This window comes from Monodon monoceros, unplaced genomic scaffold, assembly GCF_005190385.1.
Source record: "Monodon monoceros isolate NGI ecotype Baffin Bay Population unplaced genomic scaffold, NGI_Narwhal_1 Super_Scaffold_18, whole genome shotgun sequence".
NCBI lineage: Eukaryota > Metazoa > Chordata > Mammalia > Artiodactyla > Monodontidae > Monodon > Monodon monoceros.
Window position 1 is genome coordinate 56,275,273 of NW_021703774.1, and position 52,075 is coordinate 56,327,347.

Genomic DNA, 52,075 nt, shown 5'->3' on the forward strand with positions numbered 1-52,075 from the left:
GCGGTACGCGGGCCTCTCACTGTTGTGGCCTCTCCCATTGCAGAGCACAGGCTCCGGACGCGCAGGCTCAGCGGCCATGGCTCACGGGCCCAGCCGCTCTGCGGCATGTGGGATCTTCCCGGACCGGGGCACGAACCCGTGTCCCCTGCATCGGCAGGCGGACTCTCAACCACTGTGCCACCAGGGAAGCCCTCCCCACCCATTTTTAAAACATTTATCTGTATACCACTCATTTTAGGTTCAATGGCTTTATTGAGGTATAATTGATATATTAAAAATCTGCATATATTTAATGTATATAATCTAATGAGCTAGGACATATTCATACATCTGTGAAACCATCACCCCTCAAGGTAATAGACACATTCATTACCTCCAAAAGTTTCCTCATGCCCCTTTGTTTTTGGTAAGAATACTTGACATGAGATATACCCTCTTAATATATTTTTAAAATGCACAAGATATTGTTAACTACTGGTACTATGTTGAACAGCAGATCTCTAGAATTTATTCATCTTGAATAACTGAAACTTTATATCCATTGAACAAGGACTCTCCCTTTCCCTCTCCCCCCAGTCTCTGGCAACCACCATTCTACTGTCTGCTTCTATGAGTGTAACAATTTTGAATACCTCATATAAATAGAATAATACAGATTTGTATTTTTGTGACTGTCTTATTTCACTTACAGTAATGTCTCTAGGTTCATCAATGTTGTCACCCATGGCAGGATTTCCTTTTTTTTTAAGGCTGAATGATATTTCATTGTATGTATATAACACATTTTCTTTATTCATTCATCATGGACATTTAGGTTGTTTCCATATCTTGGCTATTGTCAATAATGCTGTGATGAACCTGGTAGTGCAGATATCTTCTTGAGATCCTGATTCAATTCTTTTGTACAAATACCCAGAAGTAGGATTGCTGGATGATATGGTAGTTCTAGTTTTAATTGAAAAAAAAATTTTATTTGCAGTATAGTTGATTTACAATGTTGTGTTAGTTTCAGGTGTACAGCAAAGTGAATCAGTTATATATATACATATATCCACTCTTTTTTTTTAAAGTTTCTTTTCCCATATAGGCCATTACAGAGTATCGAGTAGAGTTCCCTGTGCTATATACAGCAGGTTCTTATTATATATATAGTAGTGTGTATATGTCAGTCCCAATCTCCCAATTTATCACTCCCCCCCATCCCCTGGTAACCATAGGTTTATTTTCTACATCCGTGACTCTACTTCTGTTTTGTAAATAAGTTCATTTGTACCCTTTTTTTAGATTCCACATATAAGCGATATCATATTAGTTTTAATTTTTTGAGGAACCTCCATACTATTTTCTACAGCAGCTGTACTATTTTACATTCCCACCAACAGAGTAGAAGGGTTCTACTTTCTTCATATCCTCTCTAATACTTATCTCTTATTTTGCTTTTGATAATAGCCATCTTAACAGGTGTGAGGTGATAATCTCATTGTGGTCTTGATTCACATTTCCTTCATAATTAGTGAAATTAAGTACTTTTTAGTATACCTGTTGGCCATTTGTATGTCTTCTTTAGAGAAATGTCCATTCAAGTTCTTTGCCCATTTTTAAATTGGGTTATTTGCTTTTTGCTATTGAGTTGTAGGAGTCCCTTTTGTATTTTGGTTGTTAACCCCTAATCAGATGTATGGTTTGCAAACATTTTCCCTTTCTGTAGGTTGCCTTTTCATTCTGTTGTTTTCTTTGCTGTGCAGAAGCCTTTTAGTTTGATGAAATCCCACTTGTCTATTTTTGTTTATGTTGCCTGTGCCTTTGGTGTCATATTCAAGAAATCATTGCTAAGAACAATGTCAAGGAACCTCCATACTGTTCTCCATAGTGGCTGTATCAATTTACATTCCCACCAACAGTGCAAGAGGGTTCCCTTTTCTCCACACCCTCCCCAGCATTTATTGTTTGTAGATTTTTTGATGATGACCATTCAGACTGGTGTGAGGTGATATCTCATTGTAGTTTTGATTTGCATTTCTCTAGTGATAAGTGATGTTGAGCATCCTTTCATGTGTTTGTTGGCAATCTGTATATCTTCTTTGGAGAAATGTCTGTTTAGGTCTTCTGCCCATTTTTGGATTGGGTTGTTTGTTTTTTTGATATTGAGCTGCATGAGCTGCTTAAAAAACTAAAAATAGAACTACCATACGACCCAGCAATCCCACGACTGGGCATATACTCTGAGAAAACCATAATTCAAAAAGAGTCATGTACCACAATGTTCATTACAGCTCTATTTACAATAGCCAGAACATGGAAGCAACCTAAGTGTCCCTTGACAGATGAATGGATAAAGAAGATGTGGCACATATATACAATGGAATATTACTCAGCCATAGAAAGAAATGAAATTGAGTTATTTGTAGTGAGGTGGATGAACCTAGAGTCTGTCATACAGAGAGAAGTAAGTCAGAAAGAGAAAAACAAATACCTTATGCTAACACAAATATATGGAATCTTAAAAAAAAAAAAGGTTCTGAAGAACCTAGGCGCAGTACAGGAATAAAGACACAGACATAGAGAATGGACTTGAGGACACAGGGAGGGGGAAGGGTAAGGTGGGACAAAGTGAGAGAGTGGCATAGACATATATACACTACCAAATGTAAAATAGATAGCTAGTAGGAAGCAGCCGCATAGCACAGGGAGATCAGCTTGGTGCTTTGTGACCACCTAGAAGGGTGGGATAGGGAGGTTGGGAGGGAGGGAGACGCAAGAGGGAGGAGATATGGGGATATATGTATATGTACAGGTGATTCACTTTGTTATAAAGCAGAAACTAACACACCATTGTAAAGCAATTATACTCTAATAAAGATGTTAAAAAAATTAAGCTGATTTTAAGGAACCGATTTCAAGTTGCATTCTCCTAACAGGACATTTTAAACATTATTTTCTTCCCTAATTTAACAAGGTTAGCATTAAAAGCAGGTGAAAAAAAAAAAAAGAACAATGTCAAAAAGCTTTTCCAATATGTTATTTCTTGGGAGTTTTATAGTTGCAGTTCTTAAATTTAAGACTTTAATATATTTTGAGTTGATTTTTTGGCATGGTATAAGAGAAGGGTTCAGTTTTATTACTTTGCATGTAGATATCTGATTTTCCCAACACCATTTGTTGAAGAGACTCTCTTTACCCTCTTGTGTGATCTTGGCAGTTTTGTCAAATATCAACTGACTGTATATGTGTGGGTTTATTTCTGGGCTGTCTATTCTGTTACATTGGTCTCTATGTCTGTCTTTATGCCAGTACCATACTGTTCTAAACACCATAGCTCTGTTTATTCGTTCTAACTTTGTTTTGTGTGTGGCATCTTTAAGGTTTTCTATATGTAAATCATGTCATTTGCAAACAGATAATTTTACTTCTTCCTTTCTGATTTTAATACTTTCATTTCTTTTTGTAGCCTAATTACTCTGGCTAGAACTTTTAGTACTATATTGAATATAAGTAGCAAGAGTGAACATTCTTGTCTTGTTCCTCATCTTAGAGGAAAAACTTTCAGTTTTTCACAATTGAGTATGATGTTAGCTGTGGGCTTGCCATATATAACCTTTATTATGTTGAAGTAAATTCCATCTACATCTAGTTTGTTGAGAGTTTTAATCATGAAACTGTTGAATTTTGTCAAATGATTTTTCTGCATCTATTGAGATGATCATGTGATTTTTATCCTTTATTTTGTTAGTGTGGTGTATCACATTAATTGATTTGCATACATTGAACCACACGCCACTTTTTATGGTTATATTTCTCCTGATTAAAGAGCCAATCGAGGGACTTCCCTGGTGGTGCAGTGGTTAAGACTCTGCGCTTCCAATGCAGGGGGTCTGAGTTCGATCCCTGGTCAGGGAACTAGATCCCACATGAATGCTGCAACTAAAAGTTCACATGCCTCAACTAAGGAGCCAGTGGACCACAACTAAGAAGCCCACATGTCACAACTAAGGAGCCCTCATGCTGCAACTAAGGAGCTGGTGAACCACAACTAAGGAGCCCACAAGCCTCAACCTAGGAGCCCGCTTGCTGCAACTAAGACCCAGAGCAACTAACTAACTAACTAACTAAAGAAACATTAAAAAAATAGCCAATCAAAGTTTATAAATTGCATTTAGCTGTTAGGTCTCTTTAGTTTGTCCTATTCTGTGATAGTTTTCCAGCCTCCAAAGGGTCCTGTTTTAAGAATGATCAACATTATTGAGTTTACTACTGCTGGAACTAGTGTCCTGAAATAGCCTTTTAATTAGGTTTCTTACTTGCATTTGCTCCCCTATAATCCATTCTCCAGAACTATCTTTCTAAATCATAAATCAGATCATGTTACTCTGATGTACAAAAGCGTTTGCTGAAAGAGATGTGTGGTTTGGGAGGGTTTTTAAAAAACAGGAATAATAAGGCATTTTTATGTACTGTGGAGAATGACCCAGTAGAAAGGGAAAACTCAACAATTTGGGAGAGAAGTTGGTGGAAATCTGTCAAAGTTATCTGCTAATTGCTACTATTCTCTCATCTGAGAGAGAGGTGAGAAGGAAATGGTAGAGGTTTGTAGTGAGAAGGGATGATATAGAATAGTCATCTTGGAGATGAGATTGAGGTGTGAAGGAAGTAGAAAAATCTAGCAGGATTTGTGGGGCAGTAGGGTAAGCGTGAGTTGAAGAGTGATCAGTTAGCGTGCTGAGCATTTTTCCTCTACTTAAGGTTAAGTGCTCAGGTGGGGTTTGAAGTAGGTGGAGAGTTGGATTTTGGCTAGAGTTGGAGTCCTGCCTTCCAAGTGTGAATGAATGGAGTTGAGAGTGTATGCAAATGTGATGTTATAAGATCATGAACTCTAAGCTGGGCAATGAGGGAGATGAGAAATAAAGGAAGGTGGGACAGTGAAAGATGATAGAGTGTGTGGATTGCAAGTCCCAGGAGTCTGAAGAGAATATTACATTGGAAGAGTTATCTGGAAGAATATGATGATGTTGGTGGAGAGTAGGATGTTTGTAATTCAGATTGTGGAGAATTACACTTGTTGAGAATAACACAGTCAAGATCTGCACTGTCTAATGCAATAGCCACTAGGCATATGTAGCTTTTTAAAATTAGATTTAAATTACTTAATGTTAAATAAAGTTAAAAATTCATTTCTTCTTTGGCACTAGCCACATTTCAAGTGCTTGACAGCCACACGTGGCTAGTGACTACTGCATTGGAGACTGAAGATCGGATGTGATGGCAGAAGGTTCTATGGGGCAGCACTGGTCTAGCATATGAACGTAGTAGTAGGTGGATGAGACAGGTGGAGGATAAGATTGTTAGAGAGAGTGGGCTAAGGAGCTGAGAGGACATGGCATGGAAGGATTGTATAGTTGATTTTGAAATCACTGAGAATTGGGCTTCCCTGGTGACGCAGTGGTTAAGAATCTGCCTGCCAATGCAGCGGACACAGGTTCAAGCCCTGGTCCGGGAAGATCCCACATGCTGTGGAGCAACTAAGCCCGTGCGCCACCACTACTGAGAGCCTGCGAGCCACAGCTACTGAAGCCTGCATACCTAGAGCCTGTGCTCCACAACAAGAGAAGCCACCACAATGAGAAGCCGGTGCACCGCAACAAAGAGTAGCCCCCACTCGCCTCAACTAGAGAAAGCCTGTGTGCAGCAACGAAGACCCAATGCAGCCAAAAATAAATAAAATTTAAAAATTAATAAAATCTATCTTAAAAAAAAAGAAACCATTGAGAATTATGACAGGAGTAATGGGGAAGAGAGAGAAATTGAGTTAGAGGTCGATTCATGCCTTCTCCATGCAGCTCTGAGCCTCTCAGAGACAGCTGACCCCACCCCCAGCTCCATGTGTGGGTCTTTTGGTCAAAGGAGAATCCCAACCCCCTAGCACATGATTGCCTTAGAAGCAGGCTTTGATTCAATTTATATATGAGGACTTGAGACACGAGGGGAGATTCACTGGAGATTTTAAGATATTTCTATTAGCGTAAAAGGGAAGCTGATGTGACAGAGACACCTAAATACAGTGGAATAAATAAGACAAAATTTTATTTCTCTGTCATGCAACAATTTGACCACTCTAGGCTGGTAAGGAAGCTTTCTTGCCTGGGTCACTCAGAAAACCTTGTTCCTTCTATCTTGTTACTCTGTTATCTCTGAGGACTTTGTCCTTTGCATGGTTGAAGCTGGGTTGCTGCCATGAACACGATACAACTTGCAGAAAGGAGAAAGTGAGGAAATCCAGAGTAAGCAATTTCCTTTTAAGTAAATGAAGGAGGAATTACACATATTATTTCCATTCACTTTCCATTCGCAAGAAAGTGATCACGTGGCCACATCAGCTGCAGGAAAGACTGGGAAAGGTTGTCCCTAGCTAGGTGGCCATGTGACCGGGAAGAAGGAGTAAACAGACTTTTTAAATACAGGTTGCTGTCTGCCATAATCTGCTTCTGGAAGAATTCTGGAAGTGATTCTTTTTCTACAGGTTGTAGCCTAGAATTGCAACAACTATTCTCTTCACAAGCTGAGGATGATGTTGGTCCCAGCTGAAGGGCAAATCCCAGGGAACTGTGGAGAAATGGCACTGAAGCCACTGGAGTAGGCAACCCCGAAGCCCATCTTACCACTGGACTCCCAACTATATGAGCCACAATGTTTCCTTGTTATGCCAGTTAGTTGAGTCTCTGTTTCTTAAAGTTAGGATGTTTCACAAATTATTTAACCATTCCACTACTAACACTATTTCCCTTTGTTGTCGTTGTAAGCAGTGCAATAAACAACTTTGTACACATAACTATTTCTATAGGATAGAGTCTAAGATGTATCCCTGCTGTGCCAGAAGATATGTGCATTTAACATTTTGGTGAACACCACCAAATTGCCCCAATCTGCGTTTAGTAACATTTTCCTTCTACAATCACCACCCTCCTTCTCTAATGTTCTGGAATGTCTCCCTTTGACTCCTTTTATGTCTTGATTTTGTAGAATAGCGTGTTGGTGACATGTGTTCCCCTCTGCTGACGTTGAGGCTTAGTTTCTTTCTCCATCCACATGTTGCCCTTGCTCCTTCTCTGTTTACTAACCTGGCCATAACCAATCACAGTCACACTCTTTATAAAGCCTGCTGGCACGTCCATGAAAACAGATGTCAGAAATAAAAACGTTGCGTAAACAGTATAACTTTTACTCTGTAGGAAAATGTGCTCAATAGTCTTAGCCTATTGATACAAGCTAATTGTCTCATGATATTTTTCCTTTTGGCTTAGAGTTTTTAGGTCTATTTTAAAATCACTAATCAAGTTTTTCTTAAGAGAACAAACTAAGTGTAGACTTAAAAAAAATCAAAATGTTCTGAAGTTAGAGACTGTTTGAAAATAATAATGTATCTTATCAAGGACAGGACAACTGTAAAGGGTGTTGTTTTTCTCGATTGTCTACAGCTTACACGTGAAACTTTCTAAACTGGGAAGCAGTGATTGGGAGTGAGCCCTAGGACTGGGAGAATATAGAAGCTCTTAAGCTTATCTCCTCTTACAATGACCACTACAGGGAATGGGAAGACCCTTACATTATTCTGTGGGGGAGGATGGAGAAGTGAGGGGAGATGGGGCCAGGGGGACAAGTGGAACAGGAATCAGTGACCTAGACAGGAAATGAAATGGGCCTGAACTAGCCAGTGAGGAAGGGGGGAGGGTAAGAGACAGACAAGTCTGTGAGATTTAATAATAGTTACCTTTAGGTGAGTATTTACTGTACACTAGGTACTGGGCTAAATGCTTACAGGCAGTTCCCCGTGATCCCTTCTCTGAACTAGAGACACACTTGATCGAATTGTTGACTGTTAGATGTGGGGTGTGAGGGTCAGAGCGTCAAGGTGACTTTTGTGTTTCAGTGGAAAACTGTGGATGAATAGTATTGTTATTCCTTGAGAGAGGTATTAAAAGATAATTTTCAAAGGAGGCAAAATCATGCCTCTTATACAAATATAAAGTGAACACAGTTTAAAGATTTTATTTAACTTGCTGTTAAAGAGGGAATTGGTAAGATGTTACCACTAGTTCAAAAGAAGCTCACATTTACAGATCAGGAATATTAAAATGAACATGCGAATGAAGGCAAAACTAATGTTTTTCACAGTGGGGAATGCCACTTAAACCTCTATTGGATATAATTTACATGTCTATAGACAAGAATTATTTTGCATTGCTATTAATTGTCTATAATTTACAGTTTCAAAATAGCTCTCAGAATCAAAATAAGATAACCCCGAAAGGAGTGCTCTCAACAATGCTTGTTTATTTATTTATTTGACTGTGAAAGAAGGAAACAAATATTTATTAAGTACCATTTATTTTTAAGCTGTGCAATTTTACATAATTACTTATTGAAACACATTTTTTTCCCTGCAGAGGATAAGGAGGATGATATCAGGGACTGAGTAAGGGAGCTTTTGGGGAAGATAATGAGGTTAACTTTGTACATATTGCATTTGAGAAGCTCATGGCATATTCTGTTTGAAATGTCCATTGAGGCGCTAGGTCTGTGGCTCAGAAAAAATAAGGCAAGCAATAAGATGTGCATCCTGCTTAGGTAATAATAGTAATAATAGCTGTCAGTTATTAAATACTTACTAGGAATTATGCTAAGTACTTTATGTGGATTACACTATTTAATCCTTATAACACCCTACGAGGTAGGATGTGTTATAATTTCTTTGCAGTAGAAAAGAAAACTGTAGCTTTGGAAAAGTACGTAACTTGCTGAAGTTCACACAGCTAGTAAGTGGCAGAACTTCTGCACTGGTTTCAGTTCTCTATGCAACCCCCCCAGGGGGGCATGTTGAAAGACCTGGAGTGTTGGACTGTAAAAAAAGTTAGGCCCAGTAGGTGGTACTATTTGTATACACTAAAAAGAATTTCTGAAAATGTAAAATTACTCTTAAGTTGAAATGCCTTAGAAGTCCTTCTGATTTAAAGGATGAGCAAGAGGCCGAAGTGTGTAATAAGTTTTCTCTTTTGCTAGGTTTCTGGGACATAACTAAATTCATTTATCTTTATGAATGGGATAAAACTGTTTCCCAGTATGATTTATGGAATAATTCCAAGGTGAGGAATGAGAGCCCCTTTTTTTCTATTGAATCTGTTCTACACTATGGCCACAGAGTACATCTGGAATAGTCATGGTCAGAGAAGAGGGAGGGATAAACATGGAAAAAGATGCATGTGGAGGTTCAGAAACTAGTGGTCTACATGATGGAAAAGAGTTTCAAAATCCCAGACAAAGCAGGAAAGATGTGTGTGGATAGAGAGGCAGGTCCATACACACTCATAGGGTGAGAAAGAGAGACACGGATGCTTTCATGGAGCAATATCCTTGCAGTATGACTTTCACGATATCACTGTTAAGACTTCTGAAGCCATTTATTTGAACATTGGAAACCACAGGCTTAAATGGTGAAGTTAAGAGCCCTGGATGTATGTTCTGCAGAGCTATGTCCTGACTCGGCCACTTATGAGCTCTTTTACCTTGGACTAATCAATTGATGTTTCCTTGCCTGTTTCTTATTTGTTAAATTTGTAGTACAGCCTTCCGCATGAAGACACAGCATGCTATAGCAAGAAACTCAGCTACCATCACTAGCATTTGGCAGAGATTTAAAAGCAGGCAGAGGAGTTTTTTTTAAGAGTGAGAAAAGGGGAATGATTCACTCTTATTGGAGGTTGTCGGCATGGGGAAGGTGGAGGCGGGCTAACGAGAAGCAAGTCATCACATGTGACTGGTTTGGGGAGTATATTTGATTTTCTTTGTTGGTCCTGGGTTGGAGTGGGGACCACAGTTAGAGAAGCTGGCACTCATTGACCACGTGCTGGTCCTGAGTGTTCTAATCTGATTGCTGCAGAAGTTACGGGTCAGAGTTCTATTGTTGTGGATGGTTTGGCCATAGTCTGTATATTTAGTCTCGTGGCACAATGTATTCAGTACTTGAGATTAGGTCCAGGCTCCAGCTTGAGTCCTCGTGGTTTGCCCCTGTGGCTGCCTGGGTAGTTTACCTTGCCATGTTTCACCCTGGGCACTGAACCTCCCCAGCCAGCTTCATGAGGAACGCTAAAGTGTCAACTCTGCTTCACGGGAGAGAAAAGCGTTTCAAGAAGTCATTCAGATTATATTCAGTGGAGCAGTTTTTCCTTATGAGTTCCTACGTTAAGTGTTCTCCCAATTCCAGCGTGTGTGTGGGCTTTCCCCCCACACTGTCGAGCAGTTCTTGGAGACCAGCAGGGTGTCCTACAGTTGAACTCAATTCTGATACTAACTACCCAGAGATGGCATCAGATTCCACAAGTTAAGGGCTCGGTCCTACAAGACTGCCTTCCCCCTCAATTCAGTTGTCAATTGTGAGCCCAGTTTGTCACCTGTGCTTCTGAGAACCAGCTATAGATCAGAAGTTCCAATGTTCCCCCTCCTTGGGTTCAATTAATTTGCTAAAATAATCAGTAGCTTTGTGAACTAATTTGGCTCACAGAACTCAGAGAAGCATTTTATTTACTAGATTACTAGTTTATTATAAAAGGATGATATCACTCAGGAAGAGCCAGATGGAAGAGATGCACAGGGCAAGGTAGGTGGGAAGGGAGTGGAGTTTCCATGTCCTTTGCAAGGGCACCATTCTTCCTGATCCTTTATGTGTTCACCAACTGGGAAGCTCTCTGAACCCCATCCTTTCCTTCTGTTTTTACAGAAGTTTCATTACATAGACATGATTGATTAAATCATTGGCCATTGGTGATTGATTCAACAGACCTGAGTGGATGAGTCGTTACCTGCATCTCTACTTACCTATAGAGCTCACTCTCTCCTGATTCCATAGTTTTTGAATCCCCTCCATTATGCAAATCATGGACCTCTCTGTGAGGTGAAGTTTCCCATCAAAGCCCAGCAGTGAGGTGAAGTGAAGGCAAAACCTTTTCTGGCTGAGTCATATCCTCACATGTGCAACTGTGAGAGAGAATCCAGGGTTGGTGTAGTTTGGTCAAAAACTGCTTCTGACATGATGTTTGCTTTTGCTCTTCATTTTCTGTCTTTTCTTTCTTATTATCTCTCTATTAAAGACTTCTTAGCTGTGTCTTTTCTGTAATGAATTCCAGTTGGATTTCATTGACTCTTAGAAGAGGCAGCTGTTTGCCTCTTTAAGCAAAGTTGTAAAGGTGTATGTGAGCAGGAGGTGTTTTTCCTTTGGGTGCTGGAGGCCGGCTCCAAGAGCAGGTGGAGGTGGGTGTTTTCTGTGGAGTAGATCTGATTGTGGTTGTTATTACGCCAGCTGGAGGCCTTGTTTTGTTGCAGAGTGCATTCTAGGGGAATGAGTACTCCCAGGCAAGTACATTCCTTTACAAACACTCCAACAAAGTCATCGAACCCTCCCATCCTTTTATGGCCTTTATTAATAGGCTCCTTATCCCCTTCTCTCTTTCCCCCAATTCTTAAAAAGAGAATAAAAGACCACTTGAAATAATTCTAGGCTGTTTCTTTCTTTTTATTTTTAATCAGCTGATATCATAAGAGCACCATTTTAGTACAACCAAATCTTTTGTGAAATAGGGAGTTTTAGTTGAGATCTATGAAAATAGAAAAGAGGTGTAAATGCTCAGAGTGCTGTCTGGGACAACTCTGTCTTCTAAAATGAAACTTGAACCTTCCAGCAGCCTTCAAATGCACAGAAACCTTGGTTATCTTCCTCTAGCATTAGAAGCAGGTGGAGTTGGGAGACACTCAGGAATACCAGCGGTGGCCCTCCAGCCAGCCAGGGAAGGGCAGGGGGTGGCCTTCACTACTCAGATATGGTTTATAGCCGTGAAGGCAATGCTGTTGCAATGGGGGAACCAAAGCACTGTCCATCTATGCTGTGCATTTGACAATCCATTTAGGTAATCTTTTATTTATAGGAAAATCAGGAAAATGGCCAAAAGGAAAGCTAGAAAGCTGAAGAGTTTAAGTAAGCTTGCAAAGGGAGAAGGGGATTCTTGTACAACTCTAGTTTTTGTGACCTTGAATGTTTGGTTCCACAGGGTCATGATAGCATTTCTGGCTCCTTCCCATTTCCCTGAGCCGGTCAAACAGAACTGGTATGGTGTGCATGGGCCGAAGAAGATGGTCAAAGCCAGGCGTGGATCTGTCAGGAGCAGAGAGAACAGGTTGGGCTTTGCATCGATATAGGTCAGGAGTTCATCTATGCATGGGATATAATGGGATTGTAAAGCTTTGCAGTAACACAAGCCAAACCTTTATAAAAGGAAGATTGGGATAAAGGGGAAGACAAAAAGATTAAATAATGATAACCTTAGAGCAAGTAAAAGTGCCAGAAGTAAACAATGATGGTACAAAATTTGGACTGGCTTCTATATTCTTCCCTCCATGCCCATAGCTGTCTAATGGTCTTACAGTATTATTTAAATACAAGGTGGATTCCTTGAAAATATACTCTGTACGTATGGTGCTCCAAATGCTGATAATGGATCTCATATTACTTTAGTTCTGTTGTCAAATGATTAGCAATTTCTAGAAAAAAAGATTTTATATGATTTTACTATTCCTAAATCTTTCTAGAACTCAATTATTGCTTGATTTGTATAATGTGAAAACCCACAAAAATCATAGGGTGGATTTCCCTGTAATGCTGGTATTAATCCCTAATATCATTGACTGACCTATGTGACAGAAGCTTTTATATCACATAGTTCTAATTAATGATTTATGTTATACTGGAATTCCATAATGGATATCAGGTCGTATCCCAGGTTGAGGATGAAGAAGAGACCCCTAAAGTGCTTTTGGTATTTAGCACTTTGACAAGGGTAGAACAACACTGAAATTTGGAAATACATATGAATGAGAAAAGTGATGTTTCTTAAATGCAGTGATTTTAAAACTTTTTTATTCTGCCGCAGAGACCCCTTTTTTTTTTAAGTGAAAATTTATATCAAAGTCTGAAACAGATAAACGGTAAAACAGATAAAACCAGAGATGTTTTAGGATTAGGAGTCGGGAAGGGGCAAGTCTCCCTCTTCGCTGGCCATCTCCCTTCCATTATCCCTGGCCCTTGGTGGTAGCCAAAGAGCAGAGCACAAGTGGAGACCTCTCCTATAGAGAAGGTGTCAACAAGCTTATTATGCAAAAGGTTCTAGATGGTAAATACTTAAGGCTTTGAGGGCCATATTAGGGTCTCTACCTCAACTATTCAACTCTGCTGTTGTAATGCGAAAGCAGCCTTAGACAATTTGTAAATTAATGAGTGTGGCTGTGTTCTAATACTACTTTACTTATGTCACCGTGATTTGAATTTCATATAATTTCAACATATCAAAAAATCTTCTTTCCAATGATTTAAAATTGTAAACGAGAAAAATAGATGGTCGGTAGATTGCCTGGCCCATAGCCCTATTTTGACTCCTGCACTAGAGTAGTCATCTGAATAAAAACAATAGAGCCGAACACAGATTTTTTGAAATGAATGAATGAGCAGAACTTTCTGGTGTCAGAGCGGATAAACACAACAGCTTGCCTGCTGATTATGGATAAAGGTATAAAATAGTATCTGGTAGATGAGGATTAATTATATTTTGGTTTAGAATCTAAACTCCACGTGGTGCTAGATGACCATGGTCTAAAGTGATAGTCTGGGACATTAAAGCCTCAATTTCCCTTTCTCTTCTCTCTCCTTAAACAGGCCTAGTTTTTTTTTTTTTTCTTCTCTAAATCTCAGGTGCTTCTTTTTTCTCCAATGTAACTCTCACCTTTCTTTGCTATTGCTTTACCAGTTTTAGTTATGATTCAAAAAGAATGCATAGTACTTAACTTACCCACTGGGCTTGTTTTTTTTTTCTTGCATTAACTTCCTCTATCATGACGCTCGATGGTGGTAATTTATTAACACCTGTAAAGCAAAACAAGTAAAAAGTGCAATTTAACTTTAGGTTTCAGTGGTTACTTAGCAGGTAAAGATACTTTACCACGGATCATATTTTATTTTTAGTACCCTGCTAGTCATCTGTTCTTCTGGCAGAAATACTAGCAGCCTAAGTGGATGGCTGTGGTGATAAAGCCATCAGCTGAAGAGATAAGTGTCAGAACATCTCACTACTCATTTGATGTGATAGACCCTCACAACTGGCTTGACTGGATTTTGTCATTCAATTGATTGAACTTTTTAATTTTAATTGAACCAGTTGATTCAGGCAAAATAACAGGTAGACACAGCTGATATTTTTTGATCCATGATTTATCTTTTGTGCTGGTCACGACACAAATTCACTGTGATAGTGTAATTTGGTGAACAGTAGATGACTTTGCGTTGTTTTAGATAGAACCTGGGGGAGGCCTTGAAATTTCCAGTATCCAAAATAATATGGCAAACTGAACATATACGTCCTGCTATTGCTCATGCACTTGCCTTTCAGGACCTGAACAGCCCATCGAGCTTGCATTTCCCCTGTGGTTATCATGGAACCCAAGGGTTTGATGAGGCCAATAACAGCCAAGGTTGGCTTTTGCAGATGTGCAGGGAAGATGTACTTGTACAGTGATGCTTGGCCATCTTCAACTTTCACCACAGTCTCATGGAGGAAGGGGAAAGCAAAGGTGTATCCAGTGGCAAAGACAATGATATCAATGGGCTCTTCCTTTGGGGTGTTGTTAAATACAACAGAGTTTTCCTTCACCTCCTTTACGCTTGGCTTGATGAGCACTTTCCCAGTGATGATACGGCCTGGGAGCTCATTACTTAGCACAGGCTCTCTTAGTTGTGTCCTAGACATAAACACGGATGGGGAAGAGACCTGCCAGGGACCAGTCAGCCAGCCCTCTCTCCTCCTTCCCTTCTTCTCATTCTGGGACTCTCCCCTCCATTAGGCAGGAGGTGCCAGTCTTGGGAGAAGTTACCTCTGTGGGATCATGAATGACCAAGAAGGATGATGGGATATGCTTACCATTTATTAGAGTTTAGAAGCCTGAGGAGAAAACGACCAGAGCTTTCTCTAGCTCCTGCTTCTCTTATTGAATTTCAGCATTCAGCTATCACTGTCACTTTAGAGAGAGCTGAATGCTGAAGGACCACAAGGGAGACTGGGGACTTCTATATCTGCTGAGAACTGCCGGAAACTCTCTCCTCCTAGGAAGCAACTATACAAGGGAAACATGCATGTGTTTAAAAGGAATAAGGGCAGAATTATCTTTTTCTGCCTATGCCTTTGGAATCACAAAACAAACACTTAGCAAGATGATTTTAAGTAAGCCGAGCCATTTTTGGCTTATGGTGAATGCACAGAAAGAGACAATATGATAAAATGGAAGGAGCTTTGGAGCAGGAGGTAGTAAGGGTGGCCTTGTGTCCAAATGTTTATACTTAGAGCTTGGGAAAGTCATTGGGTCCCTGTAGGCTTTCTTTTATGCGTCTGTAAAATAGGGACACTAACATTTGCCATCCTTAGTTCATTGGGTGGGACGAAGAACATATGAAATAGTATATATTTTAGAACTTCGGAAATGATAAAGGATTAGCTAAATCTGAGAGAGAAGAGATTACAATTCCTCAGGCTCCTTTTATATATTCTAGGGTTTATGGGATTAAATAAAATTCTTTATAGCTGCCATTCAGGCTGTCATTCTAAAACTTATGGTAGAAAAAGCTCTGGTGAAAAGAGTTAAACCCCTAAGAGGCCTGGAGTTAAGAAATAGAAGAGGGTAGAAATAAAAAAGGAAGGAAAAAATGCAGGGAGAGAGCAAGGTATACGAGAGAAGGATGAAGAGAACCAGAGGAATGAAGTACATGTAGTAGGAAGGGGGCTGCCTGCATATCACTTGTGGCTTGGGTACCACCTGATCCCTGCTGGTGCAGAGTGGAATCTGGAGGAAGATCAGACAGGATCTCCAGGCTGTGGTGCCACCCTGGTAATGGAATGTCATTGTACAGATTCAATGAATGAGAAAGTAAAACCGTTGGTTCTTGTTAATGGGATAAGTCATGGGTTGTAACTGAAAGGACAAGACTGAAACCAAGGTCATCTTGACAAGGAGAAGGCACTGCCCTTACAGAGACATGGGGAAGGATTCAATTTTTCCAACACAGTGACACAGGCAAGTGTTTTGCTTTTGTCAGAAGAGTCATAGACAAATTATTCCCTTTTGATTGCTGCATCTGAGGTTTATGTAACTTGCCAAGGTCACAGAGCCCACTTAGTACTAAATGAGCTCCGGCAAGTGACTGAACTTCCCTAAGCCTTAGCATACCCACCATGAAAGGGAGATTATACTACTTACTTTAAAGGGCTGTTGACAATTGTGTATTACATAATTTCACTTACCAAGCAGTCAAAAACAGTTAGCTGTTATGATTAAGTAATTTGTATGAAATTTTCCTTCACCTTCAGTCATGTTGTCACATTATTGCCTGGTTTGGATATGCCACTGGAAAGATCGAGGCCCCTTCTCCCTAATAGCTCTCAGTAGACACTCCATATTTACCTGTCTTCTGGTATTAAGCCATAATTTTCACGATTGAACCAGCTGTTCATCCTTCTTGCTATCAACCAATTCACAACTGGAGTTGGGAGAGCATTTCTGAACATGTTCTGAAATCACATCACGAGCACCATGTCCCATGGGTAGCCTGAGTCAAAGACCTGGCTGATCACCCACGCCCAGGGGTGTTCAGTAACTGTAGTAAATGGTAAGCATATCCCATCATCCTTCTTGGTCATTCATGATCCCACAGAAGTAACTTCTCCCAAGACTGGCACCTCCTCCCTAATGGAGGGGAGAGTCCCAGAATGAAAAGAAGGGAAGGAGGAGGGAGGGCTGGCTGACTGGTCCCTGGTGCTGAGGAACACCTGGAAGCAATCAAACAGGTCACCCAGTTTGACACAGTGAACAGGGCTGGCTCTCTCAGAGATTCGAGAAGTTTTGTGAATTGACAGGCACCGAAAAGTCGGCCACCCTCAAAATACATCCCTGACAAGACATTTTTTGCTCCTCTAACCCCCACTTTAAAGTTATTCTTTTGAGATAATGGTTTGAATATCTAGGGTATTAAAATGCCTTAGAACATATTATTGAGCACTTTTTATCTGTCAGGCTCAGTGCTAGACACCATGGTGAATTATGTATTGACGTTGGCAGTAGTGAGTTTAGAATCTCATGTGAGAAGACAGTGAACAGGTGATAACAACTTTGTATGCTAATAATTGTAAACGAGAACAGGGCATGGATGCAATTGAAAGTTGCCTGCAAAGGGTTTTGACACAAACCATTGTTAGAACTGACAGTAAAATTCAGTAATACAACTAGTTTTGGTGGGTTTTTTTGTTTGTTTTTGTTCTTTTGACAGATTATCTGGCTACTTGAGTTTACCTGCTGACCGAGTTCACTAAGCTAATAGTTGTTCTGGTACCTATACAATAAGGAGTTGTCTGTATAACTGTTTAAAAATAAAAAAAAAATTAGTCAAAAATCTGTTGCTTTGCAGATACAAAACAACTGATTTAATATGTGGTTTTTCTCCCAACAAACTGGGGCATCCACAGCTGTGGGGTGACCACAGCTGCAGTGTTAGTGTTTTTTTTTTGTTGTTGTTGTTGTTTTTGCGGTACACGGGCCTCTCACTGTTGTGGCCTCTCTCCCGTTGCGGAGCACAGGCTCCGGACGCGCAGGCTCAGCGGCCATGGCTCACGGGCCCAGCCGCTCTGTGGCATGTGGGATCTTCCCGGACTGGGGCACGAACCCGTGTCCCCTGCATCGGCAGGTGGATTCTCAACCACTGCGCCACCAGCGAAGCCCCAGTGTTAGTGTTTTTATTATACATCTGTTTGACTTTATAACATGATGGAGCAGTATGGTGGCAAGAACTATGAGCACATCAGTGATTCTGACATTAGACATATCTGCACCTTCCTCTCTTTGTCATGATGCAGAATCGGATATGGCATTTCGGTAGATATGAATTATATCCTGAAGCAAGGGGAGTTTCTTTGTCGATATAGAAATGATGTGTGCCGAAGCATGTTTTCAGATTGAAGAAATTTCCAGTGGTTAGAGAAATAGAAATAGTAATATGTTACCCACATGTGGTGGTCATCATGGATAGGCCTGTGTTAATTTTTGCTTCAGAACCTCCTTTCACTTCCTTTAGGATAACTCCACCAAATTGCTGTCTTTTCAAGTCAATCAATTAGTCAGTCAATCAATCGAGTTCCTTTTTGAAAATTCCAGAAGGGAACACACTCCCAATTCTTTTTCTTCAGAGCTATTTCTACTCTTGCAATTATTGATCTAATGATTTATATTTATTTATTTGATATCTGTTTTCCCCATGAGTATATGCTCTGTGATAGAGGGAATCTTTTTTGATTGTTCTGTTTTCCAGTGTATCCCCCATGCCTGGCATAACATTCGGTATAGTGGAATTCAACAACTAATATTGATTTGTTGGCTGAATGGCTCTCAATGAGTTTATAGCATAGCTGGAAAGAAAATACATACCATAAAAGGTAGTTAGCAATACTAAGAATTAAAAGTGCCGACCGAGGAGTGTAAATTACAATTATTACATAAATTCATACTAGCGAGAGATCATTTTGTCTTGGGTTGAGGTATCTGGGAATGTAAATTAAATTGTAATAAAAGAGAAAAGGGCACTGCAGAAGGGAAGGGGTATGGTGTGAACAAGGAGGAAATTAGAGACTTGGGAACTGGAAAGGGCACAGAGTAGACCTGTCAGCGTGCAGTTGATGATCATGTGGGAAAATAGTGTGGGATAAAGTTAAAATGGAAGATTTGGACCAGATTATGGAGACCCCTATAATGCAGGGCTGATACATCTGCAAATTGTAATTTTTATTTTTTTAGGTAAGAGGGAGTTAGTTTTTTTTAACATGAGTGTCATAATGAGAGCAGTCTTTTCAGAGGATTTGCTTGTTGGTGGTTGGGGGGGTCTGGATGGATTGTCATGTGTGGGGGGATGGACTGGGGTAGGAGTGCAGGGACTCAGGGTAGAATTAGGAGCTGGGGCTTTGAATGGAAGAGACTAGGATTTGAGGACTGGCTCTGCCACCTGCTGGTGGTATGCCTTTAGGCGGGTTATTTAACTTCTCTAAGTCTCAGTTTCTTCATCTGTAGTCAAGGATACTAGTACCTACTTTGTGGCTTGTTTTGATAATTGGTTGAGGTAATGCAGTGAAGTATTTAGTGCCATTTTTGGCACAGAGTAAGCAAGCCCAATAAATATTGACTATTTCCATAATTATTATTAGGAGGACAACGCAATAGACTCAGTGGGAGGTGGTATGGACCTGATGAGGGTGGTGGCAATCAATAAGGAAAGGAAGGAGCAAATGGGAGATCTTAGCAAGAAAAATTGCCAGAATTTTCTGACCTATGGGACTGAGTAAGAAACAGATGTCCCCTGTAGCTCTTTTTGACTGGGAAAATGACAAAAATAGGAAGTCAGAGAAGTTGGATTTGGAAGAAAAATGACACCTGGAATTCACAGTAACATTTATGAACATTCAAGAAAAAAATACCTAAAAAAATATGTTTAGTGTATGTGTGTTTTAGGAATTTTTTTTCCTTTCATCAGTTATCATGGTGTCAAATACTGTTTGCCTGAGGCATGTGTCTTAAGATAAAGCTCCTCATTAGGTAACATCAAGAATGATACCTTCTTTGCCACGTGGCTGGCCTCCATAGCAATGTCTGTGCCAGAATTCCCCATTCCAATCACAAGAACTCTCTTGTCTCTAAATATATCTGGATGTTTATACTCTCAGCTAAGAAAATACTGGCCTTTAACAGTATTTATACCTATAGAAAAAAAAAGAAGTCAAATAGAAAATTTATAAGACTAGTGAATGAAACATACATGTTATTCAGTTAATAACATCCTTTTGACAGATGATTTAGGTTGTTTTCATAGCATACTCAATTTTAAGAAAATCTGAAACATGAATACATAATTATACAAGGTACAGAAATTAATGGGTGATTATTTAGTTAAAGGAAGTACTTCATCTCACTAGATAGGCCTCTAGTTTTACTTACTAGATGATTACTAAGTTAAAATATCATGGCACTATAAAAAAATTTTCCCCCCAAACCATTGTGGAGTTCAAGGTTTTGGAGCATAAGCCGCCCATTATCCTTGCTTTGCCCTGCAATAAACCTTTCTCTAATTTTAAAAAAAAAATCATGGCATAAAGACTTATTAAGCTAAAGTGTAAGAAGTCATTACCTTTCAAAGTTTGACAGAAATAAATGGGACAGAAATATTCTATTTACTAATATTTGATCTATATAGAACTTTTCACAAGCAAGGAGCAAGAGCAGAGAAGTTAAAGGGAACTATGAGTCAGTGCTTCCACTCTATTCAGCAAACTTTCTTGGATACCTGTTATGTTCCTGTCACTGTGCTAGATGACCTGGGAAATAAATAAAAATATGGTCCCTATTCGAAAAGATCCTTGTGGGTTCATCTTGGTGACTGACAGTAACTCAAGCTGGGTTTGCTGAGTCAGCCAGAGTTGGCTCAGAGAAAAAGGGATTCTGTTAGTTACACTGGGATTAGAGCTGCTGTTCCAGCTAGATATCTCAAACAGTTGATGCCAAATCTCATTGAAACATCAGATGTTTGGAGAGTTTTGGAAAATACTCAAGGTTGTGTAACACAATCAAAAGTAATATGTCTTGTACAAAGAAACTTTTTTTTTTTTTTTAAGAAAATGTGATAAGACATCTAGATTCTCAGGGGATGAGTATGGATGCTGTGGCACATAGCCTTACCAAGGCCTAGTAGCTCTTTACTTCATCTTAAATCATTAGAAATCTAACATGAATCTCAGTTAGAACCCAACCACAATCTAGATCATTTAGAATTTAACAATGACGCAACCAAGTTTAAGTATTAACTCAGCACAGGGACCCAATCTGGATCCAAGAACTGCCAGGAAGGGAGAGCCGGACAAGTTTAGTGAGAATAATAGAATTATCCCTGAATGTTAGATTATCTTAGATTCTCACTGGATCAGGCTGTTCTGGACCACAAATGGACAAAAATGAGACTCTGTAGCTGAGTCTTCTACCAGGCTAATACTTTCCCCACTTATATTACAGGAGAACAGAGCAAGAACTTTTATTAGGTGAAGTGGTTGTGTTAGTAAACACAGCTGAATGTATATGGTATCTGAATTAATAAAATTAGTTACCTTGGGAAGTTATATATTTATTCCAGCTGTAATACCTATTATTTTTACTAAGACATTTTGGAACACCTTTTATGGAATTGCCTCCAGAACTCATGACATGTACTTTTGAATAACTTCAATGAATTTAATTTTTGTAATGGTTAACAACTACCCTAGGGAGTATGTACAGAGCAAGCAAGTCTGCTGTGGGACAGAGAGGGAGATGGTGAGATTCCTTAACAATAATTTAGCCACGGATTTTAAGTGAGCAATTGGTAGTGGCTGGTAAGATGGATATCGAGAAGGACGGCAAGTACTGTAGAGTTCTTTTTGCTTGATTTGTGATGTATGCTATTGGGTAATGTGGTCCAAACCCCTCAGTTTCTAGGAAAGAAAACCGAGGCTTAGAAAGGTTAAGTGGAAAGCCCAGGATTATATAGCTTGTTAATTGTATAGCCTAGAATGTATACCTCCAGGGTCCCAAGCTCATCCTATTTAAACTGAGTACATTGACTCCATTGCTTTCAAGGTATGTTTTATCCTAATCTGACCTGACTTGAGTAACATCTGGGGGACAGATCCAGGATCATTGGAGGTACATGAGTTTGTTGTAAAATGAGTATTGCTATCACTCCAGGTCATATGTAGATGTGATTCCTTCACTGGACTCCTATAAAACTCTTTTCATTCTTTTCATGCAGGCTATGTGTTGTCTTATCCACCTCTGTATTCTTAGCATCTTGTGCAATATACTGTAGGTGCCGAATGAATGCAGTGTACTCTCTATGTCATGAAATTTTCCGGATTCTTGGAGTGATCCTGTACCAGGTACTCCTTCCTGGGAGTCTGGAGTACCTTGCCTGCTCAGGGATTTCTCTGTAGGCAAGAAAAGGGTCGGGTGGTAAGAGTTCATTGTTGAATGTGTTCAAGAAGAGGCTGTTGAGTCTTTCTCAGGGACGGTGAAGAGTTTTCTGCACCAGGAAGAAGACTGAACTGCATTCCAATTCAATGATTATAGTCTATGGCAGTTTTCAGGACATGCTTTATCTTAACTTGACCTGACTTGAGTAACCTCTGGGGGCAGACAAAGGATCATCAGAGGTACGTGGGTTAACTGTGAACCAAGCCTTGGGGTCACTACAAGTCATATTTAGATGATTCAGAGAAAAATTTCCTAAAGTTTTAACTTTTTGAATCCTTTACTGCAGATGAAATAAACCAAACCATTGAATTTTCTATTCCCTCTGAGTTGTAATCCAATAGAAATTTGACATAGATTACCATGAATCATGTTACAAAAGCCAGATAAAGAAACTGAGACATAAAGATGTCTTAACTTGCCTTCTAAGGCTCATGCCCCTACTGACTATTAATCCAGTGCCGTAAACCTCTGATCTAGGTAATTGCTATGACTCATAGAAACAAACAAAAATTAAGTTACTTTTTCCTTTATTCACTGATTGATCTCTGCGGCCTCTACACTCATCTTTGTCAATGCACCACTGCTGAGGCTCACAACTTGTCTAGGCCTCCCAAGTCTTAGAAGACTTTCTGAGTGCTGCCAGTCACTTAGGGAGGGACACTGAACTTTAGTGAAGCATAAAACTGCTTAGTAGTTATTCATTCTGCTCTTTGGTACTCATAAGTTGTTTGAAACAGATGAAAGCCAAAAACTGGCCAGATAGTGCTGGTTAGGGAAAAAACCCTCTTACCTCACAACTTAACTGTTTAATGGAGGAATCAATAGGAATTTATTTCCAGACCAATCCAGTGTAAGGATGGCTCCCATGAGACAAACTAAGGTCAGTTGCAGAAAAGCGTATACCTGGAAAGGAGTCCAGTGGCAAATATGGGTTAGTAAGAAAACTAGTGCAGACCATGACAGCGTCAAAGATGGCTGACTCTTGCTTCCCTTCATGCAGAGTGACTACCTCCCATTGGCCGGTAACAGAAAAAACTGGGCATTTTGTTACACTGGAGACTTTAGTCTGAAAAAAGAATCATAGACATGGTTAATAGTTTTCAAGGTTCCAGTAAGGGCCGCTGGCTGATGTGCCAATTGACATTTCAAGTGTTCTAGAGAACAGATGAAACATAATAAGCATAACCCTAGAAATCAAATTGGACTATCAGATTGATCATAATTTCCCGGATGGAAGTATTCTAAGCTTCGAGTTGTAGAGGGGTATTTAAGAGAGGTGGTGTGGTCCAGAATTTTTAAGTGATTTCCTCAAATTCTCACAGTGAGTGATAGAACCAAGATTATGACTTAGGTCTTTCTATGTTTTAAAAATTATTTTTCTGTTATGTATAGTTCTCATACACAACAGTTCCTTTACAACAGCTCCTTTAATAGAAACATGGATAATATTGAATATATAATTGAAAATATAAATTTGGTCCCAAGTATCTTAGTTTATGAAAGGTCTTATAGACTATGATGTTGAAGTTTTCCCAGATCTAGAGAACTACTGAAAAGTGCTAACTTTATGGCTGAATTTGTTGGGAGTTGTCTAAATTTCAAATACAGCTGATTCTTGAACAATATGGGTTTGAACTGCGGAGGTCCACTTATATGTAGACTTTTAAAAATAGTAAATATTACAATACAACAGGATTTGTAATTGGTTGAATCTGTGGATGTGGAACTGTGGATACAGAGGCACCTGGGAAATGGAGGAAATGGGAATTTTCCACTATACAGAGTTGGCGCCTCTAAACCCCCGTGTTGCTCCAGGGTCAACTGTGGTCTATTTTTGTTCTCATGGAGTACATGTATATCCATGGGTACTAGATTCTGATTCAGAAAATATATAAAAGAAATTTACAAGTCAAGTTTAAAAGCATAAATGAGCCACTGACCAAGAGACTTTGCTGCCTTGCTTTCCTCTTCAGTTTTCAAAGAAGACAGACTTCTCAAGTCCCTCCTAATGGTTCACTGTCTGGTTTATAATATTTGAAGTGCTTCTTGGGTTCTACATTTGTATTAGCAATTGTCTTTTTAAAATATAAACTTTCAGTTAATTAAAAAAACTTTCAAAATAAATTTATTTTTATCTTGAAAATAATGTGTTCATCATTGAAAATTTGGAATGTATAGAGAGGAAGGAAAAACAAAACCTCTTACAGACAGCTGCTTGTGTGTACTTTCTTAAGACTTTGGTGAACATCTAGTTTTTTAAAGTTATTTTAAAACAGGCTTGGGAAACAGGTAGTAAAGGAAATGCTTCAGATTTAGAAATTCTGATGCATTAAATATATTTTTTGTGGACTATATCCATTGACTATGGTAGTGTTTTATTCTGTCCCTTGGAAAATAAGGAAGTGGGGTGAAATATTCTTTGGACAACTGGAGTACCTTTATTTTTCTCCAGTTTTATTGAGATATAACTGACATATAACACCATATAAGTTTAAAGTGTACAACCTAATGATTTGACATATGTGTATATTGTAAAATGATTACCACAATAAGTTTAGTTAACATTCATCACTCCACATAGTTATCATTTTATTTTTTGTGATAAGAACGTTTAAGATCTACTCTCTTAGCAACTTTCAAATATACAATACAGTACTGTTAACTATAGTTACTATAGTGTATATTACATCCCCAGAATTCATTTATCTTATAACTGGAAGTCTATTACTTTTGACTACCTTCACCCATTTCCCTTCCCCATCCCCCATCTACTTCGGGCAGCCATCAATCTGTTCTCCGTTTCTATGAGTTTGTTTGGTTTTTTTTTTTTGATTCTACATATAAGTGAGATCATACAGAATTTGTCTTTCTCTGTCTGACTCATTCCACTTAGCATAATGCCCTCAAGGTTCATCCATGTGTTTGCAAGAGACAGGATTTTCTTCTTTATTTACCATGGCTGAATAATATTCCATTGTCCTATCTATCTATCTATCCATCATCTGTCACATTTTCTTTATCCATTTATCCATCAGTTGTTTCCATGGCTTGGCCATTGTAAATAATGCTGTAATAAACATGGAGGTGCAGATATCTCTTCGAGATAGTGACTTCATTTTGATCAGGAGTACTTTTAAGGTTGTGAATGTGAATCTTATATGGTACTTGTTTTGGTCAATCTTTCCATTCATGTTACTTTCTCTGTGTAATTCTCCAAGAATTCCTTACTATCCCCATCTCTGATAGGGAGGGTAATAGAAGGGAAACACATGGATTTTCATGTGTTTCTTGCAGAGGAAGGAAAAAAGGAAGAAAGAAAGAGGAGAAAGAGGATATATTTTTTTGCCTTTGTCCTTCTACCTACCTCCTGTCTCTGTCCTCTGAAATGGGAAGGGAGGTGGGTATGGCCAATGAGAAAATATCAAAGATTTTTCTATTCCCTAAGATACCTAGAAAAGATTTCCTTCAAATAGTGACATTCTCTTGTGTATAGGCCAGTGCACCCATCCATTCATATAAAGGGATAGTAAAAAGAGAGTACCCAGGAGCTGACAGGAAGTTCTCAATGTCCCTGTGTATAGGCATTTGGCCCAAACTGAAAATCTGGTTTGACAATTTTAAGGTCCATTTGGATACTTGGTTGTAAGCATTGCAAACTAAAAGTTTATACATACGAATCCTTAGACAAAGTATCTCCAGATTTACTTAGGGTGATTGTAAGTAAAAGGGGAAAAGGAATCCAGCCTGGTGTCAGCAATCTTGCCAGTTCATTATCTGATCTACAGAACCTAGGGTAGAGAGAGATAATAGAAAATAGGTAGGAAACACTTCCTGACTACTAACTGATGTTTTGTGCCTTTCTTACCTTGAATTGAATGCATTTCAGAAGGTTGAACTGGTTTGCATACATTTTGAGATATTCCAGGAATACAGAATTTGGCACATAGTTTGGATAATTTTCTGGGAATGGAAAGTCTGGGTAACAAGACATCTCCTTGCAGCTGTTGGAAACCACAGACTTGTAGAGGCTGGCTCTGCCTTCTTCAACATGTTCCTGTACAAACAGTGCATGCACATGAGTGTGTATGCATGTGTGCATGTGCACGCACACACATGAAATGGATGTTAATTTTTAGACGTTGAACCATACAATTTACGTATGCTACCTGCTACTTTCTAATGGAATTTGCTATCCTTACTTGAAAGATGATGAATATTGGACCCCACTATGAATATCATAATCAGAATTACAATTTCATTTATTACATGCTAACAAACCTGGGATAAACTCACCTGTCCAGATTCACACAGCATCACTGCAAAATACAGGAGAATATGGAAATACACCAGAGCCAGGAAGTAGTATCTAGATGATGAATGATTGCTTTGGTTTCATGAGGTATTGTTGAAAGGATTATGGAGAAAGGGGGTTCAGATTATGAAGGATTTTGTATCTGAAGTTAAGGAATTTGAATTTCATAGAAATTCATGGAAGTGATTCATATTAAATTTTGAAAAGATAATTCTGGTTCTACAAGAGATAACTTAGAGGGATCTGGAAAGGAAGGAAATGAGGCTAGTTAAGAACCTGAAACACAAATCCGTGCGATTGCCAATGAGGGCCTGAGCAAAGGCAGTGGCAGTTGAAACTGAGAGAGATGGGATTTGTTAGGTAGCAGAAAGGTAGAATGCGTTGGATTGTGAAATTGTTTGGATTTAAGGTTTGGGAGAGGAAGCAGGTCAAAGGTTTCCAGATTGGACAACTGTGAGCATGGCAAAACACTAAACAATTTCCCACTCCAGTTTTGACTTGGGTAACTAGCAAATAGCAACATCTCAGACAACTACTACAAGGTTGAACAGTGGGCAGTTTTAGTTATTCATTTAGGTATGTACATTGCCTCTGTCTTTTAGATGTATTATAAAGAATTGTTCTAATTTCATTGGGAAAGTCCTTAGTATTTTAATATTGTTTACCATCTTGTATATGTATAGTTCTTTTTTCCTGTGAAACAAAAATTATTATATTTGTGTGAACAAGTAGAAACGTGAACTTAAACCTCACATATGGAGAGGACTTTGTTCCCTCAAAAGGTTTGAGTCTAGATCTGCATGAAATATGTAGTGATAACAAAATAAAATTATAAACATACCTGTGTAGTTTGAATTAATGATACCGACCTCATCAACTGATGAGTTCACCTTATCTTTCTTATTTGTGACTCCACATCTGACAGTCCCATTTATCCAGAATAAATCTAGAAAACTGGAATCTAAATGGCTTCTGAGAAAGATGACTATTTAAATCCTGATCTTTCATTCTGTAGGAAGATCTAAAGCAGTGCTACTCAAAGATGTAGGGACTTCCCTGGTGGCGCAGTGGTTAAGACTCTGAGCTCCCCATGCAGGGGGCCTCTGTTTGATCCCTGGTCAGGGAACTAGATCCCACATACATGCCACAACTACAACTAAGAGTTCACATGTCTCAACTAAGACCCAGCACAACCAAATTAAAAAAAAAAATTAAAAAAAAAAAAAAGCAAAGATGTAGTCAGCAGAGCCAGACAAATATGAACTTTTTACTACCAGTCTATGACAATATAAGTACAGAAGGTGAGAGTAAGCTTCTAGAAACTTTTATAGCTATAATTTGACATCGCTCAGTATCCAGGCATGTGGACTCCTTCGTGATAAACGGGACATAGATCAGTATTGGTTTTGTCTAAGTCACGTGATGAGTTGTGTGGGATTTGAACTGAGTAATGCGGGTAAGTAATGCGGGTAAGACTACATTACAGTGTACGACTTTTTTTTTAACTTAATTAAAAAAAAATTATTTATTTATTTATTTTTGGCTGTGTGGGCCTTCATTGCTGCATGTGGCCTTTCTCTAGTTGCGGTGAGTGGGCTTCTCATTGTGGTGGTTTCTCTTGTTGCGGAACACGGGCTCTAGGTGCATGGGCTTCAGTAGTTGTGGCACACAGGCTCAGTAGTTGTGGCTCGTGGGCTCTAGAGCACAGAGTCAGCAGTTGTGATACATGGGCTTAGTTGCTCCGTGGCACGTGGGATCTTACGGACCAGGGCTCAAACCCATGTCCCCTGCATTGGCAGGCGGATTCTTAACCACTGCACCACCAGGGAAGTCCCCAATGTGTAACATTTTAAGGTTAGTTTGAAAACTGTTTTCCAAAAGTGCATAAAAGCTATAATTATTTTCTTTCATTGAAAGGTAATTGATATTCGCTTATAATTTTACAGAATAAATGATCAGAACTGACTACTGATAAAGGACTGAAGTTAAATTTAAAAAATACAGCACTACTTGCTTCATTTTGGATAGCAGTTAAAAAAATGAATACCCTGAGCTTGCTGAGGTTTCTTTAAAATCTTTTCTTCCATTCCATTCTCATATTCTGTGAGCCTCATTTCTCTACTATGTGTGTTGTTAAGCAAAATTTAGAAACAGTTTAGATATATGTTATCTCTTGGGAGGAGTGCTCTCATCCATCCAGCCCAGATTAGATAAAATGACAAACAAGAAGCAAGCTTAATTATCGCATTATAAACCTTAAGTATTAATATGTACAGTGTGTAGTGAAAGTGTGCCTACAGGTGTTTAATATGGAGAACTGATATTTCACACATATGGTTTTGTTTAGCAAAAAGCTACAAGTGTAATAGTGATTCTCTATAGTAATTGCCTTGTGCACACTTTCAAAGAAGTTTAAATTTATGTTTTGAAATTTTTCTTTGTTTCATTTTCACCTTTCTAATAGTTCATTTTATTATATTTTACAAATATGATTGTCTATAATTTCTTGGAAATTAAAACAAACCCGATTCTTCTCCACAGTTTGAGAAGCACAGCTCTCTAGATTTGTCCTTCTAAATCTTGTTAAGAATTGCTCGGGGAATCTTATTAACATGTAGATGCTGACTTATTGGTCTGGGTGAGCCTGCGATTCTGTATTTCTCACAAGCTCCCATGCAGATGCTGCTGGGTCACGGACCACGCTTTGAATAACAAGACTTTAGAGCTGTCTTGCCGATAGGAATGTGATGCAGGCCACACATGCACTTTAAAAATTTCCAATAGCCACACTAAAAAAGGTAAAAAGGAACAGATGAAATTAATTTTAATGGTGTATTTTATTTTACTCAATATATCCAAAATTTTATAGTTTCAACGTGTAATCAATATAAAAATTATTAATGATGTATTAAAACTTTTTTCTTATATTAAGTCTTCTAAATCTAGTATATATTTTACACATCTGAATCCAAATGCTAAATTTTCACTGGAAAAAGTGGATTTACATATCCAAATTGTTAACAAATACACTTAAAAATTCTCCAATAACTGAATTGAGTATTGGTTTTAAAATTAAAATGAATTAAAACTAAATTAAATAAAAAATTCAGTTCCTTATTCGTATCAACGGCATTCCACAGTTACATGTGGTTGGTGGCTACCTTATTGGACAACACAGATTTAGAACATCCTTAAACTTGAAGCCAGGTATTAGAACTAAATTTAGTGCTGGTTTGGTGTAGTTAAAAGTGATCAAGTTTCCTCTGGGCTATAGGAAAAAGAGAATGGGAATAGCTCTAAAGAGCTGTAATATTGAGAAGCTGAGAGCAAACAGAAGGGGAAGAAACTATAGTAAAAGGAGAAAAACATCAGTTATAAACATTCTCGGGTCAGTTTGTGTATGACCAAAGCTCCCTCACTTTTCTCTGGCATCTGAGAGCATCACATTGTAAATAATACTTTGTTAAAAGCACCAATTTCTAGTTAACAACAATAAAAGGCTAAATTTGGAATACATACTGTTAGAAGGGGGGTAGAGACGTGCATAATATCATGTTGTAAAGATTTCCATAAAAGTAGTTCAAAAAAATTTAAAACATTTTATAATGGCATGTTTAAAAATCAAAGAGTAGTAGAGACTCATTGGAATTGGATAAGTCAGGGAACCATGGGGACCTTAAAACAAATGAACCCACAAACAAATATAGAAAAGAAAAAAAACAACAACTCTGCTGCGCAAAATTTTGGAAAATAATTGTAAAGGCAGGAAGAAGAAAACCTTCCAGGAAACGCTGAAGCCTAATGTGAAGTAATGTATCACAGATGCCAGCTGAGGAGAAACTGTAGCTGAGTATGGAAACCTGGCCTTTAGGATGGAATCCAACACCACTTTGCTCTGTCTCTCTTTCCTCCCACTGATTGTTTCTCCTGGTAAAATACAAGGTCTGGAGTGTTTCAGATATATACAGAGAGTACGAGTCCGTGCCACTCCTGAATGGGGTTTGCAGGTCCTAAGCCCTCCCCTCCAGTGTTTGCCTCAGTGAACAAACTGCCCCAGTGATTCTCAGGCCCTGCTGGGACCCCCGGCTGCAGGCACTCTTGTCATTGTCTCTGTGTGTGTGCCAATTACCCTCTCTGTGGCAGTCTGCATGTGGAAGCACATTTTTCCTGAGAATTGATGGGGGCACTTAGGGGAAAGGTTTTTGTCTTGAAGGTAAAACTGAATGAGAGGGGAAGGGAGATGGATTGTACAGAGGGGAAAAATAATAAAGGCAAGAATGGAGGGGTTTCTGGCTTCCTGGTCCACTTGGTCCTGCAATACAATGGGAAAGACGTCATATTCACTAGCATACTTCATGGGATTCCATGGACAGTCCAGGATTTACCTGCGTTTATTCCTGAGCTGTGGCACAGACTCTGGAAATGCATGGAGTATAGTTCTTGTCAGCACAGACCGCGGAGTCAGACAGCCTGGGTTCATATTCAAGCTCTACATTTTTAGCTGGGTGACCGTGGGAATTTTCTTAACCTCTCTGTGTCTCAGTTCCCTCTTCTATAAATAGGAATAACAATACTACATAACCCCTAGGATAAAATGAAATGATAGTTCTAATGCACTTAGAATAGTGCCTGGTAAGCTCTCAAAAAATGTTAACTGTTATTTGTAATATTCTTCTTCTAAAATTACCGTGGAAATTTACTTTCTCAAGCTTTGTGTCCTCCAGAGAGGATTATAGGCAACGGGAAGAAACCTTTGTCAGGTCAGAGGTTTCTCCTTTCTCATTTAAAAAATAGATATAAAATGATAATAAAAGTCACTCCTATATAGATACATAGAGACATTCTCTCAATGCACTACATTCACAGCTCTTGTTCTTTTTTTTTTGGCTGCGTTGGGTCTTTGTTGCTGTGTGCAGGCTTTCTCTAGTTGTGGCGAGTGGGGGCTACTTTTCATCGTGGTGCACGGGCTTCTCATTGTGGTGGCTTCCCTTGTTGTGGAGCCCGGGCTCTAGGCACGTGGGCTTCAGTAGTTGCAGCACGCAGGGCTTAGTAGTTGTGGCGCACGGGCTTTGTTGCTCCGTGGCATGTGGGATCTTCCTGGACCAGGGCTCGAACCCATGTCCCCTGCATTGGCAGGTGGATTCTTAACCACCGTGCCACCAGGGAAGTTCAGCTCTTGTTCTTAAGAACAATTACTTCCTTCTTTTCTTCTCCTTTGAACAGCCGGAACACATTTTACTTTGTCACTTCCTCTCCCTATGGAGAGTCAGGCTGTCTACAATCTGTCCAGAGTCTGTAGATCTGTGTTCAGATCTACAGCACAGGGGAACTGTGGAAACCTCAGAGGAGATTTGAGGAACCCCCAAGAGGTTAGGGGCCTGTGAGGTATATCCCCTCCAAGATAATATGAATTCGATAAATGTTTGTTTAATATATGAATAAAAGGAAAGCTACTAAGATTACTGAACTTTTAGAAATAAGACTTTTTAGAAGAAGTAAAATGGTACCCAATTAACAAATCATTTCAGCCCCTGTAAGAATCAGGCTTAACGTGCCTAAAGAAGAAATAGCTGAAGAAGAATTCCTTAGTGATTTAAGGGGGTGAAGTGTTACACTTCGTCATTGCCCTCACTGAATCTAAAAATATGCGGTGCATGAAGCGCATAGTAGGTGCTCAATAAATGTGGAATAAGTGAAAGGTTACATGTGCAGAAGAAAAGACCTCGATGCGCGTAAGGGAGCACGTCATTCCAGGGAGGGTTATTGTTACAGAGATGTGATGGGTGAAGCAGAATGTGTTTCTATCAGCGTAGTATAATTACTTCTAGAGGATGTCAGTGTGGTTCTACATTAAGGCTGTTTCTCAAGGCTCCTTCCTATACTAAAATTCTCTAAGAGTAATATTAGTTATGAGTGACAGAACAATTCCTGACATTTTATTTCTTCAGGTATTCCTCTACAATCGAGATAATCAGCCAATATCATTACTGTTTGTTCTAAGCCTCCCTTTCCTCTCACGAGCCTGAGAGAGTTGGTTGTGGAACAGATGTTCCACACTTAACCTCCTGCTGCCACTTGAGTTGGTGGTCACAGGTGGGTTCTTTATCAATGTATCCCTTTTCTTTTTAAACGATGCCAACCCCTCCCCCGCCCCAATGAAGGATGGACTTTCTTTTCCATTGCAACCTTTGTCTGCTTCCTCTCATTTTAAGACTGTGGTCTGGAAGAGGCCAGAGTTTTGCCCGTGTGAGTATCGAATTAAGTGCAGTAGTTTATAATCTCTGTAACGTTGGGGGAATCTCTCTATTTGTAAATGGAAACCTTCTCTGTATGTGTTTTATTGGGTTTCTGCAGTTTGCCTGTGTATTTTTGCATTATGGCCCCTTTCACCCAGAACAGGCACTAAGGATCCCCCTTGTACATTTTCTGGTAAGCACAGCCCTTGCCTGAGCAGACTCTGTAATTCTGCAGGTTTTGAATGGGCCACTTGCTTTGATTGCAAAGACACCTCTAACAGTCTTTCATGGTGTGTGTGTGCATGCGTGCATGTGTGTGTGTTTGTGTGTGTGTATCTGCTGGGGTAGAAGGGGGAAGGGATGTCTCTAGAAAGACCCAGGAGAGTCATAGCATTTTAGATCTGGAAGTCCCCTTTAAGGTCACTTAGTTTAGAGATTTTCAATCAGGCTTTAGAGGAATCTCAAGGTAGTACAGAGGTGCCTTAAAGAGGCTGCTGTGTCAAGAGAGGGCTGCTGAATGAAGGTGGCGATGGTTTTCCCTGCCTCCCAGGACCTAGTAATTTAGCTCTTGTCTATTTTTTAAACTGACTCTGCGTTCTTACTTTACAGATGAGGTAATGGGGACTGAAACAAGTTGTTAACTGGGTACCATTTTACTTAGGCTACTGCTGGGTCACCCTCTTTCTCATCCTTTTGATGTCCTATCACGTGCCTCACAAGGGCCTCTATTTTTCTTTTTCCTTCCCCTTCTGTCTCTGAGAAAAGTGTGCGTCTCCACTTTTCCGAGGCAGATCCTTCCACTTGGGCCTGCAATTCCACTTCTTCCTTTTTTTGCCAGGATCTTGTCTCAATTTGGGCTTACATATTCAATCATTTCCTATCATCCAGATATTTTCTCTTTACCTGTAAACATATATGGGTCTTCCTATCATGCAAACAAAACAAACACAACAACACAAAGACATCTTAACTCTGCTCATCATCCATTGCTTTCTAAATTGAGTACGAATCCCTTGCCCAAACATTCAGCCACTGTCCTCCCCTTTCATTATTTCTCTTACAAGCACCACACACACCAATAAGCTCTTTTTATTTTCCAAGCATGCCCAGTACTTTTTCTTTACGGTTTCCTCCCTGGCATCTCCCACTCAATCTCATTTGCCTGTTGAAATCCTTCAAAGTCCACCACACACCATCTCCTCCATGAAGCCTTTCTTGGCTTCCCTCAAGTGAATGTAATCCTGACCTCACTTAAATACCCATAGCATCGTTTCTGACTTACAAGATCCTGCCCTTTTCCCATCAGACTGACAGCTCCCTGAGGCAGGATGACTGTTTCTCATTTTCGTGTCCGTCACAGCTCTTTGTGCATAGGTGTTTGACCTGCCCAATCACACAGCCAGTTGGGCACAGCTGTATCTAGAACTCATTTCTCTTGATTCTTACATTAATAGTTTTTGTGTGTGTGTGTGTTAATAATTGGGTATCTGTGATTTATATTAGGAGCATTTTTGTCTGGTATGCCAAGGACTCTGGGCTTACTTTTTGCTTTGATTGAGATTACTTTAACCAAGTAACTCTACTCTGGCAGTTTTATCCTGGAAGCTAACCCTCAACCCCAATGGAGTAGTAGTACTTATCTGGAATACTGTGTTAAGAAGGATTCTGAGGCTCATTAGGGGAAGGGTATAGTGTTTGATTAGCAATGTTTTCAGTGGGCATGAGAGGCTAGAGTTATGGCATTTGTGTCAGGTTTCTGCTCCCCTTTTGGAATGTATGTGGTTTGAATCATGGGAATCATGTTCTTTTTTCCCTAGGCCCCTTGGGGAGGTCTCTGTGCATTGACGGTCACATTTGGTGGTTGGACACATTTCAAGATATGCAGTTCTTCTTTATGTGAGCCAAGCTGGTCTATGCTGGGACTAAACTAGGAACTTTGGCCTCTCTGGAGCTTTGCTCACTGAATTAGAAAATAATTACTTTATTCCTGTTCCAAGTTCTACCCTTCTATAATAAGGGAATGCTAAGTGTTGCTTTCTCTCAGTCTCTTAGGACTCTGAGGCCAGGATATCTGACACCTCGCTCCTTTTCATTCTTCCTGACTGCTTTCTCCTTAGCACATTTAAAGCTCACGGGATATGTTCCTGCTCTCCTGAGAAGAAGGGAAAATAGGAGGTTTGGGGAGATCTGATGCAAATGACTCCCTGGCTGAGCCGTGGAGCTCACAGGGTTTCAGTGGCCTCCAGCAGGGCCCCTGTGGTTTCCCTGGACCCCAGGCCGGTCAAGGGTGGTCTTTATAGTTGCCTTTCCTCCTACCTCACCCCTTTTCCCTCTCCAATGCATACTGTAGTCCTGAGAATATTATTATTTTTTTTGCTCAGGCAACAAAAAAGTCTCCAGACTCCTCACATCCTTCACTTCTGATTGTTCTTGACATGGATTGGAATTGCCTGGACAACAAGACCTTGAGTATAGGACTCATCCTACACTGAGTCTTGTGTCGCTTTACTTCAGATAGAGCAGAGCTGGAAAAAGAAGCATGTATAAGCAGCTCAGTCTTTCAGGCAGAGGCAGAAATTCCTGTGCTGTGTTTATACCATTGCCCCCAACACTCGAGTCTCTTGCTTCTGACCCCCAGGTTCTGCTCCTGCCCTGCTTGTCCTGAGTTTTCCTGGCTTGTCCCAGCCACCCCATCCTCTTCTACCCTTCATAGGCATCTTTATTCCTCTTGGCCCCGGATGAAGTTTGCAAGGTGGCTGATGCACCTCCCACCCAAATTCAGGCTATTCCCTGCTTCTTTTTTTAAATCATTTTCAATGGCCCTTTCTGTCCCCCTGTTCAGCAGATGTTCTGGCGCCTATGGGCGCCAGCCCTTGTGGAAGAAATTCAATCTCTTTTTGCGCCAGTCCAGCCCTTTTCCAACAGACACACAACAAAGCTGTCGAAGCCCCACTTACGGTGAATCTCCACAGCCCCCCAAGGTCGTCGCTCCTCTCGAAGCAGGTGGGCTCTAGTCCTTCTTCCGGACAGCGCTTGATGGAGGCCAGGCCACTGACCCCAGCTCCTACAGTTGCAACTTGCTTGGCCATGCTCTCCCGCATGGGGACAATGAAGCAGAACCTTTTATTCACAAGTGAAAGCCCCACCCCATCCTTGGCTGCTCTAGCAAATCAGGAAAAAGAATTTGAAAGATTAAGGGATTTGCTCCTTTCTAATCCTCTGTAGCTGGTTTCTGGTGTTGTGAATGTGAGAAGAGAAGTGTTCAGGTCACTGGTTTAACCCTGTGCTTGGTATGTTCCCACCCCCTCACTCGGAGCTGGTTCTAAATTATAGTATGACTGTTGTCAAGACTGTAGCTTTTGGCAGAGTGGCTGAAATCGGATCCTTTAGTGGATGGAGTTTTGCATTCGGGACTGTGCTGCTACCTCTAGCCTCCCTCCACTCCCCGTAGAGTGGAACAGAGCAGCAGACCAGGAAATGATCACCTTGTCAAACGTGGTGTTTCATAAACATATGAAGCTGAAGCTCAGATTGGTGTAGTGTCGTGACACAAGGCCTCACAGCAGCTGGTGGAGCGGAGTTGGGATGAGGAACGAAGACACCACGACCACCACAGGTGCTGCTGCAGCACTGCCCGGGCCAGTCCCAGCCCCTAGCATCCTGCCAGGGCTCCGGCTGTGCTGTCCATCCTTCTACCTGCTGCCAGTGCTTGGTCACCAGTGGAAGAGAGAGGGTGTGTGGTGGAAACGTAGGCATGGAGAATCATCCCTCCTCTCTCCATCGGATCCTGATTCACTTCTAGGAAGCCATTGTGTCATCATTGAGGGAGGATTGTCTGCTCCTGGCCATGAGTTAACGTGAATTTGTGAGAATGCTGAGAGGCAATAGAGTGTATTGGTTAAGCGACCAGACTCTGGACCAGATTCCCTAGGTTAAAGCTCAGTTCTGTCAGTTACCTCTCTGTGATCTTGGGCAAGTTATTTAACTCCTCTGTGCATTATAAAAATGGAGAAAATAGTAGGAGTTTCCTTGCAGTGTTTTGTGAGAATCAAGTGAATCAACACATGACAGTTGGCTTAGCAGTGCTCCTGGCACTTAGAAAATGCTCGATAAATAGAAGCTATTGTTAACTATAAAAACATTTCCCCAAATTGGCTTCCTCTTCTGCTTTTCCCATCAATGAGCCTCTGATCTTTTAATTCCTGTAGCACTTAGGTCAATATGTACACCTTTAACACTATACCATGTGATTTTAGGTGTTGTTCTCAAATATTTTTTTGTGAAAAATTTTCTCTCCCCAAGTTAGTAAGTTTTTAAACCACATGGGTCACAGAGTAGATGCAAAAGCTACCCCAAAGACATTTTTTCTCTGAACATTTGCATTTTCTTGTTTCACAGATGAGCTGTCTCCACAAAACTGAATATACATCTTTTGATTTTCAGGATTGGGAAACAGAGAAGTAGTTCGACTATAGAGACTTCATCTGCTTTGTTCTCTGCTGTGGCCCCAGTGTCTAGGGCTGCACTTGGAACATAATGTAACTGATGCTCAACACCCATAAATATTTCTTGAATGAAATGAAAAGGTTCATTTTTTTCAGGTGTCATGTAAAGGTGTTATAGAGTCAGGTGCTTCCCTGTGGCAACTGGATCTTACTTACTAGGGAAAAGCTAGTAGCCTCCCTTTGCGAGAAGTCATGCTCTGGATCCTGGTAGAATTGACTTGGGCTCCTTTGTAAAAGAGGATATCTGTACTGACTCTTACTCCAAAGGCCTGATGCAGTACCGTATATATTTGCCTTTAAACATTTGAAGAATCATCATGGACAGAAAGATTAGAATTATGGCCAATCATGGAATCGAAGATGTTATATTCAGGCAAATTTTAGGTCAATTTAAGCACTTTCCAGCATTTCAAGCTCTGATTTTTACAGGCAGAGTCTGTATGATGATTTTTTTGGAGATTTTGTAAGTAGGAAATTAACAGGTTATATAGAAAGGGGAATCAAATGCCCTATAGGGTCTTATCAAACCATATTCTGTGATTCATCTTCTGGTTAATTAGCCTTCAGACACCTAATGAAGGGCTTCTATGTTGCTAAGCCCTAGGCAAGGTAACAAGGGAACAAAAGATGAATTAGGCATGATGCCTTCTTTATGGTAGCTATCATTTGAGTGGGGAAGTAAGATTTGAAAATAGATAACAATATTCTGTGTCAAGTGCTAACACAGAGATATGTCTCATGTACACTTTGCAGTAAGAGCATGAAGAAAGAGGTGCTAATTCTGACATTGGGGTGGTAGGAAGGCAACACAGAGGTATACTATTTGCTCCAGGTTTTTTTTTTTTTTAAATCACTCATTTTATTTATTTATTTATTTTAAATTAATTATTTTATTTTTGGCTGCATTGGGTCTTTGTTGCTGCGTGTGGGCTTTCTCTAGTTGCGGCGAGAGGTGGCTGCTCTTTTTTTTTTTTTAAAACATCTTTATTGGAGTATAATTGCTTACAATGGTGTGTTAGTTTCTGCTGTATAACAAAGTGAATCAGTTATACATATACACATATCCCCATATCTCTTCCCTCTTGCGTCTCCCTCCCTCCCATCCTCCCTATCCCACCCCTCTAGGTGGTCACAAAGCACCGAGCTGATCTCCCTGTGCTATGAGGCTGCTTCCCACTAGCTATCTATTTTACATTTGGTAGTGTATATATGTCCATGCCACTGTCTCACTTTGTCCCAGCTTACCCTTCCCTCTCCCCATATCCTCAAGTCCATTCTGTAGTAGGTCTGCGTCTTTATATCCGTCCTGCCCCTAGGTTCTTCATGACCACTTTTTTTTTTTTATAGATTCCATATATATGTGTTAGTATACGGTATTTGTTTTTCTCTTTCTGACTTACTTCACTCTGTATGACAGACTCTAGGTCCATCCACCTCACTGCAAATAACTCAATTTTGTTTCTTTTTATGGTTGAGTAATATTCCATTGTATATATGTGCCACATCTTCTTTATCCATTCATCTGTCGAGGGACACTTAGGTTGTTTCCATGTCCTGGTTATTGTAAACAGAGCTGCAATGAACATTGTGGTATATGACTCTTTTTGAATTATGGTTTTCTCAGGGTATATGCCCAGTAGTGGGATTGCTGGGTCGTATGGTAGTTCTATTTTTAGTTTTTTAAGGAACCTCCATACTGTTCTCCATAGTGGCTGTATCAATTTACATTCCCACCAACAGTGCAAGAGGGTTCCCTTTTCTCCACACCCTCTACAGCATTTATTGTTTGTAGATTTTTTGCTGATGGCCATTCTGACCGGTGTGAGATCATATCTCATTGTAGTTTTGATTTGCATTTCTCTAATGATTAATGATGTTGAGCATTTTTTCATGTGTTTGTTGGCAATCTGTATATCTTCTTTGGAGAAATGTCTATTTAGGTCTTCTGCCCATTTTTGGATTGGGTTGTTTGTTTTTTTGATATTGAGCTGCATGAGCTGCTTGTAAATTTTGGAGATTAATCCTTTGTCAGTTGCTTCATTTGCAAATATTTTCTCCCATTCTGAGGTTGTCTTTCATCTTGTTTATGGTTTCCTTTGCTGTGCGAAAGCTTTTAAGTTTCATTAGGTTCCATTTGTTTATTTTTGCTTTTATTTCCATTTCTCTAGGAGATGGGTCAAAAAGGGTCCTGCTGTGATTTATGTCATAGAGTGTTCTGGCCAGGCAGATTCTTAACCACTGCACCACCAGGGAAGTCCTTTGCTCCAGGTTTTGAAGGATGAAAAGAACTCCAGTGGGCAGAGGAGTGGTGGAAGTGCACTGGAAAGGGAGGAAACTGAGAGGGCCCTTATAAGGGCCAGAGATGGTCCATAGAGGCATCATGACAGCTTGACTCCACAGAGGGCTTGCTATTCTTTTGCCTCCTACAGAAAATAGCATGTTCCCCACATGAGGGGACTGCATTACAGTGTTGATTCACTGGATCGTATGACCTACATGTTTCCCCACAATAGGTCATTTTCTTTGACTTGTCTCTCATTTTCTCATAGCTCCTAGCTTCATGCTTGGACTGTACTAGCAATTGCATAAATATTTGGCAGAGGATTGATTTCCTGTTAGGTAAAATGAATTAATTAATCACCTTATGTCTTTTTAATTAAAAAAAATAATTGAGCAAATATCTTCTGGGAGCTAATATCCTGGGTCAGAGAGTCCTTCCTCAAAATGACTTTCTATCAAATGTACAACAAACAGAAATTCTCTCCCCAGGTCACCACTGTTACTCAGTGTGGGCCGGATGCAGCCAGCCTTCTCTGAGAAGTAAACATCCCTGAGGCTTTTCATGGGACAGTGGGGTGGCTGCGAGTCAGAGACCTGAGTTTGAAGTTCAGTGTTGGCTAATTGCCAGAAGTATGATGTCACACAAGTAATTTGTTTCTGTGTCTCAGTTTCCTTCTCTCTAAAATGAAGCTAGAAGTAGAACCTGTTGTAAGAATCAACTAATGTATAAAAAGCATTTAACACAGTGCTTGGGACATTCTCATCTCCAAATAGATGTTGCTATGTTATTTTTACATCTTCATGAGATTTTTCTTTAATCTGATATTTTTGTGGCTATCTGCCTTGACAATTTTCTTTTTATTTACTTGGACTCAGAGTCATCGGGGCAACTAGACATGTATAGCCAAAGGTTGTCTTCTAGCAGGTGAAGGAAATGAGTAGGGAAATGTAAGAATGATGGTGAAAGGGAAAGAGAGAAAAAGAAAAAAGGAGAAAAATACGTTTCAAAGTCACGCTTAAGGACTTTTTCTTTATTTCTTTAAGTTTTTGCTTCAGATCTATTTGGTGTGTCACCATAGTCTCATTTGAATTGTTCCCATGTTTGGAAAAGCAAACATTAGAATACATGAGCACATATACACTCAAATACTGCCTTCAATGCTGATAAAAATTAATGCTTCCAATTACTCATTCAAGTATTGATAATTATATGAAACCAAAATGATTAAAAAATTAATAAGTGCTTTTTAGAAAAAGTATTGTCTGCTTTTATTATTTCCTTTAACTAAAAATCATTTCCAGTCAGACAGAGTACTTCAGACAGAGTGATTGAAAACATAGTAGGAACTTTTATTAGGGTGAAAAGTACACTAATGCCACTGATTATTGGAGTGCTATTTCACATGCTAATACAAAACTAATATTAAAAATGCTATTGCTCCTTATGTGAATATTCAAAAAAAATTTGGCCATTCCTTTGTTGGAGGTTTTAAAAGCAGTGTAACATCATCATCATCACCACCATCATCGTTATTTCAATGAAGAAAGCCTCAAAGCTGACTAAATATGAAAGAAATAAGTAATAAAAATAAAAAATATGACTAAATTGGTAAAGTGTCACTGGATGAAAGTGAGTTTATAAAAAACATCAAGCAAAATAACTTAAGCAACACAGAATTACTAAATGAGTTGAGAAATCACTGTCAGTTGCATCAGAGTTACCGATTTTTAACCATGGGGTTACAAACTACTGTTCTTTTCCTGGGCATTTTATATTGCTGCCTCTACTTCAAAGAAGTAAGATGCAAATATATACTGTACTGAAGTCAGATTGAGTGCCCACTTTGGTTTATTAGGATAATATAGGGGGTTAGAACATGAGGCTAGGGCTGTCATTCCCAAAATTGTGTGTAGAGGAACTGAGTTATTTTAAAAATTTGAGGAAAGCACAGTAATACTCCATGTCTGTTGAACACCAAACAAAGCATTCACTGGACGTAGTTCACAATTTTTATATCAGATAAGGCTGTGTTCTATTTGATGATGCTACATGTTTGCAAAGCTGGGTTTTTGACCATTTCAATGTTAAAAAGCGAGTAGTGCACAAAAATTGGTTGAGGTAGAAGAGGAAGTGAAGTGACGGTGTGCGATCTGATTCTAAGAGTTGAGCAGTGCAGTGCGTAGCAGGCATATACACCTCATTATTAAGTAATTGTGGTTATTCAAGAATGAAATAAAAATACTATTTTCCTTTCAATTTGTGTATTATTTTTTCAAACAACTACAAGGTTATTTGAAAAAGAGCAAAAATACAAATATAGAGAACAGAAATACGTAAGTTGTTTGGACCTGACTACTTAATAAAAGGAACTACAGCTTGGAGGCCCCGAGAAAAAATTACTCACACTCTAAAGATTCCCTTGAACCTGGGAAGTTTGGGAACCTCTGGGTTATAGCGTTTCCTTCTGAGTATATTTTTAATTGATCAGGACACCTTATCTATTGGTGTCAGGAAATGCAAATTATCCTATATCTAGTCCAGCAGTGTATCGATTAACCAGTGCTTCCTGACTGTTTCTAGTGTGACTCATCTATGTATTTCAAAGGAAACCATCTTCACTGATGTGCTGTCAGGCTTGTATCCAGTCCTTTATTTGTACATTACCCACCCCTCTCTCTTCCTTTTTCTTTCTCTCTCTGTCTCTCTGTCCTATGTTCTCTGTGTCTCCCTTTCTCTGTCTCTCCCCCCACCCCCCTCACACACTTTCTTAGCACACGGATACTGGCACGGACTGCACAATGATACAATATCCTGAAGTGGGCTGTGCATTTCAGGAGTGATCAGAGATAGTAGATTTAGTTGAATGCAGTTAGGGGTGAATGAGGGTGCCCACTTAGCCCTTGGGAACAAACGAGCACAAACTGGTAAGAAACTCGGGTTAGAGCAGGGCCATGCTCTGGGATTTCAATCCTCCAGCAGCCATTTCCCACCTCCTCAAGCCTATTCCTAAACACACCACCTGATAAGAAAAATTCTGCCCGGCTCTGAATTCACCGTACCAGTTACAAGGCCATAGATATTCCGTAGGCTGGAGGGGAAACTAGGAAATAACAAAGGACAGACTTAGTTTCTTCATCTGTAAATCAGATGGCATTCAACTGGATATCTACAAGAGATTTTTGAAACCCTTAAAGTTTATAATCTTGTGAATTCAGCTGTGAGCAGAATTAGCAAAAAGAACTGACAACAGTACGAGAATCAAGAAATTTTGTCATAATGCGTAGAATGGAGCACTTTTAACAACAGGAAAGAAGACAACATGCCAACACAAAGTAGTCAGATCTGAAAGTGTGGATTGCCTCTCTCTCTCAGCTTGTGTCAAATGCCATCATTTGGTAGACAAACCCCCAAAGCATTGTCAGACACCATGTCAGAAGCTATTAGTGGAAGCACTTAAGAAAAATGACTGATTTCCCTTTGCATTAGGAATCTAAGTTTCCCTTTTGATTAACCACTTAGTAGTCTGACCAGCAGTGTACTTACCAGTGTACACAGAAGACTTGATAATATCTGACTTTACTGTCCCGTTACAATTACTCAAGCATTTACCGCTCTCTTTGTACCTTGGGGCGGGGAGTGGCTTTATAGCTCCTCCACAGACTGAGAGAGTGGCACTCTGGTGAGGTGATTCTGTCCTGAAGCATAATAACAAAACAGGAAAACTCTGGCCCCCACCTCCCTAATCCAAAGGAATCAGAGATTATATCTTGTTATTTACTTTATGTACTTGAAATTCTTGGTGCCAAGTCCTGGCCACAGTTAGGACTCGAGCTTGCAGAAATCTAAATGGATAATCCTGAACCAGTGTTGGCCTAGGAGTCCCCAGTATACCGGATGAACCCTGTCTAGGAGATAAGGAATGTTATGCAGAATTTGGAACCTAAGGTTAGCCATTGTTTATATTTTAACTTGATTAATTGCAACAGTGACATGCTAAGAGAAACACTGGTGATATGTACTTTAGACTTACTCTTCTCCCTGCAAAACAGAAATTATTTTAAGGAGTCACAGCAGCATCTTCATTATTCATAGATTTCATTCATCAAAGGGGAGGGAATAAATAAAATAAAGCAATCATGACAACAACTGCTACACCAAAGATTCACTTTTAAGTGTTTTGATCCATTTCTCATTTAGAGACAATCATTATTATTTTAAAATCATACATCACCTACATTATTAAATTCAATTTTTTCTGTTTATTTCTATTCTTATTGTTTTTTAAAATTAATTTTTATTGGAGTATAGTTGATTTACAACGTTGTGTTAGTTTCTGCTGTACAGCAAAGTGAATCAGTTATACATATACATATATCAACTCCTTTTAAGATTCTTTTCCCATATAGGTCATTACAGAGTATTCAGTAGAGTTCCTTGTGCTATACAGTAGATCCCCATTAGTTATCTATTTTACATATAGTAGCATGTACATATCAATCCCAATCTCCCAATTTTTAAAGCCTTCCTGAGCACAGATGATTGCCCAGGCACTTGGGAAATACGACAAATATATGGGAGGAGCATAGCCTTTGGAGTCACAAGACCTGGGTTTAAGTAATGTTTTCGCCAGTTACTTTTAATCTTGGGAAAATTATGTATCTTTTTAAAGCTTTAATTTCCTCAATTTAAGATAAGCATAAGAATACTTGCCTCAGATGATTGTGGTAGGGACTAGATGAGACAATCTATGTAGAGCGTCTTGGACATAGTACACACTCTGCAGGTGGCTGCGATGGCGATGATGGTGATGGTGATGACGATGATGAGGATGATGATGGTGATGCCATTGCCAGAACAGATAAACTGTCTTGATTATTGATTCATAATACTGAAATGACTCCCACAGGTACAGAGAGTAAACTCCAAGACAGATTGGTAAGACCCAAGCAGGGGAAAGGTTCTGGAAGGATAAATCTTTTTTTTTTTTTCCTGAATTTGGACATAGTATCACTACACCCTTTGGCCCTACATGCAGAGGGCCTTCTGTATCACTGTGTCTGTTGCTTGCTCATTAGGCTCACCCTTTGCCTTCTTTCCCGTTTATTAAAGACTTGGCACAGAGACAGCATTGTTTGTTCTGTTGAGCTCAGCTGCCTTCCTGTAGCTATGAAGATGATAGTATTTGGATGATTTCAAAGCTTAATTTTTACCCAGAAATTAAGCCTTCAAGACTACTATTAGTTCAAGTGTGTTTTTAAAAATCAAAATATGTTTGACATTGAGTCATGGATACCTTGATGGCCAGGGCCACAATTAGTGTCCCAAACCGCAGTACTTAGGCACTTACACTAATTTGTACATGCACCCTTGGAGCACACAAAGGAGGTCCCAGGGCCTTGCCAGGCATGCTGCTAACATAAGTGGAAACAAAAACTGTATAGTGTTTGCTGAGCATAAACATGATCATGTATCATAGCATCTCATTTTCTATAATTAGCAAGAAACTTATAGTAATTAAAAATGAGAAGACTGGCCTTCAGTGGCACCTTCACTTTCTGCTATTTTTAGGGTTTATTGTCAATTGTACTTGAGGCCCTGGAATGGGGAAAGCTCTCCAGGCCCCTTTTTGAAGTGAACCTAGACCCTGAGAAATAAAATTGATAGACAATGATGCCCTTTAGGGAGTAATTTGGACTTTCTGTCCTTTGAGCACAGGGTCCCTTCTTGGTCCCTTAGTGGTTTGTTGGGAACACGTGACTAGTTCTGGTCAGTGAACTGTGAGCCAAAGTAACAAGTGTCTTTTCTGGGCTCAGAGGAGTTAATTGCCAGTGTGAGATCCCATAGCACTTTCTTTTCCTTCAGTGTGTTAACCAGCAACTTTCAGCATGCCTGTTCCATTAGCCTGGATGCCTGAGTAACTATGATGAGCAGAGCCTACCTGCCAATGGATGCATAGCATGAAAGGGAAATAATTTTTGTCTTATTTCAAGGTCTTGAGATTTGAGAATTAGTTGTTAATGCATCATACCTATCTTGTAATGACTGTTGCACTAGAGGGGTGTTTCTTGTTCCTTCATTGTATTTCTAAGTCATCTTTTTTTTTTTTAATGAAATTGTTTATTTTTATTTATTTTTTAAATTTTACTGGGTTGAGTTCCTTTTTAAAAAAGTAAATTTATTTATTATTTATTTTTGGCTGCATTGGGTCTTCGTTGCTGCACACGGGCTTTCTCTAGTTGCGGTGAGCAGGGGCTACTCTGTTGTAGTGCGCAGGCTTCTCATTGCGGTGGCTTCTCTTGTTGCAGAGCACGGGCTCTAGGCATATGGACTTCAGTAGCTTTGGCTTTCAGGGTCTAGAGTGCAGGCTTAGTAGTTGTGGCACATGGGCTTAGTTGCTCCATGGCGTATGGGATCTTCCCTGACCAGGGCTCGAACCTGTGTCCCATGCATTGGCAGGTGGATTCTTAACCACTGTGCCACCAGGGAAGTCCCTTTAAATCATCTTCTGAAGTCTTACCTCCCTTCCTTTCTTCCCCTGCTCTGATTCATATTTAGAGCCATAGAATCTTAAAGTTGAAAGAGAGCATAGAATTTACTTCGTTTTAGTCACAGTTGTAAACTGGACCTACCCAGTGCAATTTTTTTCTTTCTCCCTCTAAAAAAAGTTAAAACAACCACAACTCCTTACCCTTCAACACGGCCACCCCCCACCCAGAGCATCAAGAAGCTCCCTATGCCATTCTCAATAGATTTTAAAAAAAATATACATCTTCTGAAGTGGGTTAATTCCCTAAGTCTCTTGCATGTTGAGGTTGTTCTTTCTCTTTTTGTGAGAATACACCTGCAGAATAGTAGCACTGAAAGGAGAGGTAGAAATAGTACCATACCTACTTAAGGCCAATTATTTTGCTTGAAATGGGTCTTTTCTCTGTCAACAGTGGTGAATCAGTGACTCAAACCTCTACCATCTAAGGACTAGAGCAAATAGCAGCGACTTTAAGTTCCCTTAAATGTCTTTGTAGCTTGATGAGAATTTTGTGGGAAAATCTGCAACAGTGAGTTAGAAACTGACATATTACTTAAGGTGCTTTTTTTTTTTTTTTTTTTTTTTTTTTCCGGTACGCGGGCCTCTCACTGTTGTGGCCTTTCCCCTTGCGGAGCACAGGCTCCGGGCGCGCAGGCTCAGTGGCCATGGCTCACGGGCCCAGCCACTCCGCGGCATGTGGGATCCTCCCGGACTGGGGCACAAACCCGCGTCCCCTGCATCGGCAGGCGGACGCTCAACCACTGCACCACCAGGGAAGCCCTAAGGTGCTATTTTGTAACCGCCTAAGGAGTTTGTAATTAATGGGCAATACTTACATGGTGACATATCTAGAATAGCAGTGGTGGGGTGAAGCAGGAAGAGAACACTAGCAAGAAGTCAGGTTTCCTTAGTATTTGTCTCTGCAGAGTAGGATAATCATCCTTGTTTTGCCTAAAACACGAGGTTGTGGTGAGGATTAGGTGAGATAATAATTGTGGAAGTGCTTTGTAAATACTACAGAGCTCAACCTAAATCTTAAAAGTTTGCATCTGTTTTTTTCTTGCTCATCTTGGTATTCCTAGGAATAGCGTGGCCTTCTCTATATCTGCATTGGCCTCTGTGCTGTTGTTTTGTCTCAAAGCAATATAAGTGCAGGGCTTGGCTCCTTCTCTATTCCACAAAATGTCCACCTTCAACTCAGTATTTTTTGTGTTTAGTAACTTTACTGAGGAATCACAAGGAGAGTTTGCATTGCACCCTACCCAGCATTCTGCGATTCTGCTGGCTCTATTCTTTGTTTTTGTTCTTATTTTCTTTCCTTCCATCCTCTTTTAAATAACTTGAACCTTTCTTTTCTCCTGAAGAACCCTATTCTGACCAAAACTCAAGTCTCTTTTTTTTTCCCCCCGGCACTTGTGAGAATATTTTTTTCAAACAAATGTGGTTCCCATTCTTATTTAGATACCTTAATACCTAAATTAATGTATTTAGTAATGTAGTCATTCATACAATTTTTTATTATTGTATTAGACACAAACATATTAAAACCATTTTTGAACCTTCTTTGACAACTTGTATTTCATCACCTTCTTAGTTCTCCTGGTGATTAGCTCCATTTTTGGTGTGTAGAGAGGGAATAAAATTGATTAACATGATATTTTACTTTGGATATAAGACAGACATTGGAAAGTGAAGAAATAATAAATGATTTTTTAAAAAATTGATTCATCATCCTGCACACCATCATCTAGCACAGGCTGCAGAGTCAGACAGTTCTGGCAGTAAAACCCAGCTGGGCTTACTTATAAGCCACATAACTTGGGAAAGCCATTTTACCACTCTGTCTCAATTTCCTGATGCATAAAATGGGTTATGAGGATTAAATATGGTGAAATAAAGTCAAATTCTTTATAATATCTAGAACATAATGATCAGTAAATGATGACTTTTTACTATTTTATCCTGTTTCCTTAGGTTGCTAGACTTGAAATAGTTCAACATTAAGAGATATTGATGATCTTAGAGAATCAGTTACTTTCTACTGGCCAGTAGCACAAAGTATAGGAATGTCTAACAACAAAACTCTGTTTAATGGTTATAATTGAAATTCCTCTCCCAGAATATGTAGCAGATGTAGATGGACATCTAGGTGTAAAAATACAAGTTTTAGGTACTTCTCATCCACCAGGTAAAGCAGCCAATCCTTACTGCAGTTTGTTTGAACTGATAGTGGAAGCGATACCAGCTGATATTCAGGAGACATGACTAGCCATGTGGCCCTGGATGGTAACCCGACTTCTTTGAACCTCTGTTTTCTTATCTGAGAGCATTCTCTTTAGTCTCTCCCACCCCTAAAATGACCCAGTGACTTGCAGTGATCTTTTGGTTCCGAAGTAAAATTCCTATTATTGCTTCACTCTGAAGAGTGCCAAATTATCCTAATCTCTGTATTTTCTGGGAGCTGGATTTTGTGGCTCCTAGGCACAAAATTGTCACCTTTGCCATTAGTGCCAGTGAACATGATACAAAAGACATCCTATTTAACCATTATTAAGAAATTGACATTTAAGGAATTATGATAAAGTCATAGAATATTATATCTGATGGGCATTAGTGATTATCTGACCCCCTCTTTTATGCTCAGATGAGAAAACTAAATCCCAGAAAGCAGAAGTGACTTCTTTAGGGACTACAAAAGTAACCTAATAGAAGGCAAGAGTGTAAACACTATTGCAGGATTAAAACAAAGTGGTTTGGTAATACAGAGGTGAAGGAGATGTACTTGGGCTGGAGGGACTGAGGAAAGCTTGATGGAGAATAGTATTTGACCTAGCATTGCAGGAAGGATGGGATCTTAACTACGAGAGGCTGGGGAAGCAAGAGCAGATAGCATGAAGTAAGGGCAGCTAGTGAGGCAGTGTGGAGTGTGCTGGAGAGCAGGTGTGAGGGCATCACAGTGGGAGGAAGGCTGGGAAGGTAGGTTACAGCCAGTATGGAGGATCTTGAATGACAAAGGAAGGATGGGAAGCCACTGAAGGTTCTTGAGAAAAGGAGTCAAGTGTCAGCAGGAAAGGATTCCGTAGCTCCTCTCTGTTGGTGCTCTCATAAACGCCTTCAAGTCTGGCTTCTAGGGACTGGAAGTTTTGGAGCAAGGTGAGGGCGCGTGGAAGAGATGGCTGTGGAAGCAACTGATGACGAACTAGGTAAACTAATTTAAAAACTATGATTCAATTAATTAAAGAATATAAAAATGATGTTATGAGCCTCTGGTAACCTTGAGAATGTGCTTTATGGATCTCTAACTATAGGGGGTATAATTAACCAAGGGTCTTAGCTGCTGTACTTGAGATGCATTGCTATGCTTGTGCTCGGGCCCCTTTTCCCATGAGCTGCTTTCAGTCAGTGATGACACGGCAGAGAGACTGAAGCAGATCATTCACAGGAGAGTTAGGGCTTCTCTGATGGCTTGAGGACTCCCCAGTTGCTCTGCCGAATCTTCTTTAGACTGCACAACAGTCTATAATGTTTCTATGTTTCTATCCACCCTTCTTCCCTCTCTCCTTCACTTAGGGTCAGACTTGCACTGTAGTTTGATAGCTGTTTCAGCCTTTTCCTGCACTCTCCCTCTTTTCCCTCATACAGTTATTTTCCTTAATAAAACCCTTGCATATTTAATCTCATTCTGGCATCCAACCTGAATTAAGTAGAATCTAATCTCAGGAGCCTTTGTTTTAGCTTCTTTGATCCATGATCTGGTCATAAGGCAGATTGGACAAGAAAGTGAGGTATGTTCTATGTAAACACATTCTCCCTCCCAGGAGATAGCCAAACGCTCTTTACTGGGGGTTGCAGGTCAGTAGCACCATCTTCCAGGATGAAAGACTAGTTATAAGGAAGAATCTTCCTTTGCCATCCTCATTATAATGTGAATGCTGGATTCTACCTCAGTTAAGCTTTTAAAATCTTTATTACTTGAAATTTTGTTACACATCATGGTCCAAGAGTTTTATTTAAAAAAATCTTTATCTCTCTGCAAAGAACAAATGTGAAACATTTGGCTTTGGGAATAGAAAATCAAGGAGCTATCATCTAGAAAAGGATAGTTAAAATAAAATTTAGTGAAAGGGAACCATCACAGGGAGAAATTTTGCAAGAAGATGGTAGCTAGCTAAGAGCCTTGACAGGAGAAGAACAAACATTGTACAGCAAGAAACACTAAGGCTGAACCTAAGGAGGAATTTGGCCCTGAGGTGTGGAAAAAGTGATGGACTAATCTCTGAAAGCAGCAGGTTTTTTTTTTTTTTTTTTTTTTCCAGAAGCCTCAAACCAATGGTTCCTAAATTTAATGTGCACAAGAATCCTCCAGGGAAATTATCAAGACTATAGATTCCAGCAGAGGTTCTGATTCAGCAGGTCTGAATTATCATTACATCTTATTCAGGAATCTGCACTTCTGTGAACTCCCTGAGATATTCTGATGCAGAGAATATCTCTGTGGATCACAGTTTGGAACAAGCTATCCTAGATGGTTAGTCTAGGATAATTTCATGTTTCAGGATGTATGGAGGCAAAGGAATAGACTTGAATGAGTCTTCCTTAGTCAATCTCAGGCTCTGGAAATGAACTATTTATGTTTTAAAAAGATATCAGAATACTTGGAATGATTTCAAGGGATCATCTCCTTTCTAAAACTTTTCAAGGATATAAATTTAGTAACCATTTTGTCCTAATGGTGCTAGTTTTTTCCCCACTGATTCAGCCTCAACCTGACAATTGATTCTCAATCTTCCACTGTAGAAATAGGATAGCAACCATAGTTATTTCACCAGGTAGTGGTAATGATGAATGAGTTATGAAAAAACAACTAGGACAATGCTTTGTACATTAGAAAGCAGGGATTGGCAAACTTTCCGTAAAGGGCCAGATAGTAAAAATTTTAGGCCTTGTTGAGCCATACTGTTTCTTTTGCAACTACTCAGTGCTGCCATTGTAGCTTGAAAGCAGCCACAGACAATGAAAGAATAGGTGTGGGTGTGTTCCAGTAAAACTTTATTTACAGATATAGGTAGTGGGCTGGTTTTGACCTATAGGCAGTTGTTTGCCTACTTTTGCTATAAAGTCTTGATAAATTCTATTATTATTATTATTAATATAATGGCTTGCAAGTAATCTTTAATAATTAGAAAAGTAATCAGTTTTTAACCAATAACTAAGTATATATACCCCCTGCAATTTTTTTCAAAGGAATCTGCTTATAGGAGCAATGAAAAAAAAATCTTGTATTTAAATGCTGGTGTCATTTCAATGGCCTTTAAAGAGTTTCCACTGATAGGGATTGCCATCACATTGTTCTAGGCACTTGAGAGAGAAATCCAGGCCAATGTGAAGAGTGATGACCACAAAAGGCTTTGGAGGAATAAGAGGAGAAATTTGTCTAAATCTTGAGTCTCTGAGATTTTCCCTCTCTTTGAAGGTCTTGTTCTGGGCTTATGGCACAGTTTAATCTCCCAAAGCACAATTTGTGCAAAGAATGGCTGGAGTGATTGCTTTATAACCAGGTGTTTATTATGTTGCTCAATGTCTATTAACATTGAATTGCTTGTGACATTTTTAAAGTTCAGTTTTAAGCAAATGTTTGTCTCTCCTAACAAGCCAGCATGCTTTCTTTTATGAGATGACCAAGATTAAATATTGTTTTGCTTTTTGCCTTGGTTATTTGTATGGTTAGAGCTAAATACAAGGTCCAGTCATTACAATACTTTTCATCTACTTGGGAGATATACTTTTCTTCCTCGACACTTGTTTTTTGAAAATGTCAATGATTATCTTAAATGCTATTATATAGGTGTTTTTATTGTAAATTCCTTCAAACGAATTTTAGATCTAGCTGAAATGTAACCCAAATATTATAAATAAAACTAATCAGATCTTATTTGTAAGAAGAGTGCTGTATTCTATGTAAAGGTCCTCCAAAAGTAACATATATGTGATCATAAACACTTATTAGGTACTTGATTAATAATGGAGGTTTTTGTAAAAATGTAT

At 39.6% G+C, this 52,075-nt stretch overlaps 1 protein-coding gene across 1 annotated transcript; it reads right to left on the bottom strand.

Moving 5' to 3' along the window:
• Positions 1-11,960: 11,960 nt before the first annotated feature.
• On the bottom strand, positions 11,961-35,819 carry FMO1 (flavin containing dimethylaniline monoxygenase 1). Its single transcript, XM_029230534.1, is given in 8 exon segments — positions 11,961-12,304; positions 13,883-13,954; positions 14,471-14,826; positions 16,540-16,717; positions 19,705-19,872; positions 23,074-23,236; positions 26,036-26,224; positions 35,676-35,819. Coding segments are annotated over 8 exon segments (1,614 nt in total).
• Positions 35,820-52,075: the final 16,256 nt, after the last annotated feature.